The 72,089-nt window shown below is 41.2% G+C and overlaps 1 pseudogene; it reads left to right on the top strand.

Annotated features, from left to right (window-relative positions):
- The first annotated feature begins 33,669 nt into the window (after positions 1 to 33,669).
- Positions 33,670 to 53,628, top strand: LOC128058039 (patched domain-containing protein 3-like; annotated as a pseudogene).
- The last annotated feature ends 18,461 nt before the right edge of the window (positions 53,629 to 72,089 follow it).

Raw genomic sequence — 72,089 nt, 5'->3', positions numbered from 1 at the left:
CTTGGAATGATTGCCATCAACCCAACGTGCTTTCTCCCATTAGTGAGTTTCCTAGAACACTGACCTTACCATGAATCACACCACTGTCTGCCTTTCCCTCCTATTTGAACTCTGGATGTTCCAGTATTGACTGGTAAATTCTCTGGCCACAGAGGAACCACTCAGCCTAGCACACATTTACCTAATAAACACAAAGCACAGGGATTCAACAGGCCAGGAGCTGTTCTCAGCCCTTCGCCATTGTCAACTCACTCAGTCCTAACAACTCCTTGTTAGGTAGACTTTATAGGTCCCATCATCTGGGGTTAGTGGGTAGTTTATTTCCTTATATCTTGTTCAAATATCACACCCAGCTGCAGATTTGCTTCCCTGCTGCTAGTCTCTCCATTTTCTCCACCATTCATTCTGTTTCCAGAATGTTCTTCTGGCCCCCAAACCTTCAGTAGCCCCTCTCCCCCAACTGCCTATACAATAAAAGTTATATTTTATGAGCCTGGTTTAGAAAACCTCCTGTCTCACTCCCCATCACATTCACTGCCATAAATCAGCTTCCCTACACTCAGCTGCAATAAATTATTCAGCATCCCTCTGAAAAAGCCAGCCCTGTAATATCAACATGCCTTTTCTTTCTCTCTTGGGATGGATTTCCCAGGAAACAGACTCTGAGGCAGAGATCTGCAGGCAAGATGTCCCCTGGAGAGTTCTCTCAAGGACATTTGTAAGGGAGTGTATTCACTATCTATTATGTAGGAAATTACCCCAAACTCTGCAGCTTAAAGCAATGAACATTCATTGTCTCATACAGTTTCTGTGGGTTAGGGATTCAGGAAACCTTAGAAGTGTGGTTTTGGCTTTTACAAGGATTCATCAAGCTGTCCATTGGTGGATCCACTCTGAAGCTCATTGCCTTCCCAGTGCTTGGAAGATGGCAGCTGGCCTCCTTGAAAGAGTGTAAGAGTGAGGGAGGGCTGGGGTGTACCTGAGGCTGAACCAATCTTCCCATAAGCTAATCCACGGTACAATGCTCCATGCATGGCTTCTGTGAATCTGTGAGTCCTGAGTCTTGTCCACACACAAAAGAAGGGGAATTCAGCTCCACCTTTTGAGGGAAGAAATGCCAAACAGTTTCTGAACAAACCTTAAAAGCCGCTGCAGAGAATGAGGGAAACAGGCATGGGCAAAAGGAGAGGTTAAATGGATTCAGTCTCCACAGAGACTCAGCTGACCCTAGAAGATGTTCTGAAGCTTAGATGGTCCTTCAGAAATATCACGAGTCGAGGGTAAGAAGGCAGCTTTTTTATGCTTGCCTTTCCCAGTCATGGCTGCAGATTGGCCCCTGGAGGGGTTTGCCAAAGTCTACATAGTGCCTTTGTCACACTATGTAGACTACATACTATCTTTTGCCCCCAAAGACTCCTCTAATGCCTTAGGATTTGATGGGCCAAGCAGCAGGACTATTTATGTCAGAGCCTAGACCTGCTGTAGAGTCCTTTCCTCTTCTGCCGTTGACTCCACCCTGGCAGTCTCCCGTGTCACCTAGAAAATGGGTCAGAAACACATGATGTGTTGGACATGCTACTCTAGAATCTGAAAAGTCCTACCAGGAATCGTGCTTCCTTCTTAGTGATCAAAGTGTTGCAAAGACCCAATAATTTGCATAGAATATCCTCCATGTTCCCAGCCCACTGTACCCCTAACAATGTCACTGATGTAGGAGGACCTGAATCCTTTGTAGGGTTTACCCGTTCATCTGGGACACACGACTCTTACCAAGATCTCGGTGCTCTTGCCCATCCTTGTTAATTTAGTCCAACCAACATACAGGATGTCCAGATGGTAATAACTAGACCACTTTCTCTGGAATTCTGCCATGTTTTAAATTATATTCTAGGCCTGGTCCTTGGATTTGTACTGCCTTCCAGCTGCAGGATATGACATTTCCTTCACACAATGGCAAGGAAGTCCTCTGACTTTCACATTTTGCCTTAAATCTATGATTAATCACTCCTGACCTTTTATTAAATTTTTCCAACAAATCACTTGTACTTAGCAAGAGGCACCCAATTCCATAGTCATTGTAATTACTACTTCCCCTGTGTCTCTCAAATGCATGACGTGTCTCACCTGCCACAGCTCTCTGATCTACAGAATCACACTGCAGGTGGCCAAGGAGAACACAGACTCTTATTTTTCAATTTATTTACTTTTAATTGAAAGATAATTTCTTTACAGTATTGTGTTGGTTTTTACCAAATATCAACATGAATCAGCCATAGGTTTACCCATGTCTCTTCCTTCTTCCTCTCTTCCACCTCCCTCCCCATCCCACCGATCTAGGCTGTTACCGAGCCCTCATTTGAGTTCCTTGAGTCATACAACAAATCCCCATTGGCTATGTATTTTACATATGGTAATGTATGTTTCCATGTTACTCTCTCCATGTATCCCGCCCTCTCCTTCATTCCCCACACCACCTCTGCAGCCATATCCATGAGTTTGTTCTCTATGTCTGAAGAACACAGACTCCTATGGGGAAAGATGTGGGGGCCTCTTCTCCACTGCAGCCTAGCTCTTAGAACACGGCTCGGCATTCCGTCCTCCCTCAAGGTGTGCATGCGTGCTTAGTCATTCAGTCAAGTCATACTCTTTGTGGCCCCATGGACTGTAACCTGTCAGGTTCCTCTGTCCATGAAATTTTTCAGGCAACAATACTGGAGTGGGTTGTCATTTCCTCCTCCAGGGGATCTTCCCAACCCAGGGGTCAAACCACGTCTCCTGTGTCACCTGCATTGCAGGCAGATTCTTTACCCACTGAGCCATGCAAATCTGTGGATAACTTCACTGACTGTGACATCACACACTCCTGGTATCCCGTCTAGATTATGCTATTCTATCTTTCTGAAATATTCCTACTCAGCCACTAAATATGGTCTCTCTCTCCTCTTTCTAATACTTCCAGTCATTCTAAGCATCGAAGTACTTCTCATTTCTTTCTCCTTCCAGAAAGTGTTGACCTCTATCCTTCTGTGACAGTAAAATACCACATATATCATTCTTCAATGGTTTCTCATGAGATATCTTGTGTCTTACCTTGATTCTCCCAGCACAGACACCAAGACAGGACTGGCTACAGTTAGCTTCTGTTCCAGAAGGATAGTGACGAAAAGGGGAGAAAGAAATAGAGAAAAAAGAAAAGCCAAGTGAGTGCATTAATAAGTTAGTTATTTCCATGGGAAATCTGAACTCCATTCAGCTGGGAACTTTCTGAGATACTGTGTCCAGGACACCTCAGAATCAACTCCACAGAGGCTGGGGCGCTGGAGGGGCTGAGGCATTGTCCACCAACTTCTACACTTTAGAGTCTGAAAGTCACCCCAAGGGCATTCATTCCCTTGCTTCTCAGACTACAACATAACTAGTATTTAATTTTTTAAGTGAATAAAGCTCATATACCTAGAAGTTAAAAATAATTCTGCTTACAATTTTTTTGCATCAAAAAGAAAATTAAAGTTATTGAATATCTGGAAAAGTAACAGTAAAATCATTTGTCTACTATATAAATAAATGTGACTATGGATATAAGTATATATATGATTTATACATATCAGAAAATATAGGATTCGGCTGAACCAAAGCTTAGCGGAAACTTTATAGTCATACACCTAAATGAAGAAAAAAAGAAAACCAATTAGATAGAATTAGAAAAAATGTGATACTAAGGAAATCAGAAAAAGAAATTAATAAAATTAAAATTCATTAATAAGTTAGAAAATATAAGAATAAGTAGAAAAACTTTAAAGTTGATTTTCTTGGAAGGGAACACAGTAAAGTATTTCCCTCCATCCAGGAAAAAAAAAAAATCACAAGAATGCATAAATAGTCAAAACAAGAAACAAGGTCAGGTAAATAATACAAATGAAAAAAATTAAAAGACTAATAAAAGATAGCTTCTTTCAATCCTAAAATTTTTAAATGTAGGGGAAATGGCACCTTTCTAGAAAATAGAAATTATCAACAGTGACCCAACAGTGACCCCAAAAGAATTAGAAAAATCTAAAGAGACTAAAAATCCTGGAAACAATTGAGAAAAATCTCAAAAAATTATGTCCTTTCTAACTCAAAAAATTGAAGTTCTGAGCTTTTTCACAGAGGCATTCTATCAAATCATTAAAAAATAGATACCTCAGCGTGTACTTATATTGTTTCAAATCTACTTACAAATAACAATGATGCCAAAACCCTATACATAAATCCTAATAAAATCTTGCACTGTAGAAGCTGGAAGCACATTTTAAGAGTAACAGGATATGGAGAAGTGGTGCATGTTTTAGGTATTCAAAGATGTTTCAATATTAGGAGATCTATTATTATATTTCAACATATTAATAGATCCAAAGAAAATATGACTCTCTCTGAGTCTGAAAAGCATTTTTAAAAATTCTATGTTTATTCTTAACAGTAAACAAACAGTCCCTTAGTTAAATAAGACTAGAAAACTACATTCTTAATATTATGTGTCTCCTCCAAACATTGAGACTTCTGTTTAGTGGGGAAATAATAAAGTGTGCTGTTGGAGAAGACTCTACTTTAGAGTCCCTTGGACTGCAAGGAGATCAAACCAGTCAATCCTAAAGGAAATCAATTCTGAATATTCATTGGAAGGACTGATGCTGAAATGCCAATTCTTTGGCTACCTGATGTGAAGAACTGAATCATTGGAAAAGACCCTGATGCTGGGAAAGATTGAGGACAGAGCAGAATGAAAAGTGGTTGACAGAGGATGTTATGGTTGCATGACATCACCAACACGATGGACATGAGCTTGAACAAACTCTGGGAGATAGCGAAGGACAGGGAAGACTGGCGTGCTGCAGTCCACATGATCACAGAGTCAGACACAACTTAGCGACTGAACAACAACATCAATAAAGTGTGACTAGACGAGGATGTCCACAATTACTGCTATTATTTAATATTTTTCTGGAGGTCCTACTCATTACCTTTAGTGGGAGAAAGAAATAATAGGTGTTTTAAAAGTTGGAGAGGAGATGGTGAAATTATTATGAATTATGTATTATATACTGTATACCCTGGGAAACCCAAGACAATAAACTGAAAAGTTGTTACAACCAGAATTCAGCAAGCTGCCTGGGTACATAAATATACAGAAATCAATACTCAGTCTTATATAAACAATTACCAAATGGAAAATAAGAGGAATAAAAGAGAATTTATGAGAAAAAATAAATTAAAATACTAATAAATATAGATTATAGAAAAAGCATGCAGTATATGAAAGTAAACAACAAAATGTATAGGATTTACATGGAAAAAACAGTAAAATGCCACATGAGAACATGAAAAAAATGCATGCCCTGTTTTGTGATAGAAAGGATCAGTAATAATTTTAATTAATTAAAAAATATACAGAACGATTTTTTTAAAAGAACGAAGTCTAAATTATTTAAAACTGCTTCTAAAGTTTGAATGAAAAAAAAATGTAAAAATAGCCAGAATGTGAATGAAGGGGAACTATCCCAAGGAGATATAAGAACATACTATTTATAGGTGCAAGACAGCCTTCAAATGCAAGACCACAGTGAAACAGACAAATGTTACAAAGTAAACCTAAATTTTACTGATAAAGACAATACTGCCTGTCAGAGATGGGAGAAATGAATTATCTATGAATGGTGCAAAACATCCAAGCAGCTTCCAGGTAAGATATGTGTTTGTGTCTCTGCCTGTGCTAAATCAATTTTGGACAGATTAAAAAACAAAACCAAACATAAAAGCAGAAACAAAGTCCCCAGAGCACTAAGCTAAAACATGGGACATTTTTCCTAACCTGGAAGTGCAGAAAGTCCTTTTAAGCATAAAGAAAGAAAAGAAGGAAACAGGAAGGGAGTGTTAGGAGGAGGGAAGGATGGAGGAAGTTCAGCATCACAAAAACATTCTTTAAAAAGACAGAGTGCAAATGACAATCTCTGAAAAATAAAAGCTGCCACCCATATCACAAGAACTATCTTCCTAAATATGTAAAGAAATCGCCAAAATCAAGTAGGTAAGTGAGCAAGACCTCATAGAAAAGATGAAGAAGGGACATGAACCACAAAAACCTCATAAAAAAGATAGAGAAGGGACATGAAACAAAGAACATAAGAAATAGTGAAGTCCCTAAATCACATGAAATGATGTTCAACATCATTTCCAATAGGAGAGGGACAAATTCACATGCCATGAAATTTCATTTTCTCAAATATCAGATTGGACAATTCATCACGTTTGATAACAGACTTAGGGAGGATTTGGAGGAGCTGGCCTGCTGGGGGTCATGCAAATGAAAACATCTAATGAGGTCCTGCTGCCTCTCCTAGAAGTCAATGGCACATACCCATTGACTCAGAAAATCACAGCTAAAAATTTATCTTGAGATATTTTACAGATATGAGAAATGATGTGTGTAAGGATATTAATTGTAGGACTGCTTGTAATAGGGAAACAACCTGAGTGGTTATCAGCAGAGGCAGGTTCAACAAATGACAGTTGAGCTGCATGGTGGAAAGTTACACCCCTTCATTAGAAAGAATAAGCCAGGTCTGTATATTACTGTGTAATAGTATCTCTAAGACCTAGCGTCAGTAGACACAATCAAGATGCATGGCGGCATGTGCCATTTGGAAAATATTCATATAGGTAAAGTATGTCTAGAACTAGAACAGAACTGCGTGCATACTCAGTTGGGGCCACTCTTTGTGACCACATGTTCTGTAGCCCCCCAGGCTCCCTCTTGCCATGGAATTTTCCAGGCAAGAATACCGGCATGGAATTGTCATTTCCTACTCCAGGAGATCTTCCTGACCCAGGGATTGAAACTGCATCTCTTGTATCTCTTGCATTGGCAGCGGATTCTTTACCACCGGTGCTAAGAATATATAAAATTTAGCTGTGAGAATACATAAGAAACCTCCAACAGTGTTTACATCTGGGAAAGGGAACAGGACTGGGAAATAGTTATACTCTCCCCTGTATAACATTTTACACTTTTTATATTTTGTCGTGTTTTAGCTATCCAGAATGTTTTTTAATTAAACAAACAAAAAACTAAATTAACCTCAAACTGTTTGATGATGTGGCTTTCTTCTAAGTAGGAATGTGGCTGCTGGTGTCAAGCAGAGAGTGGAGGGTGAAAGTAAGTCAGTGTCACTGTTCTTCTCCAAACTAGATGGATGTTTTATAAAGGCAACACATCTCAAGCTGAGAAGACCCTTTTGTTTACTTGCTTCTGAATTGAAAACGATGCCTTCAAGTATCGCTCTAACTGTAAACACCATCAGCGGCTCTAAAAATATTTTCTGAGTAAATGCCACTTGTACCTTCTGGCATTTACTCAAGGCATCTTTTAAAGCAGCTGGGAATCTTGTTAGCAAGGCTCTGGATTAGGGAGCAATAGAATAAAAGAGCAAAGTAAACGGAGGCTCAAATTCTGGAAACAGCACAAAGGAGAAAAATCAGCTTCCAAGAGAGGCCATGATAGAGTTTTTATTGAGCATTAGAGATGGACAAGGGGCTTCCTAGGTGGCGCCAGTGGTAAAGAACCCCCCTGCTAATGCAGGAAACATTAGAGATGCAGGTTCAATCCCCGGGTTAGGAAGATCCCCTGGAGGAGGGCATAGCAACTCACTCAAGTATTCTTGCCTGGAGAATTCCATGGATTCTCCACTATCCCCTTTTCATAAGATAAAAACAAAAGTGACTAGAATATTACACAGGGCAAGAGAAAAAAATTTTTACCACAATTTTAAGTATTTCACACACACACATACACAAAATCTTTTGGAGCAAGGAAGAAGAGTTGAGACAAATAATCCTGAAGGCATACCAACCCAACAGTTATCGAATCCAAGGTGCCCTGACCGTTTGTGCCCAGTGCACCAGGAAAGTGGTAGTGTCATTTAGAAGAAGAATTCAGTGCAGAATTAACCAGAATGTATTCAGAAGAGAAACAGGTGAGCTGCTGACAGTCTCAGCCTCTCCTTCCAAATACACACACCTCTACATCATAAGCATCTTCCTCTTTAAAAATCAGCAGCCCTGCATGGATGAACCTAGAGCCTGTTATACAGAGTGAAGTAAGTCAGAAAGAGGAAAAACAAATATCACATATTAACGCATATATATGGAATCTAGAAAAATGGTATCGATGACCCTATTTTCAGGGAAGGAATGGAGGCGCAGATGTAGAGAATGGACTTGTGGAGACAGTGGGGGAGGGAGAGAGTGGAATGAGTGGAGAAAGCAGCATCAGTGAATATAAAAACACGACCATGTGTGAAACAGACAGCTCATGGAAAGCTGCTGTATAACACAGCGAACCCAGTCTGGCCCTCTGTGATGACCTTCGGGAATGGGATGTGGGGAGGGAAGGGAGGCTCAAAAAGAAGAGGGTGTATGTTTAAGTACGGCTGATTCAAGTTGCTGTATGGCAGAAACCGACACAGCACTCTAAAACTTAAAAAAACTTAATTTTAAAAAATTAAAAAAAAATTCCATTTTTAAAAATGAAAAAAATAATTTAAACTTTTTAAAATTAAAAATCAACAGCCCAAATGCCCACATGATTGGATCCAGGAGCCATTTTAAGAATGAGCTTGTCACCAAAGCCTTTTATCCACTGCTCCACCCAAGCTGATTTCTCCTGTTGGTTTCTAATACTTTTATGGTCATGCATGAGTGCTCAATCAGATGCTACTTTCTGTGTGAATTATCATCTTTAGGGGATTAGAAGATGTTCGATAAAAGAGATAGCCTTATGCTTCATCTAAATTGAATGATTACTCCATAGACATGTCCATTCACCTTGCAGAAGACTCAAAAATGTTACATTATACTTTTTCTTGGAAAATTATAAAACAAAAACCAAATACCACCGTTTCCTGAAGACTTTATGAGAAGTGAAACACTAAAGGTAGCTGAGGTGGGTAAGAGGTATGAGTGCCCTCATATTCTCATATTCTCTAAAGTTCTCTTGATGAATTCATTAAACTACAGCTCCTATACATAAATGGGCTGTATTGGTCCCAGAGACAAAATGCTGGGACTTTTCTGGTGGTCTAGTGGTGAAGACTCTGCCCTTTCAATGCAGGGGTGAAGTGAATGTCGATCAGTCGTGTCCGACGCTTTGTGACCCCAAGGACTGTACAGTCCACGGAATTCTCCCAGGCCAGACTACTGGAGTGGGTAGCCATTCACTTCTCCAGGAGATCTTCCCAACCCAGGGATTGAGCCCAGGTCTCCTGCATTGCAGTTGGATTCTTTACCAGCTGAGCCACCAGGGAAGCCCTCAAAGCAGGGGACATGAGTTCAATACCTGGTTGGGGAACTAAGGTCCCACAGGTCTCAGCCAAAAAAAAAAGAAAAAGAAAAAGTACTCATTTAAGTGACCTGGAGTCCCTTGAATACTGGAGCTTTGCTAACTATTTTCTAGGCATCAGATCTCATTCTCAAAATGCCTTGAAAGGTAGATGCTATTAAAAGTCCCATGTAATCTATGAATAAAGGAAGGCAGGGAGAGTTCACATCGTGGTGTGAACCTTTTTTGGAACTTTGGTTATCCAGTGTCTCTGCAATCTCCCGAAGTTTAGGAAAGTCTGCTGTATGAATTCAGGTGGGAGACTACCTCACCACCCATCAGTCAAGACTGAGTTAGCGGTGACCATTTCTATGCAAGGACCCTGGCATGCTTACTTAGCTTTCCTTAGTAGAAAAAAAGCATATATATATATATATATATATATATATATATATATATATATATATATATAATTCATAAATAGCCATGATAGCTTTCTGATGGGATTACTTTCAGGTGCCTAGTTAAGCATGCAACAACTTTCAGATCCTTGGAACTGGATTAGGAAAGAACTATCTCATTTCTTGTTTTATGTTAATTTTCGTTCAGTGCTTCCTTGTTAACTTCCAAGATTATTATTTTCTCCCCCCACAACTGGGATGTCAAAGAAAGTAATGTGATACAACCTAATGCTGGAACTGCTAAGAATCTGAAGTTAGTAGTTTGTGGTATGTCCAGCAGATGTCACTGTATTTCCCTTGACTGTTAAAAATAAAATAATACATGTAAATCTGACTGTTCTGCTGTTCACCTTAAGCTTATACAGTGATGGATGCCAATTACATCTCAATAAAGCTGTGGAAAATAACCCTCAGCACCTCTGTGAGTTGGATTTGATGCCACAGGCACCTGAGTACTCATCCAAAGATCCATGGACCCAGAGGAAAATCATTCACATAGAGGCAGCGGTCCACACCAATGCCCTGGGGATAGCAGAATGGCAGTGAGAAGCAAGCGTGAGACCAGCAAGGACTGACATTTAACGTGACCACTCTGGCTTCTGTGCCAAGAGCAGGGTGCGGTGGGGTGGTGGGTCAAGGGCAGAGGCAGGAGGACTGAACAGGGGCTCGTGCAATAATCCACATGAGAGATGATGGTGCCTCACATCAGAGTGGGAGCAGGAACAAAGAGCAAAGGTCAGATTCTGCACATATTTTAAATATGGAATGAGGAGAATTTCCCAATGAATTGAAAGTAGAATGTGAGAAAAAGGAAGAATGAGTTTTCATTGAAATGAGAGAGCACAAAAGTCTAGTTTTGGACATGTTGTGTTGAGCTCTCTCTCTAGGACATCCCAGTGTTGGGCAGGCAACAGGGTAAGGGTCTAGGGTTCAGGAAAGAGGAGAAGGAAAGATGTAAGCTGGAGGGTTAGCATCATAGGGATACTGTTTAGAGCCGTGAGCCAGGTGAGATGAAGGGACTGTGTGTAGATGGTGATGAGAAGACCAAGGACTGACCTGGGCCTCTTCAGCACTGTCACTGCTATGACACCCAAGTCCAGGGTGACCATGGGGGTGTCCGGGGTGGTGGGGGCACTAGGGTCCAGGCACAGTGACTGCAGCCCCTCAGTAGATGCTTATGGGGCAGGATGTAGGCTGTGGTTCCAGCTAGTTTCCCTGTTCTTCTGTGCTTTCCCCTCCCTGGTTTCCCAGCCTTCCTGTCTGTTATCCTTTTAGTTAACTCCCTCCCTGTCTAAGTAAGCCACAGTCTTAGTTGCTGCTTATAACCAAGAACCCTCATCAAAGCCTCGTAATTCGCCCAAGTTTATTTTGCTAGTAAGCGGTGGGGCCAGACTGGAAAAAGACGGCATCTGTCACCAAAGGAAAGACTTGCTTTTTAGCACTAGATGTGTCATGCTATATCCCCTTAACTATCAATGGCTAAATTTTAGGGTGAAATTCCCCAAAGAGATGTTTATTATTGTAACATCATTCTTGTAACAAGTTACTGTCACTTTGTAGACTTCAGCAGGCATGGGTGCATGCTAAGTCCCTTCAGTCATGTCCAACTCTTTGCAACCCTACAGACTATAGCCCACCAAGCTCCTCTGTCCAAAAGATTCTCCAGGCAAGAGTACTGGAGTAGGTTGCCATTTCCTCCTCCAGGGGATCTTCCTGACCCAGGGCTTGAACCCTTGTCTCTTGCGTCTCCTGCATTGGCAGGGGGATTCTTTACCACTAATGCCAGCTGGGAAGGCTTTAGAGATATGATGAAATGATCTGAGATATGACTGAAGTTCTATACATACCTGTATGCCTCCAATCATTTTAGAGCTAGGGCTATGATATCTAAACTAGCATGGGACTTAAAAGAAATTCATATATCAATGAAATATCTGCTTTGCTATTTTTTACATTTGCAATAAAATAGGAATTTGTTACTTCATAAGATTTTACCTCAGACTTCTTTTCGTTATTCTATTGACCTGATTATCTGTCCTGTTTACTTGATGGCAGAATAATGAAGGGGAAAAAGAAAGAAACCCTCAGTTCAGTTCAGTCGCTCAGTCATGTCCGACTCTTTGCGACCCCATGAACCACAGAACGCCAGGTCTCCCTGTCCATCACCAACTCCCAGAGTCTACCCAAACCCATGTCCATTAAGTCAGTGATGCCATCCAACCATCTCATCCTCTAGTGGATTGTTAAAATAATTGAAATATGGCTTGAAACATTAGTTCTATTTCTTTCTTTACATATGAAGCGTCTTTAGTTCTCATGAGATGTCCTACCAGAAAATCTCAAAAGAGAAAAGAAGATGTCCCTGTATCTCTATTACTCCCTTTGGTTATTAAAAAGTAAATGCTGTTAGATGAGTGAAAGAATAAATATATAAATAAACAAATGTTTGTGGGTTCCACGCAAGGTGGTATTTCCTTTGTGGATGTATCCTCCACATTCACATAATAGAACCAGGGACATCACAGGCACCTTCTACAGCAACTGTTATTTTGTGCTACAAACATTTGTCTAAAACTTTGAGAACTGGAAAATGAAAGCGAGTATTTTAGGATGAACAAACACCCCCAAAGAACGGATTGGTGTGACTCATGCATGTGTGCGAAGTCGCTTCAGTCATGTCTGACTCTGCCACCCTATGAACTGTAGCCCACCAGACTCCTCTGTCCACAGGATTCTCCAGGCAAGAATCCTGGGGTGGGTTGCCATGCCCTTCTCCAAGGGATCTTCCCGACCCAGGGACCGAACCCATGTCTCTTATGTCTCCTGCATTGGCAGGCAGGTTCTTTATCACTAAGGCCACCTGTGACTCAGGACCTGTAAATAAGATCATATCAACAGAATGTGCCAGAGGATGCAGAGGTCAGTGGAAGCTGGCAGAACTGGTCAGAGCACGAGATTGGAAGACACCCCCACACAGCTCTCTGTTTTGAAGACGGTGAAGATTCACCAGATGTTTTGGGGTTAGAAAAGGGACATCAAGCCATATCAGTTTTAGAAGAGCAACTGTGATGAAATAGTAAACAGACAGACTGGAGAATGGACCTACTTACACCAGAAAGTGCTACAGTAGCTCAAGAGAGACATAAGTAAAGGTGCAAAGGTGAGCAGAGTTCTAGTGTATGACAGGAAAGGAAAATGCACTTCCAAAGAAGACTTGGGAGACTCCACTTCTCAGTTCGTGCCCAACAAAGAAATGCTCTGTTTCCTTCAGAAGACATTCATAAGAACCCCAGCCAGAAATCCACCCAAATGCTAGTCAATGTCTGAAAAACAGAACTGGAAACTAAACTGTGGTATATTAAACAAAAGGACACTCTACAGCTGCTACAGGCACCAGTGATTTAAGCAGCCGATTAAACATAATGTTGAGGGAGAAAAAGCTAGACTCCGTAAAGCATATGCTATACAATTCCACCCGGAAAGAGTTCAAAAGGAGGCAAAACCAATGACCCAGTTTCATTCCGTTTTACTCCACTTAATGTTCTGTGGTGACCTGAATGAGAAGGAAGTCCGAAAGGGAGGGGGCATTTGTATAGGGGCTTCCCAGGTGCCACTAGTGATAAAGAATCCCCCTGCCAATGCGGGAGCTGCTGGAGACGTGGGTTCAGTCCTGGGTTGGGAAGATTCCCTGGAGAAGGAAATGGCAGCCCACTCCAGTATTCTTGCCTGGAGAATCCCATGGACAGAGGAGCCTGGAGGGCTACCCTCCACAGGGTCACAGTGAGTTTGACACAACTGAGCACATATGAGAGATATGTGTATGCATGGCTGATCCATTTTGCTGTAGAGTAGAAACCAACACAACACTGTAAAGCAACTATACTCCAATAAAAATTAATTTTTGAAAAAAAAGCAGGCAAAACCAATCTATGGGGTTAGAAGTCAGGGGAGTGGTAGCCCTCGGGAGAGGGGTAGCAGTTAGGATGAGGGAACATGGTGTTTTCTGGGGTGACTGTTAATGTTTTGTTTCTTCATCTCAGAGCTAGACAGGCATGTTCATAAACAGTGCTGGTATTCAACACCGTGTGTCAGAGTTTCTAAACAGCCTCTGTGATAAATGGATCCAACACGATGATTTTCTATAACACAATAATAGTGACTTTCCATCTCCATCCTTCACTGGCAAGCATTAAATGCCAGGTCTTCCAGCTTGATCCTCAACTGGGCTGAGAAAAACCCTGTGGCCAGAGAAAACTCTTGGGCAAAGAGTAATGAATGATTGCAGGAAGAGGCCATCAGAATACACAGAAAGATGCGTATCCAGAGCTAAACATAGTAGTATATAATGAGGAACTTGAGTCTGAATTATCCCTAGCATTTATAACCCAGGAGTTAGTCTCTATAATCAAATAAATATGGCCACAAATTCTCAGATACTCCTTTCATGAAGAGGTCAGTTCTCACTCTTTTCCCTTTCAGACTGGGCTGCACTTGGTGAGCTGCTTGACCAATGATAGAATGTGGTAGAATTGATGTTCTGGGACTGAGGGCTGAGCTTTCATGTGTGAATGCTTTCAGCTATGACTCATGATATTTGATCCTCACTCCAGAAGCTCTAAATCACCATGGAAGAAATCTGACTGTCCTGAGACTGCCTTTGGGGCTATGCCATGTGTAGGCGTTCCATTCCAGAGTCCCAGCGGAGCTCAGCCCTCCAGTGGCCCCAGCCAAGATGCATGAGTGAGGCCACCTTGGACCCTCCAGACTAGCCCTTCTGCTAGATGGGTACAAGTGACTACAGACAATGCCACATGGCACAGAAGAACTACCCAGATGCACCTATCCTGAAGTATCTAAGGAATTATAAGATATGATAGACAGTTAATTGCTTTCAGCCAATGAAGACTGGGATTATTTCTCTCATGTGTGCATGCTAAGTCATTTCAGTCGTGTCCGACTCTTTGAGATGCCATGGACTGTAGCCCACCAGGCTCCTCTGTCCATGGGATTCTCTGGCAAGAATCCTGGAGTGGGTTGCCATGCCCTCCTCCAGCAGATCTTCCTGAACCAGGGATTAAACCCATGTCTCCTCCATCTCCTGCATTGGCAGGCAGGTTCTTTACCACTAGCGCTACCTGGGAAGCCTGGGATTGTTTCTTACATAGAATTAAATCATTGGAACCATCGAGACCACGAATGCTGGTCTATGGCATGTGGGACCACACAGCACTATTGGATTCATTTAGAATAAACCAGCTTCAAAAATTTTCCTTTCCAACTTCAATTCCATTCTTTATTATCTGAGAAGAAGGAAAGGTTGTAGCTTAATTTTTCTTGCTTTTGAAAGCAGTGAACACTAGCCCCACACTGTCATCAAGCTCCCATTTGGGAGAATAATTTATGGTCATTTTTTTTCTGCTGTTAAGCTTTGGGTTGGTTTTTTTACTTAACAGATTGGCTTCTATGGAGTCAGTTTCATATTTCCTTTCTGTGACTCATTTAATAAAAATCTAGGAAGGAGTACACAGAAATATTTTGCCTGGTTCACAATCACTCATTCACTGTGGCTTCCTGAGTCATCACTCATTTAACTTCACATACAAATATCATAAAACTTTCTATTAGTCAGCACCCAGTGTGCCTGAGTGCAAGGAAGAAGGCTCCTTACTCCTCCATCCATTCAAAAGAGTTACAAGTTCTCTTTCTTTTCACATTCGCAGAGTGTAGGTAATTTTCCATTTGCAGACAAAAGCACTCCCTTGAGAGTGAAGAGGGTTTCTAACTTATTTTCCACTCCTCTTGCTACATCTGAGATAAAGGGAGGAGGAGCAACAGCAATGACAATAAAACTAAGATGCTTTTACAAAGGTTCAGTCCCACCTTGGAACTACAGGGGGTGGTTCTGTCTATGCCACATGGCAGCCCTGAGTTTCAAGGTTTGACACTCACCCTAGCTAACATCTGTGACAGGATCAGACCTCCCCGACTCTAATGTTCAGGCTGCTATCGTGTCTCCCAAAACCTGAAGACTGAACACCAGGATTCAAGGGACCTTTTTTTTTTCACTAGCCTCTTGGAAAACCATGTCTTCACACTGGTTTGGGTTGTAAATCCCCTGCTGCTTGTGCCCTCTCTCTTGCAGGTGCAGCTGAGAGACAACCATGCTGTTCTTGCCCCATTGGTGGAATGTCACTGCACAGGATTCCAAATTTTGGCCTCTTCCCGTGTGTGTCACACTCTTGTAACATCTCATCAGTTTATTGTTGCATTAGCTATTCTTGCAGCACTTGTGTGCTACTGAAGCCGTCTTTGAATGTTTGTGAATGAATACATGAATCTATCAATAACCCACTGTTCCTTAGGGCAGTTTGTGTGTGTGTGTGTGTGTGTGTGTGCATGTGTGCATGCTAAATCATTACAGTCATGTCCAACTCTTTGCGACCCCATGAACTGTAGCCCCCCAGGCTCCTCTGTCCATGGGATTCTCCTGGCAAGACTACTGGAGAGGTTTGCCATGTCCTCCTCCAGGGGATCTTCCAGACCCAGGGATCAAACCTGCATTTTTTATGTCTCCTACACTGGCAGGTCAGTTCTTTACCACTAGCACCACCTGTGAAGCTCTCCTAAGGGCAGTACTTGGCTAATAAATGGCAGCACTGGGATTCAAGCCCCAGTATGTTTGGCTCCCACACCAAACTGCCTCACAAACTGTCTTCGTCTTGTACTCTGAGCACCTAGCTCGTATCCTAACACAGTGTAGATACACGATAAAAAATTTAATAGAAGAAAGATGGTAATCAAGTGTCTTTGCTTTATAACTTAATGCAGTCCTGTTAAGCAAGTTGACAGCAAAATCAAGGATAAGATCAGTGAATGCTTTAAGTGATGCTCTGTCAACTGCTTCTGTTTCAATAAAAAAGATCCAAGAGTATATGCAATAAAGCTTTAAATATTAGCTGAAGGTGATGAAAGAGCACTGGGTCATGAAGCTTCAGAGCTTCAAGTCAAGTCCTAATCTCTGAAGGAAACTCATGACTCCTCCAGGCTTTACATTCCTCACCTGGATGGTCACTGCCATCTCTCAAGTCCTGGAGTTCTGTAGACCTTAAACGATGGCGTCCTTGATGATCTGGAATTTCTTGCGGCAACTGACTGTAATGGGAAAGAGCAGGTAAAATGTACAGACCCAAGTACTCATATCTGGAATCTTGTTGGCATGGTTATGCATGCAAAAGGGAGCCTTGGGTTCTGGAGCAAATCCTCAAATTTTGTCATATTGTGGCCCCTCTACTGCAATGGTGGGGATGATATTCCAGCTGCACGGTGACCAGAATGACAGCAGGCAGGTCTACATGGCCCCCTCTCAAAGAGGGCAGATTACATTCACCACATGAGGGACTATTTGTGGCGCTGCCCTGACACGGAGAGACACATGGATTTACACACAGTGTTGGGAACCAAGTTAAAGAAGGAACAAGTGTTTTCTTTCTACAAATCCAAGATACATGATTTAAAATAGGATATCATGAAAACAGAAGACAAAGAGGGAGACAGAGGATAAGACGTTTGGATGGCATCACTGATTCAATGGACATGCACCTGGGCAAACTCTGGGAGATGGTGAGGGACAGGGAAGACTGGTGTGCTGCAGTCCATGGGGTTGCGAAGAGTCGTGCATGACTTGGTGACAAAACAACAGCAACATCATCATGAAAATAGTTTTTTAACCTCTACATATATGCTAATAATAACAGCAGTAGCAACTATCAGGAAATTCGATAAACTTGAACACTTTCCCCTCAACTGTTCTTGTTTAATCAAGGTCTTTTTGGATTTTCTCAAATTTCTTTTTATAAATAAACTTTATTTTTAGACTTGAGTGGCCCTCATGGTGCCATGTTTCAATTCTAGTTTCCCAGAAAGCCAATCAGTAGGAAGTGTATGCCTTAAACACAACAGGCTAATGGCATTATATTTGTGTATTAAAGACACTAATAAACAATTACACAGCTAGTGACATCTTTAGTAACCCATTAGGGAGTCAAATGATAGCTTGTGTCTTTACTGAAATGCAAACAAAGCCTATCTTTATATCATATCTACAATAGTGTGAATATATTAATAAAATGACCAAAAGTTCAATAAGAGAAGGCCTGGAAAATTACAGTACATCATACCCTGTGACATTATGTCACAGAGTTGTTACAAACAACCATGAGAAATGGGAAAAGGTGTTTACAACACAAAGTTAACTGAAAACCACAGACTATGAGGCCAACAACAGTTGGATTATTCTACAAATACCTCTGTAAAATACATATGTACCATATATAATGCACATAAGGATCAGAAGAAAGCACAACAGTACAAAATAATTGATACCTTAGGGTGAGATCATATTTCTTCAGTTAAAACGGGCACCTTCTTGAGACATCCGAGGCAGTTCAGTGGCTAAGACTCTGCACTTTCACTGCTGAGGATGCCTTCAATCCTTGGTGAGGAAACTAAGATTCCACGTGCTGTGTGGTCAGTTCAGTTCAGTTGCACAGTTATGTCTGACTCTTTGCAACGCCATGGACTGCTGAAAGCCAGGCTTCCCTGTCCATCACCAACCCCTGGAGCTCACTCAAACTCATGTCCATCGAGTCCATGATGCCATCCAACCATTTCATCCTCCCTTGTCCCCTTCTCCTCCTGCATCAGGGTCTTATCTAATGAGTAAGTTGCTCGCATCTGGTGGCCAAAGTATTGGAGTTTTAGCTTCAGCATCAGTCCTTTCAATGGATATTTAGGATGGACTGGTTGGATCTCTTTGCAGCCCAAGAGACTCTCAAGAGTCTTCTCCATCAACACAATGCAAAAGCATCAATTCTTAGGCATTCGGCTTTCTTTATAGTCCAAATCTCACATCCATACATGACTACTGGAAAAACCATAGCTCTGACTAGATGGACCTTTGTCGGAAAAGTGATGTCTCTGCTTTCTGATATGCTGTCTAGGTTGGTCATAGCTTCTCTTCCAAGGAGCAAGTGTCTTTTAATTTCATGGTTGCAGTCACCATCTGCAGTGGTTTTGGAGCCTCCAAAAATAAAAAATAAAGTCTGTCACTGATTCTATTGTTGTCCCATCTATTTGCCATGAAGTGATAGGACTGGATGCCATATCTTAGTTTTCTGGATGTTGAGTTTTAAGTTGACTTTGTCACTCTCTTCTTTCACTTTCATCAAGAGGCTCCTTAGTTCTTCACTTTCTGCCATAAGGGTGGTGTCATCTGCATATCTCAGGTTACTGATATTTCTCCCAGCAATCTTGATTCCAGCTTGTGCTTCATCCAGCCCAGCGTTTCACATGATGTGCCCTGCATATAAGTTAAATAAGCAGGGTGGCAATAAAATGCCTTGACATACTCCTTTCCCGATTTGGAACCATTGTGTTGTTCCATGTCCAGTTCTAACTGTTGCTTCTTATCCTATATACAGATTTCTTAGGAGGCAGGTCAAGTGGTCTGGTATTCCCATCTCTTGAAGAATTTTCCACAGTTTGTTGTGATCCACACAGTCAATGGCTTTGGACTAGTCAATAAAGCAGAAGTAGATGTTTTTCTAGAACTCTCTTGCTTTTTCCATGATCCTGCAATTATTGGCAATTTGATCTCTGGTTACTCTGCCTTTTCTAAATCCAGCTTGAACATCTGGAAGTTCAGGGTTCACATACTATTGAAGCCTGGCTTGAAGAATTTTGAGCATTACTTTGCTAGTGTGTGAGATGAGTGCAATTGTGCAGCAGTTTGAACATTCTTTGGCATTGTCTTTCTTTGGGATTGGAATGAAAACTGAACTTTTCCAGTCCTGTGGCCACTACTGAGTTTTCCAGATTTGCTGGCATAGTGAGTGCAGCACTTTCACAGCATCATCTTTCAGGATTTGAAATAACTCCACTGGAATTCCATCACCTCCACTAGCTTTGTTTGCAGTGATGCTTCCTAAGGCCCACCTGACTTTGCATTCAGGATGTCTGGCTCTAGGTAAGTGATCACACCATCATGGTTATCTGGGTCATGAAGATCTTTTTTTGTACAGTTTTTCTGTGTATTCTTGCCACCTCTTCTTAATATCTTCTGCTTCTGTTAGGTCCTTACCATTTCTGTCCTTTATTGTGCCCATTTTGCATGACATGTTTCCTTGGTATATCTAATTTTCTTGAAGAGATCTCTAGTCTTTCCCATTCTATTGTTTTTCCTATATTTCTTTGCATTGATCAGTGAGGCAGGCTGTGTAGTAGGTCAAAAAAGCAAATAAATAAAAGGTGCCTTCCTTCCCATCACAATATTGTCTGTGTAATAATTTTATATGGAAGGGCAAAATGAAAAACGAATCCCTCACAAACATTTAGATATGAAAAGACTGCTACTTGAGTTCAAAAAGCTGGTTTAAGACAATCAGTGAACAGAGTTAAAATTGAGGCCTTTGAAGCCCTGTACAGTCGAAAAGCCCATCATCAAAGCTAGACACAAGACACAGAACAAATATCCTGCAATTAGCAAAACCCCTGTCATACTGCCCTTCTCACCTAACGATAACAAAAATGGCAAAGAAAACCATGATGAAAAAATCTCTCTTAGTGGTTGAACTTCATCTTTTTTCTTAAGAAATGATCCCTGAAGAAGCGTGGGGTTACTTAGGAGGAGACGCCCTCTCTGCTGGCTAAATTCTGCACAGCAGCAATCGCTAACCTCCTCATTATTTCTGAAAAGTCACTTGGGACAAGCAGAAGACCAGTGAACATCTAGAGGAATGGTAGGTATGGGGCCAGGCAGCCTTCAGGTCCTACCAGCCTAACAAACTGTCCTAAGAGAGAAAAAAAAAAAGGAGGAAGGTGAAGAAAATGTACTCGGTGTTTTGTGTCTTTCTTTCATGAGTTGGGGTTTCTATTCACAGAGTTCCTTTCATTTCACAAGGTGAGACGCAGGAGACCCATGAAATGGATAAAGTCTTCTGACGAGATCCCTCCGCTCCTGTCTGCCCCATGAGGAAGCGTTGCTTTGATCCTCCACAAATAGCTTTTCTCATTTCTATAGAAAAGTGTTTGCTCCTGCCACAGAAACTGAACAAGGGCTCCCATGGACAGGCCCTATTGTGGGGTCTTCCCTTTCTTTTAAAAGCCTGTCTGGATAGGAGGATGACTGCCTGTTAAAATGTTTTCTAGCTTTTTTTTTTTTTAAAGATAGACTGCATTGTGCCAGGAAAATCTGGGTAATCTTTTATTTGTCAATTATTTTATTTACTTCATCAAGAAGTTAGCGATCTGCCATTAAGTGACCGCTAACTTGGCTTCCTTCAGGGATAATGAAATGGGGTTGCCAGAAGGAGGCAGGTCTGCATGAGGGGTGCTGACAGTTACTATGCAACCAGCCCAGTCTCTATACAAAATGGTGCCCTTTCCACTTTGCTGAAAAAAATACATACCGAGGATATTTGAGATTTAACACTGGCTAAAAATATCTTAGCAGTCTCTTCACTTCATGCGACCAGGAGCCATGACTGTCAGAGTATTTGTAATTGGCTTGGAAAAATAGAGCCCACATGAGAGGAATTCTGAGTTACAGACCTTGGGGCTGAGCTGGGGATTAGAGGCTATCTTTGCCCAGTGGCAACTAAGTGGCAGGCTCTCTTTCTATGGAATTTCTATCAATTAACCTTCTCACTTTTGCTCATTTCCTCGGCTAATGAATTTGCCTTATACCCGGCCCCATCTTTGAACAGCTCTGACTATCGGTAAGTCCTTCTGTTCTATATGACTATTTTTATGACACAATAAATGCAGGCTTGTGGATACATATTAGAAAATGTAGGTTAAAAGAAAGAAAAATATTACTATCATTTTAAACTCAGTCTTATCAAACTTTTTTTACTGTGCATACATGCATGTTTTCCTTTTGATAAAAATAGTATTGTACTATAAAGACTGCTCTAGGACTTCCTTGGTGGTCCAGTGGTTAAACATGCACCTGCCGATGAAGGAGACAGGGGTCTGATCCCTGGCCCGGGAAGATTCCACATGCCGCAGGGAAACTAGCCTGGTGCACTGCAGCTACTGAACCCGTGTGCCTTGGAGCCTGTGTTCAGCAACAAGAGAAGCGACTGCAGTAAGAAGTGCGCGCACTGCAATTAGAGAAGGGCCACGGGCAGCAACCAGGACACAGCACAGTCGAAAATTAATCAACTAATTAAAGAAAAGACTGCTCTAAAAACTGAGATTCTAAAAACTGATAACAGAGTGTATTATGAATATGTAGTCATGTCCTCATTGTAAGAAAGCTCCTTTTTCATATATCGGGTTGAAGCCAGCCCCCTAAAATGACTTCCACTCACTAGTCTCAGGGTTCCTCTAGACCAGCACAAGATTATCTTCTCCTTCTTCTACAAAATAGATTCTAGGCCTTGGTGCCGAATCTCAAGGGCTTTATTCAGAAAACGTGATATAAGGTCCTAAGCAAGTAATGTTACCATTTAGATGACTTGACATTTGTTTGTTTGCATGTGTGTTTATGGGTATGTGTGTGTACATTTTTAAAAGAATTAACCCAGCATTCCATAGGATAAGGCTGCATCTTACTACATCTTAGTTAATTAAAGGGAAAAGGGGAGGTCAAATTTTTTTTTTCCGGTAAAAAAAGAAGAGAAAAAATATTTCCTTTTCATCTATTTCTGATCTAAGAGTAACTTTCCTCTTCAGCAGAGATGATCATCCTACCCATCCAAGATAAGCAGGGGGCAGACAGAGGATGAGATGGTTAGATAGCATCACTGACTCAGTGGACATGAATTTCAGCAAACTCCAGGAGATAGCAGGGGACAGAGGAGCTTGGTGTGTTCCTCTACAGTCCATGGGGTCACAAAGAAACTGACACAACTTAGAGAATGAACAATAACAACGACAGGGATGCCCAATGTCAATCTCCAGAATGGTATAACAGACTTGGAATTGTTATGACAAGGCTCAGAAAGAACTTATCTTAGAGACACATACACAATTAACAAGGGTCAAAACAATTATCTACAACATAGCTTCTATTTCCCAGGCCCCTGATGACACTGACTATAGATTTCCACTGTAGCATCAGGCTAGCCCAGGAAGCTGAGAGTTTTGCAGTTAGAGTTGGACTATAAAGAAAGCTGAGCACCAAAGAATTGATGCTTTGGCACTGTGGTATTGGAGAAGACTCTTGAGAGTCCCTTGGACTGCAAGGAGATCCAGCCAGTCAATCTTAAAGGAAATCAGTCCTGAATATTCATTGGAAAGACTGATGCTGAAGCTGAAACTCCCAATACTTTGGCCACCTGATGCAAGCAACTGACTCATTGGAAAAGACCCTGATGCTGGAGGAGATTGAAGGCTGGAGGAGAAGGGGACAACAGAGGATGAGATGGTTGGATGTCATCACTGACTTCATGGACATGAATTTGAGCAAGCTCCAGAAGTTGGTGAAGCCTGGCTTGCTGCAGTCCACGGATCACAAAGAATCGGACACGACTGAGCAACTGAACTGAACTGAAACCCAATTAAATCAGTGATAGAAAAACCTCTAAAAAGCATGTCCAATAAAACTGCAGAGCCATGCACTTTAATCACTGCAGCAGGTATTTGTGGCCCACAGTATTTAAGTAGATGAATTACCCTATGTATTTATTCTCTAAAACAAGGTAAACATTATTTGGAGAAACTAAGGGAGACTCACGTTCATGTATGGGAAGAACAATTTGACATGACAAAGATGTAAAACTGATTTATAGATTCAATGCAATTCCAGTCCAAACCCCAGAAGTTTTTCCTAAAGAAAACTGACAAACTAGTTATAATATTTACATGGAAATTCTGAATAATCTAGAAGAAAACAACCAAAGCTGAAGGACTTACCAGATATTAAGGTTTACTATGGAGCTGTAGTAGGTACCAGGTGGTGCTAGTGGTTAAAAAAAAAATAGAACCCAGCTGCTGAATGCAGGAGACCTGAGACTTGGGTTCAATCCCTGGGTCAGGAAGATCCCCTGGAGAAGGAAACGGCAACCTGCTCCAGTAATCTTGCCTAGAGAATCCGATGGACAGAGAAGCCTGGCGGGCCATGGTCCACTGGGTCGCAAGAGCTGGACACGACTGAAGCGACTTAGCACACACCTGGAGCTGTGATAATTAAGCAAGTATGAAACTGGCACAGAAACAAACAAATGGATCAAGGGAACAGAATGAAGTTGAGAACAGATCTGTGAAAGAAAAATCAAGATAAGCCTGGCTTTCAGATTCCATTTGCTAGGACCAGTAAGACGTCCATGAGATGTCAGTCCTTATCGTGGCTCCCTCATTCCATCTCTCCGGCCATAGACAAACCAGAGGTTTTCTAATATGGCTTCAAGAAAGAAGTCTGGCTCAGGAAAACCACAAATGGGTCCCTCTTAATGTCCACCCCACTGACCACTGGCTGGATCCTTGAGGTTCCTCTCCTCTCATCCCCAGGTCCAATGCTTACTTCCCAGACTTCAGAAACATCCAGGCTGGCACTCTTCAGGTCCTGCCATCCCTTGGGGGGCTAGAATCCTGGTTGTCTGCATGCCCCAAGTTACCATCTTCCCATCCAAAAGCTGAGGAGGCCGTCTTCTCTCCTTCTCAGATAGTTAATCTGATTTTATAAAGACAAACCAAATTCCATCTCAAAAAAGAGTATGTTGCTGCTGCATACTCAGTCGTGTCCAGCTCTTTGCAACCCCATGGACTGTAGCAGGAATACTGGAGTGGGTTGCCGCTCCCTCCTCCAGGGGATCTTCCTGACCCAGGGATGGAATCTTTGTCTCCTGCATCTCTTGCATTGGAAGGTGGATTCTTTACCACTGAGCCACCTGGGGAGCCCTAAAAAGAATATATCCAATGTTAAAAGGCTGCCCTCTTACTTTTATATAAAACCAGAGCCTTCTCACTGATTACCTGGAAGGAAGGAGTACTGTCACCTGTGGAATAGACAGCTTGGAAAGCATTAGGGTGGCAGAGGCTGGCGGACACCCAGCATTTCTCGGGAGGACTTTCCAGCACTGTAAATAACTGGGTGTGGGACTCTTATAATGAGGTCCTGACTCAGAGATGGACAGACAGGATGTGGCATTTCTGAACTCTCTGTGGCTCCTTCCTTTCACCCCCTCACACAAGGAGCTGCTGTGTCACTGACCCCGACCCCTTCAATGTCTCCCCAGCATGTTAATTCATCTCTGTTCCCGGTACTGGGTGAAAGTGAAAGTATTAGTCACTCAGTCGTGTCTGACTCAACGTGACCTCATGGACTGTAGCCCACCAGGCTCCTCTGTCCATGGAATTCTCCAAGCGAGAACACTGGAGTGGGTTGCCATTCCCTTCGCCAGGGGATCTTCCCACCCCAGGGGTCAAACCCAGGTCTCCTGCATTGCAGGCAGATTCTTTACCATCTGAACCCCCAGGAATCCCCTGGTACTGGGTAAGCTTGACTTATTTCTCACCCAGACAATCTTCAAGAGCTTCCAGATTATCCTTTCTACTTCTAATCCCCAACCCCATCACTACCAGTTCTTAGATAATTAATCCATCTATCACCACTATAAATTTCTTGAAAGCAAATGTTGGTTTTATCAATACTCCACACACAAACTTTTAGTGACCGACTCCTGTGGTCAGCTGAATTCAGTGCAAATTTCTGGGCTCTGTGGTTAAAGTTTCTCTCTCTGTCTCTGTCTCTATTTGTTTACCTCTATCCTTTCTCTCTTTTCATTCCAAGTGTGTGAATGCACATGTATACACTTGATATCTGACATCTTGCTTATATACACACTATATATAGCAAAGATGTTATGCAATAAAATCTGAAAGCTAAAACTATTTGCACAAGATCTTTTCAAGGGCGGGGGGTGCTGTGCAAAAACTCAGGATGTACCAGGTATGAATCCTGGACCCAAGCAGCTTGGTGTCTACTGTGGTTGAAGAAACAGGCTGCCATGATCTATCAAAAGAATAAGTGATTCACTTCAGCTTCTTAGCTTTTAATCATCTGCATCTCAAATTCCATTTGTCTATTTAAAATCTGCCCTGATCTTCCTGACCCACTGTCACATTCCATTACTCAGCCAGGAGCCAGAAAGATGGACTCACTGGCTCATACAGGCTCTTTTGAGCTAAGACCAAGTTGAAGGATGAAATGACAGATAAAGCACACTTTGCTATCCACAGCTCCATACTTCAAATTACATGTAAAATTTCCTCAGAAGAAAGATGCCGTCCTTTCAGTCTGAACTCATAAAAACTGTCATTTAAAATTCTTTTAAATTACAAAATGTGATTTGCCACTCTAAACGTGTTTGTTTGAGATTCTCTTGCATTTCATGCTTTCTTCATCTTCTCTGTCTTCCTCCTTTTCTGTCCTTTGGACGCATCTGCCTGTAGCAAATGTTCTTAAAAATACATCTCCCCTGACAGAGCTTGCTTGAAAATTCACACGGAGTAGAGGAGAAGGAAGAGGCAGTTCCATTGATCGCCTCTCCCCATCCGCACCACTTGTCCGATTGTTTCAATATCTTGTTTTCAGTTGGAAGGGGAGACTTGCTGAGCAAGAAATTCTGAAATTAATTGAAAGATTTTTTTTATTTCTTTCTCTACTGTATAGAATTTTATCTTAACCATAAATAAATTAAAAGGTCCATCGTCAAACAAACCAGTGAATGCCAGGCATGTCATTAATACTTCTGAGATAACTGATCAGATTAATAAAAGTGCAAGCCCACTTCCTGGGTGAGACGAGGAGGGAGGAGAAGGCAAGATCAGGTTGTTAGATAATCAATGAGGCCATCTTCTCCACTCAGAACTCAGCTGCTGAAACCGAATATGTTATACGGTTATAGAAGGCGCTGTGGGAGGAGGATTTTTAAATCCCAGGAGATAAGCAGGATGGCTCAAAGCATCCGAGGCCACCACCCATGGTTTTACTATCAGTCGGATTCTCTAAGAGGGAAAGCTGCATCTGTGGGGAGTAGAGACGCTGTCCGCCCACTCACCCAGAGGATCACCAGGTGGATGCGAACCCCTCGTCTGTGAGTTTCATGGATCTGACACTTTCATTCTCTCCTCTGCCTTCTTCCTTCCTCCTCCCAGGTTGCCACCAGCCTCAAGGGAGGACCAGGGACTACACTCTGCTGAGCTCTGGAACCCACTGCAGGCTCTGGCCCTGGGGTGCCTCTGGAATAGGAGTCCATCTTGGTGATAACTGGGAAATAGGTAGGTGGGTCCCCTAGTTCTGGTGCAAAAATGGAGCTGAGGAGACTGATCCACTCCTGGGGCACCCTGAGGGTGAGGGGCAGGCTGGGATTTGAAAGCATGCCTTAAGGTGAGTTCAGTTTCCTCCACAAAACAGCCCCTGCTGCAAGCGCTGGGGAAGGAGTCATTTTCTTTGGAAGGTGAGAGGAGAGAGAAGAGGGTGAGACAGGAAAGGCAGAGACAGCAGGTAAAGTGGGATGCAGCCTGAATGTCCGTGCCCTGGGCGACAGGCTCTCAGCCACATAGAAGCAGGTGGTGTAAGAACAGTGAGGCTGGGAATGTGTTCTGAGACCTCTATGGGAAGACACTGCCAACCAGGGCACCCCTCTCCTGGTGTGCAGGGGCACAGGCCCCGGTGATGCGGGGGACAGGCCTGGCTCCAGGCAACGTCAGCAAGCTGGAGGGTGACCACAGAGCGAGGTGGGATGTCCAAGTCATCTGCCACCTGGCTCCATCTCCAGCGTCTACACACAGCCCCTCCCCAAGGCTGTCCACCCTCAAAGCCCCCTCATGTCACAAGCACACACAGCAGCTCTTCCTGCTTCCCCTGGGCCACCTCCTTCCCAGGTGGTCACTCGTCCAAGTCAAACTCTCAGCATGTCAGAAGGCCAAATTCTTATAAGGGAGTGGCACTCTGATGGGCACCCCACACCTGCAGCATCGCCTGGATGCTTGCTGGAAATGAAGATGTTCAGTGCTCACCTGCCTCAGGTGAGCCATTCCTGGCCTCTGGGCTGAACATTCCCCCTGATACCTATGCTTAGGTCTAAGGACCACTGATATTGGTCTCAGGTTATCCGTGGGACCTTATACTCAAGGTGCTGCCACTGCTGCTGCTAAGTCACTTCAGTCGTGTCTGACTCTGTGCAACCCCATAGACAACAGCCCACCAGGCTCTTCTGTCCATGGGGTTCTCCAGGCAACAATACTGGAGTGGGTTGCCATTTCCTTCTCCAATACTCAAAGGTAGCAGCTTAGAAAGTTTTCTGAAGACTAGAATTTTTTTAACAAAAAGAAAATGAAAGAGAATTCGTTTGATCATTAAAGAAAAACACACACTTCACTTTTCATGCTACAAGAGAGGTTTTTAACTTGGAGACACCACAGACCCCTCCTGGCACCAAAGGTTTCTAGACAGAATGGATCTGTGAGCATATCTGGGGAGAAATTACATCTTCATGCTCACTAAATTCTGCCACAATTTGACACGTTTTTTCAACCCTGAACATCGCTTGATAAACCAGAGTGGCATTGGTGGCTCTGACGACTATGTCACCAGTAACATCACGGCTCTGTGCAGAATGCTTGAGAGTTGTTGTAAATACCTTGGCTATTGTGCCTGTCTCTGCTTCAGTCTTGTTATTGAATGTGTTAATAAAGCTCAAGGAGAACCATTTCTCCCCTCATAAAACTTCTGACACTAATGTATAGGGTTTTTCTTCTTGCTGATAACCATTCTCTCGACCTCAGTGGTAAGGGGTGACCTACAACTTAATTCAGTGCTGACACTAACTACGCAGAGTCAGCACAGAACCCACATGTTAGGGAATTGGCCTGCAAGGCTGATCCCACTTCCTGAGCTATCACATCACCTGTACTTCTGACTAACCGGGTCTAGACTGGAGTTTGTTCCCACGACTCCCTTCCAGGTTCCATTATTTGTGAAAATGGCTCACAGAACTCAGGAAAGCACTTACATTTACGTTGGTTTATTGTTGTCTTTCAGTCGCTCAGTTGTATACAACTCTTTGCAACCCCATGGACTGCAGCACACCAGGCTTCCCTGTCCCTCCACCATCTCCCAGAGTTTGCTCAACTCATGTCCATCAAGGCAGTGATGCCATCTAAGCATCTCATCCTCTGTCGTCCCCTTCTCCTCTTGCCCTCAATCTTTCCCAGCATCAGGGTCTTTTCTAATGAGTCAACTCTTCGTATCAGGTGGCGAGAGTATTGGAGCTTCAGCATCAGTCCTTCCAATGAATACCCAGGATTGATTTCCTTTAGGACTGACTGGTTCATGACAAAGGATGTGAATGAATAGCCAGATGAAGAGGTGCCTAGGGTGATGTCTGGAAAAGTCCCATGTTGAGGAGCTTCTGTCCCTACGGAGTTGGTGTGTATCACCCCACACCTGTGGATGTGTTCACAGACCCAGAAACTCCCCAAACCCCATAGTTTAGGGATTTTTTAAAAGGAGGCTTCACCATGAAGGCATGACCTCTCACTAACTCAGTCTCTGTCCTCTCGCTCTTCCTGGAGGATGGAGGATGGAGCTGGAAGCCCTAAGCTTCTAATCACATCTTTGTCTTTCTGGTGACCACCTTCCATTCAGAAGCCATCCGAGAGCCCATCCAGAGTGACTTCATTAGAACAAAAGAGGTTGCTATCACCCCTGAAATTCCAATGAATTCGGGAGCTCTGTGTCAGGAACTGGGAATCAAAAACAAATATTAAACCAAGAGGTGTTCCTGGCACCATCACTCAGAATGTTACAAAGGTTTTGCAAGCTCTGTGCCAGAAACTGGGGGCAGAGACCAAACCTGGGTTTCTCAGCCTATCACAGATGCACATATAACAGAGAGAGGGGAGGTAGGAGGAGGGAAGGAAAAGCAGCAGCCCAGGGCCAGATTGCACCAAGCTGTCTCTTGGAAAAAAGAGAAGGAGAAAAAAGAGGAGGAGGGAAAAGATTTAGCTTAAAGCAAGGAAATATTGAACGTGGACACATTTATCTCAAGGCAATGATCATATATCAAGCACCTGCACTGTTCCAGGCAGGATGCTAAGCACAAGGGTTAAGGATCGTAAAATGTAGCTCTTTGCTTGGGAAGTTCACTTTAAGTTCATCTAATCATAACAAAATTTTTCATCAAGTAAATATGATCAATCACCTACATGCAACCCTACCAAAGATGATTAAATTAAAAGGGAGTGGGGCTCCAGGACTCAAAGATCCTTCCAATATGGTCAGTCGGACAAGGAATGAAGCAATTCAGGATTACAGGGGGTGTCCTGTAATGAGTGGGTCTTCTCAGGTGGCTCAGTGGTAAAGAGTCCTCTTGCCAATGTAGGAGATGCAGGAGATGTGGGTTCGATCCCTGGGTGGGGAAGATACCCTGGAGTAGGGAATGGCAATCCACCCCAGTATTCTTGCCTGGAAAATTCCACGGCCAGAGGAGCCTGGCGGGCTAGAGTTCATGGGGTTGCAAAGAGCTAGATATGACTGAGCATGCACACAAGCTTGTAATAAACTCGCAGCAAGGAAGAAGAGGTCTTAGTGGACTCTGAGGAGGAGCAGTCCCTGAGGGCTGGAGGGAAACAGAGGACATCCTGGGGAGGAGGACTGGGGCCTCAAAGGTCAGAGTGGGGTGGTCCTCAAGTTGGGAAAGAGGTGATTGGACTAGACCAATGTGGCTGAAACAGAGGGTTTATGTAGGAGTCTGGGAAAGCTTCGAAGAGCATGGAAGTTTAAACTAGAGCCAAGTTTGACAAGGTTTCAAGCGCCAGGCTAAGTCTAAACTTCTATCAGCCAGCAACATGTGTAGGTAGTAGATGCTACTTTTTACATCAGGATGCCATCAATCAACACCGAATCAAAAACTAATCAAGGCAGGCTCAGTCCCCATGCCCAGTGAATATTTAGTGCATTTTTTTAAGTACTACCAGAGGTAGTAAGCATCTGTCTTATTTTCTTTATTCTTTCCTCTTCCCCCTCTTCCCCACAGTATCTGATTATCTGAAAAAATTATGCAGTGTCAGTTCAACCCTCTGTTGTGATGCAAATACAATACCCCAGCAGTCCTAAGCTTAGGCTGCCCCCTAATGGTCTCATGAAATATGTTCACTTAAGAACCTTAAAGTAAATTTTCAGAGAAGTCTGAACAGAGGAATTCAGTTCAGTTCAGTCGCTCAGTCGTGTCCGACTCTGCGACCCCATGAATCACAGCACGCCAGGCCTCCCTGTCCATCACCAGCTCCCGGAGTTCATTCAGACTCACGTCCATCGAGTTAGCACACAGGAATTAGGGAGACTTAAACTTCCTGGAGAAGGCAATGGCACCCCACTCCAGTACTCTTCCCTGGAAAACCCCATGGGCGGAGGAGCCTGGTGGGCTGCAGTCCATGGAGTCGCGAAGAGTCAGACACGACAGCGACTTCACTTTCACTTTTCACTTTCATGCATTGGAGAAGGAAATGGCAACGCACTCCAGTGTTCTTGCCTGGAGAATCCCAGGGACGGGGGAGCCTGGTGGGCTGCTGTCTATGGGGTCGCACAGAGTCAGACACGACTGAAGTGACTTAGCAGTAGCAGCAAGCTTCCTGCTGCTCAGCACCACCCCAGCTGACCATGGGCCAGGCCTCAGAACTTTTAAACATTGCCCAGATTTATGAGAATTCTTGAAATCAGGTGAAATTATCACTTAACTCTGCTGTTCTTTTCTCAAAGTTATTTTGTCTGTCCCACGGCTTTTGCATTGCTGGCTTAAGTGGTAAAGAATCCACCTGCAATGCAGGAGATGCAGGACATGTGGGTTTGATCCATGGGTGGGGAGGATCCCTTGGAGGAGGGCATGGCAAACCATTCCAAAATTCTTGCCTGGAGAATCTCATGGACAGAGGAGCCTGGCAGGCTATAGTCCATGGTGTCGCAAAGAGTTAGACATAACTGAAGCACTTCAGTTCAATGAGTTGACTCATTGGAAAAGACCCTGATGCTGGGAGGGATTGGGGGCAGGAGGAGAAGGGGATGACAGAGGATAAGATGGCTGGATGGAATCCCCGATGGACATGAGTTTGAGTAGGCTCCAGGAGTTGGTGATGAACAGGGAGGCCTGGTGTGCTGCGATTCATGGGGTTGCAAAGAGTCGGACACAACTGAGCGACTGAACTGAACTGAACTGAACTGAAGCACTTGGCACATACGCACTGCTTATCATTTTTGGCATACAGATCTTGGAAAACTCCATGGGTGGAGGAGCCTGGTGGGCTGCAGTCCACCAGGCCAATGTAAAAGGTCACAGCCACTTTGGAAAAGTTTGACAATTTCCTAAAAAATTAAACCTATATCTGGCATAAGACCCACCCATGTGCTGCCAGGCGTTTCCCAGGAGGAATGGAAGCCCAGGTCCCAGAAAGACCCACACAGGAGCATTCCAGCACTGTCACGGTAAGTGCTGCACTGCTCTGACTGCTTTTCCTCCACTTCACGGTCACCTCCTAAGTAAGGCACTCTTGGGAAAACTCTTGACTTGGGGTCTGCTGCGGGATCCCAATTTAATAGAAACTGAAAGCTAAAATAACAATGAGCTAGAAAAATTGTCATCCGTTATTTAACGAAAAGAGCTTCTCTTGTTTTGTTTTGGTTTGGTTTTCTAAATATAACTTGATACATCCTAGGATGAACAGTGAGAATTTAAAGGACAGGGTTCTTCCTGGGACCCGGCCACAGAAGAGAAGGTAAAAGCAGCCTTTCTTCCTAAACAAAGAGAAGTATTGATACTTATGATTCAGGAAGACAAAGGAGAGATGAAAGCAAAGGAAGGATGGGGAAAAAGGAACAAGCAAGTTGGATGAAACTGGGACCAGGGAGGGGGACCCAGCAGAGGAGCCTGGTAAAACCTGCAGGCCCACGACAGCGTGATTTCTATCGATGTCCTCCTGTGAACTCCCCTAAGGTTCCACAAGTGCACAGGGCTCACCAGTGCTATGAGTAGGTGCATGTGCTGTGCTAAGTTGCTTCAATTGTGTCCAACTCTTTGTGACCCTATGGACTGTAGCTCGCCAGGCTTCTCTGTCAGTGAGATTTTTCCAGGCAAGGATACTGGAATGAGTTGCCATTTCCTTCTGCAGGGGATCTTTCCAACTCAGGGATCAAACCTGCGTCTCTTACGTTTCTTGCATTGGCAGGCGGGTTCTTTATCACTAGCAGCACCTGTGAATGGGTGGACTTCTGCACAAAGAAGGTATTGAGGTTCCTATGTCATAAGACAGAACAGAGACCGGGAGGAATGGCAGTAGAGCCAGAGGCTGAGACGATGCCTTACAGATTTGGTTTTGGATATCCACCAGCTGGGCTTCCCTTGTGGCTCAGCTGGTTAAGAATCCACCTGCAATGTGGGAGACCTGGGTTCGATCCCTGGGTTGGGAAGATCCCCAGAGGAGGGCATGGCAACCCACTCCAGTATTCTTGCCTGGAGAATCCCCATGGACAGAGAAGCCTGGGAGGCTACAGTCCATGGGGTTGCAAATCAGAGGGGTGGCTCTGATGGTCAAGTCCACCTGGCTCTCTGGAAAGCAGGGTGGTAGTAAGTGAGAGACCCTAAGAAATCATGCCTCATCTCCTATCCATGCTGGATCTAGATGGGGTTCTCCTTCCACAGGTGAAGACACAGCTACTGCCTTTTCTTGTCTGATGGGGGGCAGTGAGAGCAAGGCCAGGGGGTGTGACATCAGCTCAAGGCACGGGGATTTCCTTGAGGGACAGAGAAATGAAAATCAGGAGGAACGAAGTGAGCCTGCGCCAGCCCAGCAAGGAGGATGCAGACACAGAACGGGAAACAGAGAAGGAAGGTCGGGAAAAGAAGTGACGCTGCTCCAGAACTGAAGCTCGGGACAGTAATAGCCTCACATTTCATAGTTAAGAGCAGCTGTAAGTTAGAAGGGGTGGATGACCTCTGAGCACAGTGACCTCAGTCCATGGAGGGGACATCGACCTTTCAGAGCGTTCCTCATGGGGCTGGGTGATTAGCAATGAAGAATTGGCAGAGTCTAACTTTACAATAACCACAATTACATTCCAGGGGGTGGGTACCACATTTTTGAAATAATGTGGCTTTTCTAGAACAAATTTCCCAAGGAACAAATCACATGAATATATGTTATATCAAATAATTTTTCATGATGCTAGGAAATTGGCATTTCTAGGTATACACTAGCTACAGGGTTGTGACTTGCCACGCAGAGAACTGCTTCTGTTAATTTGGTGAGGGAAATTGAATTTGTGGACAGTAAAGAATGAAGTCAGGGCCAAGTCTCACAGTAACTTGATGTTCACAGTAAGAAATCGTTCTCTGGGTGTAAACAGCAACCAGAGGAGTGGAAGCATTTCCTTCGGGGAAAAGTCTGGTCTCATTAACAGCTGGACATGCAAAGATGCTTTCCAGGTTCAAGGTGCAGGTGAGCCAGCATCATTAATGTAGGCGCTGCCACTAAAACGCGCTCACTTCACCCCTGCAGATTTCCGACCCTCTGGTTTTCTTCCTTCCCTCCTTAAGGACGATCACAGATTCTTTTAGGGCTTTAATAAGACTTGGAGTCGATTTTCCTCTCGTTTTCGTCTCCTTCCTCACCATCAACTCGTGTAGAGTCTTAGACTCCTTAGGTCTTTGGTGCAAGGTTGTATGTGCTAGGGAAATTGAAGCGTTCAATTTAAGCCACAGCCAGGGAGCGTGCAACGTGTGCTCATGACGCCACCTCCTGGTGATGTATTGAACCGCACACTAAAGCAGTTCTCAAGGTTTTTGTTCACAGAAACCCTGTACACACCCAAATTATTGAGGATCAACAGCAATACGTGAACCGTGAACTTCCAGACTTTCAAGCTGGTTTTAGAAAAGGCAGAGGAACCAGAGATCGAATTGCCAACATCTGCTGGATCATCGAAAAAGCAAGAGAGTTCCAGAAAAACATCTATTTATGCTTTATTGACTATGCCAAAACCTTTGACTGTATGGATCACAATAAACTGTGGAAAATTCTGAAAGAGATGGGAATACCAAGACCACCTGACCTTCCTCTTGAGAAACCTATATGCAGGTCAGGAAGCAGCAGTTAGAACTGGACTTGGAACAACAGACTGGTTCCAAATAGGAAAAGGAATATGTCAAGGCTGTATATTGTCACCCTGCTTATTTAACTTATATGCAAAGTACATCATGAGAAGTGCTGGGCTGGAAGAAGTGCAAGCTGGAATCAAGTTTGCTGGGAGAAATATCAATAACCTCAGATATGCAGATGACACCACCCTTGTGGCAGAAAGTGAAGAGGAGCTAAAAAGCCTCTTGATGAAAGTGAAAGAGGAGAGTGAAAAAGTTGGCTTAAAGCTCAACATTCAGAAAACAAAGATCATGGCATCTGATCCCATCACTTCATGGGAAATAGATGGGGAAACAGTGGAAACAGGGTCAGACTGTATTTTTTTGGGCTCCAAAATCACTGCAGATGGTGACTGCGGCCATGAAATTAAAAGACGCTTGCTCCTTGGAAGAAAAGTTATGAGCAACCTAGATAGTATATTCAAAAGCAGAGACAATACTTTGCCGACTAAGGTCCATCTAGTCAAGGCTATGGTTTTTCCTGTGGTCATGTATGGATGTGAGAGTTGGACTGTGAAGAAGGCTGAGCACCGAAGAGTTGATGCTTTTGAACTGTGGTGTTGGAGAAGACTCTTGAGAGTCCCTTGTACTGCAAGGAGGTCCAACCAGTCCATTCTGAAGGAGATCAACCCTGGGATTTCTTTGGAAGGAATGATGCTAAAGCTGAAACTCCAGTACTTTGGCCACTTCATGCAAAGGGTTGACTCATTGGAAAAGACTCTGATGCTGGGAAGGATTGGGGGCAGGGGGAAAAGGGCACGACAGAGGATGAGATGGCTGGATGGCATCACTGACTTGATGGACGTGAGTTTGAGTGAACTCCGGGAGATGTGATGGACAGGGAGGCCTGGTGTGCTGCAACAATTCATGGGGTCGCAAAGAGTCGGACACGACTGAGTGACTGAACTGAACTGAACTGATTGAGGATATTTATAGTCTTATAAATTGCAAACAAAAATGTTAACATTCCTTAAAGCATTAAAATAGCAATAATAAAGTCATTACATATTAATATAAATAACATCTTTATGAAAAAGATCATTGTTTCCCAAAACAAAAAATCGGTGAGAATAATTGCCTTGTTTTAAATTGCTACATATCTTATATAGAACTTAATAAAAGACACCTAGATTCTCATGTCCGCTTCTACATTCAGTCAATTTCAAGGCGGTGCTTTGGTTGAAGCACAGGAAGAAAATCCACCCTCACAGTTATATGGCCTTTTCAAATAATTGGGTATATTCTTCTCTGATACTACATTGAAATCTGACAACTAGCAGTTCCTTAAAGTTTAGCTGCTCTGTGAAATCTTAAAGCCCATCAGTGAACTTCTTTTCTGTTACATTAAAATATGTTGTCTCTATGGCACTTTGAATCTATCTTTATCCACACCTGATTTTGTAACACTGACCTGTGACCATCTGGAAAGCCACTGGCTGCTGAGTTATGTGTTTTAACATATTCCACTACATTCTACAATGGGAAAAAATGTACTTAGTATATTTACCATCAATGTCATCAGAAAAGTGTTTAAGTTGAGAAAATGTCAAGTCCACTGTGGTAGACACAAATTTCCCAAAATTTTATTTTTGCTTTGAAAGTTTATCTTGTGTAATTCACAACAACTGCCAAGTGACTTTCCTTGCAATGACAAGCTTCTTTTGTGCATTTTTGAGAAAATATCTGCCAATACCTGAATCTCAATAAACTTGCTTTGCCTGTCATTTGTTATTTAGAGTAAAAATGATGTTTTGTGAAAAAGAAAATAGTTCATTTCACAACTCAACAACCTTCCAAGTGTTTTTCCTTTAGACAAGCACAACTTGGCATGAAGCAAAAGTGCTTTATGCTTACCTCCCATTTCATCATGCAAAAAATTTTAAAGACATGTATTTTAAGGGTAAATAGTAAAATTAATAATTGTTACTACTGCTTCAATGTCATTCTTCAGTGAAACTGGCATTTTAAAACCTGATCAAGGCATTTAACAGTGACTCCCTGACACTGTTTATTGTTATTTTGTTCATGAGGGCTTGGTGTAAGAACAGAATCCACTCTGCTATTTTAAGCAAGAAAGGGTTGAACATAGTCTTAGGTGATTACACAGTTACTGTGGGAGTCTAACACAAGTTCTAGGCTGGGATTCCAGGATCTTTGTTGTCAGAACACTGTAGAACTGACCACCAGCAGAACTACCTCCTTGGAGACCATCCCTGGAGTTGTCCCCACATCAACAAACCTCTGGTGTCTATACACCAAGAAACTGGGGGACGTATAACAGGAAGATGTGTCAGAGTCCCCTGGCTTAGCAGCAGAGAGCATGGAAAGACAGTCTTCACTGAGCTCCTGTGATCCATGTATCATGTGAGTCGATCCAGTTCGCAGAATCGAACTTTCATCCGTTACCTCCAACAGCAAAGAAGCCTGGGAAATAGAGTGTTCGGCTTTCTAACCTCTCAAACTTAGAAGGAAAGTGAAATGAAGATTGAATGAGCCAGTTCTGGTTTGGACCTAGTCAACAGGAATTAGTCTAGTGATGACAACTGGCAGGTAGCTTACTTCCTCTGCAAGCGATGGAAAATCTGCCTAGACACTGTACAGATTTCTCTCTTGCACTTTTACCCATTGATTGTGAGCAGATGGGGCCAACTGCTGCCGTGAAGCCAGACAGAATGGCAGGGGGTGTGAAGGGTAGGGAGTGGGATCGGGTAGGGAGTGGCATCAGGCAGGGATCAGTCAGAGAACCTGCACTGTCCTTAACCAGAAACCCACGTCTTTCTGTGGGTGACCCTGGGATGTCACAACAGGGACCATGGAATGTTCTGACATCTCTGTTCAAAAGCCCTCCTTCTAGTCCACTTAGCAATGTTTCTTTTTAACCCAGCAATTCTCAAAACTTGATACTGTGTTTGAAATGTGGGTTAAAAATAGCATCTTGAGGTGTACTGCAGAGACTTGAATCCAGTTTAAGATAGAATCTAAATTTCTTTTAAATCTTTTTTTTAAATTATCTCTTCTTTCCTCCTTTTATCTTCCCTCTCTTCCTCCTTCCTGTCCTTCCTTCTCTCCTTCCTCCTCCTTCGTTCCTTGATTCCTTCATTCATAGTTTATCTCGGGAGTTTGGATGCAGTTGGTCTACTGACCACAGTGAAAGAAATACAGTCTTGACCCATCAGGTCCTGATCCTGAGAACCCAGATCCGCCCGTTTCAGGAGACCATTGCCACAGATGAAAGGAAGTCAGCTCTCACTCTGTGATCAGTTAGCTCTCCCCTGGGTGGAGGAACACAACAAGGCTGAGCAACTGTGACTTCTTCCCCTGCTTTTACATTAAGGAAGTTATTTCCCAACCAAATTTAGCTAAAGTCCAACTACTAGTTTACCTGAAAAGTATTATTTCTTTCCTCTGTTTCATTTCCATTAGATTCCTCTTCCTGGATTTTATTTGGACATATATTGTAAATCAAAGATCTATCTTTCCCCCATCCTATTTCATCACTGCTTTGTGATATTCACTGTATCTTATTTTCAGTTTCTTTTTAAGAGTCTCTTTCTTATTATTTTGCTTTATTGCTTTGTTTATTAGGTGTTTGACCAGTGCACCGCCCCTTTAATTCTTGTAGCCATCTAGTTTATTTTTATATTAAATATATAATATTTACATTATATTTTACATTAGGAGAAACCCATTATTCTCCTTGTACTTTCTCTTTAAAAAACTTTCTATTTTCACCAATTATTGATCTTTTCATTTTTCTTCCAGATGAACTTGAGGAATAAATCTGTATTGATTTTGCCTTCCCTTTATTTTTTCTTTTAAATTGGCCAAACAGGCTTCTCACACTCCTCATTTATTTCTTCTTATCTTTCAGCAATCTTTCTTTCCTTCCCTTATACTTAGAGTTCACCACTCACAGCATACATAATAAACTGGTTTCTTCTTTTGTCTTTAAGACTGTCTTCAATAGTCATATTTCCTCAAAACACACTGACTTTCTCTCACACCTAGAAATTTTTCCATCTTCTTGACCTTGAAATAAGGACAATGAAAACAAACCTCAATCCTCAGAGTTTAAAAAAATCAATTTTGGAAAACGACCTCTCTCTTCCTTATCCTCTAAAAGCAACAAAAGTTATTCTTTTTTTATGTCAGCACAACAACAGAGGCTAAAATTATCTACGCAGCACCATTTAAATCATGCCTTTCTCTGCCTCATACTGACACAGCTTAAATATTAAATACAGTTTCTTTGTTGTGAACACAAATCACCAGCCTTTCTCCATCACTCTGTAATCCACACGGCACCAATACGCTAAGCAAATTGTAAGCAAGTACACTGAAATTTGTCCGGATTGACTTGGGCCATCAGTATTGTCTATGTACACAACTAAGAAATACATAGGCTGCCCAGCTGGCTCTGGTGGTAAAGAACCTGCCTGCAGATGCAGGACATGAAAGAGACCAGGGTTCAGTCCCTGGGTCAGAAAGATCCCTTGGAGGAGGAAATGGCAGCCCACTCCAGTATTCTTGCCTGGAAAACTCAATGGTCAGAGAAGCCTGGTGGGCTACAGTCCACAGGGTCACAAAGAGTTGGACACACTGAGCCACTGAGCAGACACACACATGTAGTATACAAAGATGCTGTGGTGCCCTTCGGTGTGTTTTCAGTTCTCAGTGTGTGCTCTGTCCATAGCCTGCAAAGCCATAGCCACTGCCACTGCCTGCATAGCCACTGATGTTTGGGTCCAGGTTTACCAACAAAGCCCAACTGAACCAATGAGACAGTTTCTCTTGTAAGAATTTGGACCTGAGAAACAAAGATGTCATGAATCCCTGCTGGAGATTAAATCATAGGATGTGTAAATTCTGAAGCTCTGACATTTTCACCATTAGCCATAAACCTGAGAGAACAGATGTCCGCAGAGAAACAGTGATGAAGCAGACAGGCTGACAAGAGGGACGAGGGTGAGGGAGGAGAATTAGAGAAAGTGGCCCACACTTCTTGTATCTTCTACAGATATTTTCTTTGTGAAATTCTCCTTTAGACTATTCCTCCTTTCAGGTTTTGGAAGCACTTGAGAAGGGCTTGCTTCCCTTGTGGCTCATCTGGTAAAGAATCCACCTGCAATGCAGGAGACCTGGGTTTGATCCCTAGGTCAGGAAGATCTGCTGGAGAAGGGATGGGCTACCCATTCTAGTATTCTTGGGCTTCCCTTTCGGCCCAGCTGGTAAAGAATCCCCCTGCAATGTGGGAGACATTGTTTGAGGTTGGGAAGATCCCTTAGAGAAGGGAAAGATTACCCACCCCAGTATTCTGGCCTGGAGAATTTCATGGACTATATAGTCCATGGGGTTGCAAAGAGTCAGACACGACTGAGTATAAGAATTTGGACCTGAAATGCATGAGAAGGACTAGCATTCATCCTTCTTTACGTGTTTGGTAGAATTGAAACATGGTTCAGTGAAATCATCTGATTCTGACCCTTTTTTGTTGGCAAGTTTTGTGTTTTTTAATGACTGTTTCAGCCTCCTGCTCATTATTGGTGTGTTCCAATTTCCTACTTCTTCATGATTCAGTCTTCAGAGGCTGTTTCTAGGAATCTCTCCATTTCTTCCAGGCTGTCTGTTTTTTTTTTAATATCTATTTATTTGGATATTTTGGGATGCATGGTGTCTTAGTCACAGCACATGCAATCTCAGGCTCATTCCTTGCAGCATGAAGGCTTCTCTCTCGTTGTGGCACATGGGCTTCGCTGCACCAGGCATGGAGCTCTTGTGGGCAGGCATTCAGCAGCCTACTCGGTTCACATGGCCAGGCCCCTTCTCTGACAAGACGCCCATCTGGACGGGCACCAAGGCAAGGCTCAGCGAACAGGAACCATGCACATAACCCTTGTTGCAGAGCATCCCTAATGCATTTCTTGGTCAGAGCGGACCCTGAGCCCCTCAGAGCAGGACCTGAACTAACAAACAGCAGCTCCTGGACAGGTCTGTGACCCTGGGCTTCCCTCTGTGCGTCTTCCTTCCAGCAGATCTTCAAGATGCTTCCAAGGACCCTGGGGCAGTAGGCACCTGTCTGTACCCACCACCCCTCCTCTCCCGGACTCTTGGGTTCCTCCCATGCAGGGAAGGGTTTTGGGAAGTTGCTTCCTACTTATGGACCAGTTAAAATGGTTAGAAAACAAAACCAGAGCTGCAGTCACATGTCCATCCTGACCCTGAGGACCCAAACCTGATCCTTGGAACTGGCCAGTGTGGCAAGACCCATTTTCTGCAACTATGAGCCCCTGATGGGTGAAGATTGGCTGACCCAGGCCCATCAGTGAGCCCTTCTTACATGTGTCTGGACTGAGTCTTTATAACGCTCCCCTCCAGGCCAAGAAGAGTGCTTGCAGCTGTACCTGATGCCAGGCTTTCTGCCCTGGGACTGGGCTGGAGAAGGAGTAAGGATCTTGCGGGCAGCCCGTGCTGAGTGGGGCTCTGCAGGACAGTCTACAGGAGTTGTCAGGCTGCTACCTGTTAAGGAACAGGACGTGTCACCTGTACCTGCTGTTGGAAGCTCTCCCTCAGAGAGCGGTGAGGAAGCAAGTGAGAGGGTAACAGGCAGGAAGGCCAGGGGTCTCCCAATGGAGGAAATAGGCTGCAAATGTCAGGTATTTTTTTCTCTCTCCCTTAAGTGGCAGGAGGAAACAAACTCTCTATGGAAATGTTTTTCTTAAGCAATGTTAATGAAACTATGTATTTGCTTTGGAATTTGCCTTTCTTCAAAATGGTTCCACCTAAGACTAACTTTTGCCGATAATAGCTCAATAAACCAGTATTCATATCAATCATTTTGTGGCTGGGGGATGACACACCTCATGCCATCCTGTCTCAAAAATGCATATTGTGGAAGAGGGGCCTGGTGAAACTCCATCAGCCTTGAGGTGTATCTCTTATCTGATTACTAACTTTCTAACAAACATAAAACAGCTTGCTAAAACTAGCAGAGGGGCACTCTCCATCCTCCTTCTGAGGTCTATGTCAGAAGCCTTCTCTGTCCCTTTTCGTACTTTAATAAAACTCTGCTATACAAAAGCTCTTGAGTGACCAAGCCTGGTCCCTGGTCCCAAAGCTAAATGTTCTTCTTTGGAGATCACGAATCCGACACTGTTCACCATAAGCTCTCACAGTAAAAAAGGCAGTGGGGGGAAGGACGGGAGGAGTAACTCAAGTAAGGGAATGGAAGCTTCCAGAAGCTCACCCAGGGCTAGGAACAATCTGCTTGGCCTGCACGAGCCAACTGGGCAAGCATGCTGTGGCTCAAGAGGCTCCAAGCCCTTTCCTTCAGCCTATGAGGTATTGAGAATCCCTTGGACTGCAAGGAGATCAAACCAGTCGATTCTAAAGGAAATCAACCCAATATTTATTGGAAGGACTGATGCTGAAACTGAAGCTCCAATACTTTGGATACTTGATGCAAAGAGCCAACTCATTGGAAAAAACCCTGATGCTGGGAAAGACTGAAGGCAGGAGGAGAAGAGGATGACAGAAGATGAGATGGTTGGATGACATCACTGACTCAATGGACGAGTTGGAGCAAACTCCAGGAGATGGTCAAGGACAGGGAAGGCTGGCATGCTGCAGTCCATGGGGCTGCAAGCAGTTGGACACAATTGGGCAACTGAACAACAGGGCATTTTACCTGAGAAGGGTGGAGCAGCTGGCCTGGGGGGTCAGCTCATAGTTACTCAGAGATGCTTCCGTGTGGTCTACCAGCTTCCCACTGAGTTCGCTCATTTTGAGGGGTTGCTGGCTGCATGTAAGAGAAGTTCCCAACACTGACCATATTTAGAATTATTCATTCAGTAGAGAAAGACTGTTGATATAGGATTAGCTTGTTTTTGCTTTTTCCTCTTTTAAATCACACTGAAATTAACATACTTATTCTATTTTGTGAGCACCTGTCCAATAATTAGGACAAATTCCCAGAAGTGAAGTTGGCTGGTCAAAGGTATTCTGTTCTAAATTTTTAAGTCTTTTGATTTGTTCCAAAGTTATATTTTAAAAGTGTATCAATTTATAAATTTCCCTCAGCAGAATATGTGTTTGTTTGCATACAACCTTCCCCAAACCTTCAGTCTTGCTGTAATATTAATTAATCTAATAAGAAGACAAGATGTCTCACTTTTGGTTGAACTTGCATCCCTTGATTAATCAAAAAAGACAAATATTTCTTTCTTATATTTTCAATGATTAGCATTTTGGATTCTGTGCATGTGTGTGTGTGTGTGTGTGTGTGTGTGTGTGTGTGTGTGTGTGTGAACTGCCTATTCATGTCCCTGGTGTGTGTTTTTCCATTTGGGGTACTAGATTTTTCCAACTCTTAAAGGCGCATAATTCCATTTGATTTTCTTTTTCTCCTGATTCCTTATTTTGGATCTGTAGAGTCACCTATATATAATTATTTTGCTTAATCTAACACAATACCCTTCCTTTACATACCCTGTACTACCTCCCCCCCCCCCCCCAACACACACAGTGTGGATCCTCACACTTTGTTTTACTCACCTAGAATAAGAAATGGTGAACTTGCAACTATGATCATAAATGGCAGCCCAGTGTACAACATCAGGCCAAAGCCGCTCACCACTGCCAAGGCAGCAGAAATGACTCCAAAGGCTGCAACCCACATTTTGTTTCGTATACAGTCACACCTGTAAATTTGGAGGGAAAAGTCATGGAACTTGTGGTGGTAGCTTCCATACTGAAATTCCAGCAATTCATAACATTCTTGACTCAGACACCTCTTCAGAGTCCTCAGGGATAATAATTCCCATACTTGTCTGCAGGAGAACGTTAATTTCCAGTCACTAGCCCGTTCCAACTGAACCAAAACAAAGGTGGGGAGGGAACAGAAAAGCTGGAAATCTGTTCAGTTCAGTCGCTCAATCATGTCTGACTCTTTGCGACCCCATGGACTTCAGCACCCAAGGATTCCCTGTCCATCACCAACTCCCGGAGCCCACTCAAACTCAAGTCCATCGTGTCAGTGATGCCATCTAACCATCTCATCCTCTGTTGTCTGCCGGGGCCAGCGTGAGGAACTCTGCCCATGGCAAAGGTCATGAGGAAGGAGGCTTGGCATACGCAAAGGCGTGATCAAGCCTCAGGAAACCCCCTGTTTCCGAGCATCTAACCCCAAAACCAGAGTCTGTTTTATGCTCTCACCTACACCTCTGACTTTACGGGGGGCTCTCCCCCATAACCATTTCTCTCGGAAGAGGAGTAAACGTGCAGCTCCAAGGCAATAAAAATTCCTGGGCGTGACAAGACTGTTTCAGCTTACGGACTCCTCTGAAGGTTATCTAGCCCACCTGTATAGGTTCGTCCGGCCACATGTGATTGTTTATAGCCTCCCAATCTGAGAGGCACGAGATGTTTTAGACTTACTAAAGGCAAATTCTTTTGGGGAGTTGGAAATTATTAATATAGTGGGTTGGTTAGGAATTATATTGGTGAAGGGTTTTTCATTTGTTGTGTCAATAATTGCTGCTAATTCCCTACTCTGGGTGGGACAAAGATGTCTCAGGTCAAACCTCTCTGCTGACAGACTAGCTTGTGTGACAGGATTATCCATACTGCTGCCACTAGGCACATGATTGTTTACTACCTCTCAACCATAAACAGCACAGAGAGTTTTGGAGTATTTTGAGAGTCTTAATTAACATAGGACTTTTTCTTCTTGTTGAGTCAATGATTGCCGCCAGGCCTCCATATTCTTAGGCACCTGGGAATATATTAATCAATGTATTTGGAATACAGAAAAGGAAATAAAGTAGTTTTTAAGGTTAGCAATACTAGACTTTTTGAGTTAATGGATTTTCTTTTTTGCAATAGATCACTGTACTTTGTTATAAATCACTGTGTCCTTGCTATGTAAAAATGTAACTTTATCATATCTTAAGACTAAATAGATCTTAAAGGGGAGCATTGGTGAAAGGATTTTCACTTGTTGGGCTGATGTTTGCTGTTAAATCTCCATGTTCCCTGCCCTTGTAATGAATATAACTAACATATAGAAAAAATAAGTATTAACCTTTAAGCATATAGGAGAAATAAGTATTAACCTTTAAGACTAATCATGTTAACCTTGGGTTAAATAAATTCCTTTCTTAATTGTAACTCACTACACCCTCACCCTATAGGAATGTAACTTTATTTGGAGGGTGGTGCCTGGTTTAAGAAAAAACACCCTTGGAAGAAATAAGTTTTTTGGTTATCAGAAAGAAAGGATCATAAAATGTCAGCAGGTCTCACTCATGGCCAGAAGATGATGTACCTTTTTTTATACATTTATGTGAAGCGCCTGCTGACTCCCACGTGACTCTGTATTCATCCCTATGTGTAACAAAAGGTATATAAGCAAACCCAAAAATAAAGAAATCGGATCAGTTTCTGGAAAGACTGATTCCCCCGTGTCGCTTCTTTCTTGCTCCCGTTTTTCTGGCTGAATTCCCATCTGGAGCATGGATGCTATTCCACGTAATCCAAGTTATTCAGCCTCTTTTTCTCCACTAATCTTCCTACTACACTATCCATTTCTAATCTCTTTATATCTGTGATTAAATATGTATTTTTCCAAAGACGCCGACTCCATCCCCACCTTCAAATCACCCTTGATCCACCGGGGCTGGACCCTGGCAGTTGTCCCCTTCTCCTCCTGCCTTCAATCTTTTCTAGCATCAGGGTCTTTTCAAATGAGTCAGTTTTTCACATCAGGTGGCCAAAGTATTGGAGTTTCAGTTCAGCAGCAGTCCTTTCAATGAATGTTCAGGACTGATTTCCTTTAGGATTGACTGATTGGATCACCTTGTAGTCCAAGGGACTCTCAAAAGCCTTCTCCAACACTACAGTCCAAAAGCATCAATTCTTTGGCACTCAGCTTTCTTTATAGTCCAACTCTCACATCCATACATGACTACTGGAAAAACCATAGCTTTGATTAGATGGACTGATGTTGGCAAAGTAATGTCTCTGCTTTTTAATATGCTATCTAGGTTGGTGATAGCTTTTCTCCCAAGGAGCAAACATCTTTTAATTTCATGGCTGCAGTCATCATCTTCAGTGATTTTGGTGCTCCCCCAAAATAAAGTCTCTCACTGTTTCCATTGTTTTCCCATCTATTTGCCATGAAGTGATGGGATAGAATGCCATGATCTTAGTTTTCTGAGAGCTGAGTTTTAAGCCAACTTTTTCACTCTCCTCTTTCACTTTCATCAAGAGGCTCTTTAGTTTTTCACTTTCTGCTATAAATGTGGTATCGTCTGTATATCTACGGTTACTGATATTTCTCCCAGCAATCTTGATTCCAGCTTGTGCTTCATCCAGCCTGGTATTTTGCATGACGTACTCTACATATAACTTAAATAAACAGGGTGACATTATACAGCCTTGATGTACTCCTTTCCTGATGTGGAACCAGTCCGTTGTTTCGTATCCAGATCTAACTGTTACTTCTTGACCTGCATACAGATTTCTCAGGAAGCAGGTCAGGTGGTCTGGAAGAATTTTCCAGTTTGTTGTGATCTACACAAAGGCTTTGGAGTAGTCAATAAAGCAGAAGTAGATGTTTTTCTGGAACTCTCTTGCTGTTTTGATGATCCAGCAGATGTTGGCAATCTGATCTTTGGTTCCTCTGCCTTTTCTAAATTTAGCTTGAACATCTGGAAGTTCATGGTTCACATACTGTTGAAGCCTGGCTTGGAGAATTTTGAGCATTATTTTGCTAGTGTGTGAGATGAGTGCAATTTTGCAGTAGTTTGAACATTCTTTGGCATTGCCTTTTGTTAGGATTGGAATGAAAACGGACATTTTCCAGTCCTGTGGCCACTGCTCCATTTTCCAAATTTGCTGGCATATTGAGTGCAGCACTTTCACAGCATCATCTTTTAGGATTTGAAATAGCTCAACTGCAATTCCATCACCTCCACTAGCTTTATTCGTACTCATGCTTCCTAAGGCCCACTTGACTTAGCATTCCAGAATGTCTGGCTCTAGGTGAGTGATCAGATCATCGTGCTTATCTGGGTCATGAAGATCTTTTTTGTACAGTTCTTCTGTGTATTCTTGCTACCTCTTCTTAATATCTTCTGCTTCCATTAGGTCCATACCATTTCTGTCCTTTATTGTGCTCATCTTTGCATGAAATGCAACTATTCTGGTTGATTCTTATGTAACGAGCCAAGCATGAATCCACTGACTGGGCTTTCAGAACCACAAAGATATACTAAAACACTGCAAATAGCTAATTCCCCTTTGATCTTCAAAGGAGTGTGAATGGAAGCAAGCAGTATGAAAGTGCCCACGTCTAGGGATCTTCTCACCCACTTATGACTCCAATTAGCCATAAATACAATCCTAAATATCTCCTGTATGTCAAAATTTGTTTAATATATATTGTGGCTAACAAAAAGAATAAAAGCCTCCTTCTAGAAGATATCCGTGGTTCTCCTCTGCTAGAGAAGTGTGCTCTAGAAAAGAGGCTGGATGTGTGTGCTCAGTCGATTCAGTCATGTCTGTGATCCTATGGACTGTAGCCCACTATGCTCCTCTCAATGGGATTCTCCAGGCAAGAATAGTGGAGTAGGTGGCCGTGCCCTCCCTCTAGGGGATCTTCCTAACCTAGGGATCAAACCTGCATTGCAGGAGGATTCTTTACCGCTGAGTCACCGAGGAAGCCCGAGAAAAGTAGCTGCTAATTGCAAAAAAAAGTAATATGTGCTCCATTTTGAATAATACAACTTATGCCTGTTTCTAGGTTGGACCAATAAAAATGGGAATATATACACAGCATTTAAAAAAAATTTTTAAATAAAGATTTAATACTTTAACTCCCTAACAACCACAACTTTACATCTTAAAATATTGATGACAATCTCTAGGTTTCTGTTTTGCTTCATCACTAACTGCTTCAAACCAAATGACTGATAACTGCCTCTAGAGATTTTTAGTAGGAGAGAGAAACTAAGTTTGGTTTGAAGACTAAGAAATTCAGCTATGGAAATGGAGTTACTGATTCCCAAAGAGCAAGAATATAACTAAACACCTTATTCATGCAAGACTACATTAAAATAATTAAACTTTCTTCTTATTAAAACAACTATGTGTGTCTGTATTTCACCTTTTCTCAAACTGCTGGTGCTATTAGTTAAACTCAGGGCCACAAATCAACACACACACACACACATGCACAAAAATAAAAGCAATTTTCTTTATCACAACAAAATTTGATTACAACTAATACCTTCTTAAAGTGACGATATTGATTTACAAGCATTTAAGATAAAAGACACTTACTCCTTGGCAGGAATGTTGTGACCAAGCTAGACAGAATATTAAAAAGCAGAGACATTACTTTGCCAACAAAGGTCCATCTAGTCAAGGCTATGGTTTTTCCAGTAGTCATGTATGAATGTGAGAGTTGGACTGTAAAGAAAGCTGAGCACTGAAGAATCGATGCTTTTGAACTGTGGTGTTTGAGAAGATTCTTGAGAGTCCCTTGGACTGCAAGGAGATCCAACCAGAGCATCCTAAAGGAGATCAGTCCTGGGTGTTCATTGGAAGGACTGACGTTGAAGCTGAAACTCCAATACTTTGGCCACCTGATTTGAAGAGCTGACTCATTTGAAAAGACCCTGATGCTGCAAAAGATTGAAGGTGGGAGAAGAAGGGGATGACAGGGATGAGATGGCTGGATGGCATCACAGACTCAATGGACATGAGTTTGAGTAAACTGCAGGAGTTGGTGATGGACAGGGAGGCCTGGCATGCTGCCAGTCCATGGGGTCACAAAGAGTTGAACAGGACTGAGTGACTGAACTGAACTGAACTGAAGATAAAAGTAACAAGATGAACCTTGAAATCAGAAAGATTAACAGGATAAAAGCTACATATGACATGTTTAGCCCTATTCCCTCTTTCAGGTTTCTGGATTGGTGATATAAATTTTTCAAAGGATGGGGGAAGTGAAGTACATTATTGGCTAGAATGATTTGACTTTGACTAGTCACTGTGTTGACTCTCTCTAAATGACCTTTATTTTAATGTTCAATAGGCAATGGAAGGAAAGATGTGAATGTAGAACACTAGTGAACACACTTGCAGATTTTCTAGTCCCCAAGAAGGACTTTGGTTAAGCAGTTTCTCAGAATTACACTTAGGAGAGTCTAAGAACTTTAGATTCCTGCAGTCCTGGAACACAGCTCTGCAGAGTCTGATCTATGGTTTATAGAGGAGTTGCAGAATCCACGTGTCTAAAAACGTCTTCATGTGATTCCGGTGCTCAGGCTGACTTGGGCATCACTGGCAGCAAAATGACCAATCGCAGCAGCTCACTAACTACACATTAAAGAAAGCATAAATCAGGAGTTCCCTGGTGGTCCAATGGTTAGGACGCTTTAACACTTTCACTGTTGGGGCCTGGGTTTGGCCACAAAAAAAGGCATAAATGAATGAAATGAAGATAATAGGCTATAATATATACAGAATGTAACTACCAAAACAATAGAAGTAAGTCTTTCCTCGCCAGCAATTATTTTAAACATAAACAGATTAAACTTTCCAATCAAAATGCAGATATTGTTAGAATGGATAAAATAGCATGATTTAACTATATACCATTCACAAGAGATTCACTTTAAATCCAAAGACATAAATAGATTGAAAGTTAAGAGGACTGAAAAAGATACTCCCTATGAATAGTAACCAAAAAAGACTAGGAGTGCCTGTACTGATAACAGACAACATAGACTATTTCAAAAACTGTTAAAAGAGAGAGAACAACATTATATATTTATAAAAGGGCCAATAATCAAGAAGATATAATAACTAAAAACATAAAAACTTATACATTGCGAGTGGGATATAAAATGATGTCACCTCTATGAAAAATAGTTCGGTGGTTCTTGCTGTTCAAAAACAAGCTAATCCTATGTCAACATGGGATTGGTCAGCTCAGAGCATATTAAAGTTTTGGAATCCTATTCAGTCTTTTAAAAGAGGTAGATATAAAATGTTAAATGAAAAATGCTGGTTATGAAACAAGATGTTTAAAATTGAGCAATATACAAATATACATGTATATTTGTATAGCACATTCTGTATAGTTAACACTTAAAATATAGCAAGGATTATCCCTGACAGGTGGAATTGCAGTTGTTTAAAGTTTTTCTTTGTATTTTCCTGTACTTTCAGGGTTTATTTTACAATAAGAAGGTAAATATGTTTATATTTTGGAAAGTAAACAGCTTGAAAGAATTAATAATTGGTTTCCTATGGGAGATAGGGGAGGAACTGTGCACTGGATGTATACCTTCCTAGAACACACTCACACTTATTCAATGTCCCCACAGCCATAAACAGCTCAAGTGTAGACAACTGATTTCATATCAACCATCTTCATATTGTCTGTATATACATAGACATGTGAGTGTAGGGGTGAACGTGGAGGCGGGGGTGGGGGTGGGGCTGTGATTTAAGTAACTCAAGAAATGTGTGAGGACAATTTCTGAACCAAGTTCCATAAATAATAAAACCGATTTTTAAATACCTATTCCATATCAATGAGTTTATTTGTGGTCCTTAGTAGTTCGAATTCTTGCCCTTTGTCCAGCTGAATGCAAGTGAAATCCACAAAGCTGGCAGCAGGGGGCATGTCAGGATGCAGTTTGTGACAGTCTGCACAAGCCTGTGTCACTGTAGGCCCTTCTCCCAGATCATACACACAGAACATCGGAATTAGTGGCAAAGTGCGATTCCCAGTACCTTCCCGTGTAATCCATGGAGAAAATATTACAAGGCTGGTATTAAAATCAATCAGCATTTCAGTTGCAAGCTTCCCTGGTGGCTCAGAGGGTAAAGTGGCTGCCTGCAATGCTGGAGACCTGGGTTCGATCCCTGGGTCAGGAAGATCTACTGGAGAAGGAAATGGCGATCCACTCCTGTACTCTTGCCTGGAAAATCCCCATGGACGGAAAAGCCTGCTGCAGGCTATAGTCCATGGGGTCGCAAAGAGTCAGACATGACTGAGCGACTTCACTTTCTTTTCACTTTTCAGTTCCAAATATTGATTTTGTATCAATATACACAGAAACAGAGGTGTACAGGAGTGAAAGCAGTAGGAAGCTTGGAAGCTTGAGGGAAGTGAAATTTACCTGCAACATGCTTAGGATCCTTTGTAATCTCCTTTCTTCTCTGTAGTCCTTCTCTCCTAACCTTCAGTGACAATTTCAGAGTCCTCAAATGTTCCCCAGTCCTCTTTATTACAAATCAATCAGGAAACATCACTGTGGAAGAGACTGGTTACTTTAGTATTCACTTAATATGTAAAGGATTCTTAAGGTTTACTTTGGTACATATTTCTGATCTCAAGAGTACCTACATTTTACTGACATAATGCCTTAACTTGGGCAGGTGGTTTGAATGATAGCATTCTCGGTATCAGAAACAGACTAACAGGAAAACCACATGTATGTAGATATCTGTGTGTGTATAAACTATGAGGTGCCTTTAAAATCATACCACATTGATAGCTAGATGCCAACTGGAGAACAGATAAATCCAGCTTATATTTTAAACAACAGGATGTTTCCTCGATATTAGTGCCTTAGAATAAAGTGGTTTATAAGAGAAAATGGTCTCTCAAATGTTCTGATGGAATCAGAGATACATTGCTAATCCTGCTTCACCTAATACCCTGTCAGCCAGGTTTCCTGACTCTTCATTGAATACCCTGAATGATGACTAGGAGTAGAGTGTACTGAGCTATGTGTACAAATAGGAGTGTGTACAAAGCAGAGTTGTCACAGAGCAAGGAGTGATGAGTTGTCTTGTGGACTCACAGGCAACCAGAGAAGGTGTCAGAAAAAGCTGTATTGAAACACAGACTCCTCAAGATCAACAAGAACTTGAGAGACAGGCAAAGAAAACAGTTTGAGTTGATCTGGTTAACTTTTAATGGATGTTTAAAAAGTACGAATACTCTGCTTCTTTCTCTAACAGGTGTTGGGGTCAATGACATGTTTACCATGATTCTGCCTGGCAGAAGACAGCATGGATAACATAAGCAAGTGGATGTCTGATGGCTACGCAAAAGTGGCAGTACCCATTACAATCACCACCATCACCAATGTCCTGGCCTTCTATACAGGAACCTCTTTCAGATCTGTACAATACTTTTGCATCTATACAGGAACAACCCTGCTCTTTTGTTATTTTTATAACATCACCTGTTTTAGAGCATTTATGGCCCTGGATGGTAAAAGAGAAGTAGTCTGTCTACGCTGGTTGAAGAAGCTGGAAACGATTGACCAAAAATTTTCCTCATTAAATAGTCCTGGTGCCTCCCATGTAATTCTCTCCAAGATGAATATAAAGCTGATATCCATCCAGTGAATCTAGTCTTTAGAGACTATTTTGGTCCTTTTCTCATAAGCACCGAGTCCAAGATTTTGTACATCATAAGTAGTATATATGGGTGTTTCTGAGTGCAGGAAGGTTTAGATCTCTGAAATTTGGCAAGTGATGACTCCTCCATCACACCATATTTTAATGTAGAAGAAGAACGGTTTTCAAGTTATGGTCCCAGGGTTATGGTTATCCCAGAGATGGACCTTGCCCATCTCTTAAGGTCTCATTAACCTTGCGGAGTCTGTGTCTGGATACTGCTTTCTCTAACACCTTCTCTGGTTGCCTCTGAGTCCATAAGACAACTCATCACTCCTTGTTCTGTAATAACTCTGCAGTTTGTACAGACTCTTGACTACTGGGATAAAGTTACTGGGCAAAAACTGGAAAAATGTCTGGCAGAGTTTGAAAACGATGAGTATGTAGATTAAAATCTTACAGAGTTTTGGTTACGAGAATATATAAAATATATAGAAAAACTCCATCAAGATTTAAATAAGACAGCTTTTCCAAGCAATATTCCCACTGTTTAATGGGATTTCCACTTTTTGTGTATGATAGTAATATTACATCATCACAGGATATCATTTGCTCCCAGGCCTTCATTCAAACCATCGGTATTTCTTCTCCAACCAATAAGAAGCCCATGTTACTCCAGTTCCAGACATGACAGAGAAGTGTGAAGCTTCCCTAATGGTGTATAACCAGGCACTCACGTATTTTAATCAGTATTCTGCAATATTAGAAAACACTGTTCAAAATGTGACTGTTGCATCAACAGCTATGTTCATTGTTTCCTTTTTGTTAATTCCTCATCTGCTGTGTTCTTTGTGGATAACTTTTGCTATTGCTTCTGTGATTGTGAGCGTCATGGGTTTTATGGCCTTCTGGAAGGTCAATCTTGATTGCATAGCCATGATTAATCTTGTTATTTGTATAGGGTTTTCTTTTGACTTTTCTGGTCACATTTCCTATGCATTTGTTTCCAGTTCAGAGCCCTCCGTAAACCAAAAAGCCACTGAAATATTGCATCTGCTAGGCTACCCTATGTGACAAAGTGCAGTTTCAACAATAGTAAGGATGTGAAGCACACATCTTCATGATATTTTCTAAGACTATGTTTCTTGTGATGTTATTTAGAGCTGCTCATGGTCTAATTTTTATCCTGTATTCTTAAACTTTTTTTTGAAAGTGAGTTTGAATAGCCACTAACAAACCAAAGACCAATTATAGAATTCCTTATTGGCCCAATCCAATCTGATGAAAATGCACTATTAAGAATAGTCAATAAACTAAAATCAAAGACATGCTTCCTTGGCTTATAAATACTGTTTAAAAATGTTATTTAACACCCTGCTTATTTAACTTATATGCAGAGTACATCAAGAGAAATGCTGGGCTGGATGAAGCACAAGCTGGAATCAAGATTGAAGGGAGAAATATGCCGGAATTAGCCATTTGCAATGTTTTAGTATATCTTTGTGGTTCTGAAAGCCCAGTCAGTGGATTCATGCTTGGCTCGTTACATAAGAATCAACCAGACTAGTTGCATTTCATGCAAAGATGAGCACAACAAAGGACAGAGATGGTATGGACCTAACAGAAGCAGAAGATATTAAGAAGAGGTGGCAAGAATACACAGAAGAACTGTACAAAAAACATCTTCATGACTGAGATAATCACGATGGTGTGATCACTCACCTAGAGCCAGACATCCTGGAATGCGAAGTCAAGTGGGCCTTTGGAAGCATCAGTACGAACAAAGCTAGTGGAGGTGATGGAATTGCAGTTGAGCTTTTTCAAATCCTAAAAGATGATGCTGTGAAAGTGCTGCACTCAATATGCCAGCAAATTTGGAAAACTCAACAGTGGCCACAGGACTGGAAAAGGTCAGTTTTCATTCCAATTCCAAAGAAAGGCAATGCCAAAGAATGTTCAAACTACTGCACAATTGCACTCATCACACGCAAGTAAAGTAATGCTCAAAATTCTCCAAGCCAGGCTTCAGCTATACATTAACCATGAACTTCCAGATGTTCAAGCTGGTTTTAGAAAAGGCAGAGGAACCAGAGATCAAATCGCCATCATCCGCTGGATCATCGAAAAAGCAAGAGAGTTCCAGAAAAACATCTATTTCTGCTTTATTGACTATGCCAAAGCCTTTGACTATGTGGATCACACTAAACTGTAGAAAATTTTGAAAGAAATGGGAATACCAGACCACCCGACCTGCCTCTTGAGAAATCTGTTTGCAGGTTAGGAACCAACAGTTAGAAGTGGATGTGGAACAACAGACTGGTTCCAAATAGGGAAAGGAGTACTTCAAGGCTGTATGTTGTAACCGTGCTTATTTAACTTATATGCTAAGTACATCACGAGAAGCTCTGGACTGGATAAAGTACAAGCTGGAATCAAGATTGCTGGGAGAAAAATCAATAACCTCAGTTATGCAGATGACACCACCCTTATGGTAGAAAGTGAAGAAGAACTAAAGAGCCCCTTGATGAAAGTGAAAGAGGAGAGTGAAAAAGTTGGCTTAAAGCTCAACATTCAGAAAAAGAAGATCATGGCATCTGTTCCCATCATTTCATGGCAAATAGATGGGGAAACAGTAGAAACAGTGAGAGATTTTTTTTTTTTTGACTCAAAAATCACTGCAGATTGTGACTGCAGCCACGAAATTAAAAGACACTTGCTCCTTGGAAGAAAAAAGAAAAATTAATTTGTCTTACATTAAAATATCTTTACTAAATTAGGAAGTGTTGTCATCTTTATTATGGTCTATACAATCAAGCATAACTTTCCAATTATTTGCCCTTTTATTTCATCATTAGTAGTTTATGCCTGGAATTCAAATATTTTATGTATTGTTCTCTAAAATAGAATATTATTTTCATTGTACTTCTCATATGTATTATTATGTAAAAGTGCAACTGACTATTGTTTATTCTCCTAGTCTGGGATTTTTCTATGCATTTTCTTAATGGTGTATTTTGATGAACAGAAGTTTTTAAAGTTTTGGAATCAAATTTATCTTTTTTTTTATGGTTAGTATTTTCTGAGAAATTTTTGCCTAATCCAAGATTACAAAAAATCATCTATATTTTCTTCTCAAAGCTAATAGTTTTATTGTTAGGTGGCTCAGATGGTAAAGCACCTGTCTGTAATGCAGGAGACCTGGGTTCAATCCCTGGGTTGGGAAGATCCCCTGGAGAAGGAAATGGCAGCCCACTCCAGTAGTCTTGACTGGAAAATTCCATGGACAGAGGAGCCTGGTAGGCTACAGTTCATGGGGTCGCAAAGAGTCAGACACGACTGAGCAACTCCACTTTCTTATGTCTATGATTCATAGACCTGTGTTTATTGGGAAGTATGGATAGAGGTTCGTTTTCTTCCCATTATAGTTATTCAGTTGTCCCAGCATTTTTAGTGAAAAGACTGTCCTTTCACCAGACGGGCTAACTTGACACCTCTGTCAGAGAACCAAGTGACAGTTTATGTGTGGCTCTATTTTTGTGCATTGATCTGTTTTTCTGTAATACAGTGGATACCATACTGTGCTGATTCCTGAAGCTTAAATTAATTATGGAAATTAGGTTAGGTAAGTTATCCAGCATTTTCCCTGTTTTCCAAATTATTTTGGCTGTTATAGGTTCTTTGCATTTGGATACTAATTTTAGAATCACTTGTCCATTTATCAAAAAAAAAAAAAGGCTTCTGGGATCAGAATTGGGTTATGGTCAGTCTACAGATCAATTTGGGGAAAACAGATGTAATAGCAATATGGAATCTTCCAATCTGTTAACATGGTTTATCTCTTACTTATTATCTTATTTAATGTCTCTCAGAAGTATCTTATAGATATACATGGATTTACTTTCTAAGTATATTAATTTTTTAACATTGTAAATATTTTAAAACCCTTTTTCATTTTTTTTTTCACTAGCATATAAAAATTCAGTTGGTTTTGGTATACCTACGTTATACTGCATAATCTTTTTAGATTCATTTATTAGTTCATGTAGATTTTTGTAGTTTTTTTTAGTAGTTTTTATCTGTGCAATTATATAAAGATCACATAAAGACCATTTTATTTCTCCCTACATAAACTTTATCTCTTACTTAAGCACTGGCTTTAAACGTCCAGGAAAATGTAGGAAAACATAGAGACACCATTGCCTTGTTGTCAACTTTGTGAGGAACAGAATCAATATTTCATCAAATATAATGATTACCTGGAAGTTTTTCACAACCATCTTCTGTCAGATTGTGGAAGCTCCGTTCTACTTCTAGTTTTCTGGGATATTTTAAGACAAATGAGTATTAAATTTTGTCAAATTTCTGTCTGTCAACTGAGATTATCATGTCTATTTTTCTATTTTAGTCTGTGGAATGTGGCAACTTATACTGAATGATTTTTTTAAATCAAATCGACTTACATGGAATCACTTTATACTAACCTTGCATTCCTAGAATAATTCACATTTGGTCATGGCACGTTGTTATTTTCACATATTGCTGTTTTTGTTAATATTTTGTCAGTGATATTTGTTCCTATGTTCATGAGGCATATTGGTTACAATTCCCTTTTTTGTAATGCCTTTCTCAGGTCTTGATATCAGGGTTATACTGCCCTCAGGAAACAAGCCAGTAAATATTCCTCTTCTTTGGTTTTCTGAAATATATGATGTATGGTTGATATCACTTTTCATTTCTTATCAAATGTTTGGTAGAGTTCACTAGTGAAGTCTTTTGGCATGGAGTTTTTCTGAGAATAATTTTTATTTCAGATTCCCTTTCTTTAACAAATAGAAGGCCATTAAGATGTTCTTTTTCTTCTTGGGTCAATTTTGGTATGTTTGTTTTATATGGAATTTGCCCACTTTGCTAATTGGCTAATTGATTATTTTCTTGTTGTTTAGTCATGTCAGACTCTTTGTGACCCCATGGACTGTAGCCCACCAGGCTCCTCTGTCCATGGGATTTCCCAGGCAAGAATTCTGGAGTGGGTTGCTGTTTCCTTCTCCTAAGTGTCTTCCTGACCCTGGGACTGAATCTGGCCCTCCTTTGGCAGGCCAGTTCTTACTGATGTGTCACCAGGGACCCAAATGTCTTATCATTTAAGTGTCTTATCATTTAAATGTCTCTAAGGAAGTCCCCAATGCAATTCTTGATATTGGTAATTTGCATTATGTATCTTTCATTTCTCAAGGAACTATCAATTTTATTAAATTTCTCCAAGAACCAACTTTTGGCTCTATTTTCTCTTTTGTTTCTTTATTTGCTAATTGATTAATTTCTACTTTTTATTCTTTCTAGTTTTTTTGAGTTTAACTTTCTCTACATTTTCTAGTTTTTTAAAGCAGTAGGATAAGTCACATTCATTCTCTTCTAAGAAAACTTTTAATGCTATCAATTTCCTTCTGCTGCTGCTGCTAAGTCGCTTCAGTCGTGTCCGACTCTGTGCAACACCATAGACGGCAGCCCACCAGGCTCCCCCATCCCTGGGATTCTCCAGGCAAGAACACTGGAGTGGGTTGCCATTTCCTTCTCCAGTGCGTGAAAGTGCAAAGTGAAAGTGAATTCACTCAGTCGTGTCCAACCCTTAGCAACCCCATAGACTGCAGCCTACCAGGCCCCTCGGTCCATGGGATTTTCCAGGTAAGAGTACTGGAGTGGGGTGCCATTGCCTTCTCTGAATTTCCTTCTAGCTACTGTTTTAACTGTATCCATAAAAACTTTTTTATTAGGGATGTTCCTTATTATTCATTCCAAAATAAGCTCCTATTTCCCTTGTGATTTCTTCTCTGACCATGAATTAAACAATACCTTTATTTTCTCTTCATTTTTGAAGAATAGTTTAAAGATATAGAACTCTAGGTTGAGAAGAATTTTTTTCCTTCAACACTTTAAAAATGTCATTGCATTGTCTTCTTGATGCAGTGCTGATTAGAATTCAGTCTTCACTTTCATATTGATCTTTTCTATGGTATATGCCTTTTTTCCCTCTATATTCATTTAATATTTTTTTATTACTGGCTTTCAGCAATTTGACTATGATGAGATTATATGTGGTGTTTTTTTCTATTCAATCCTCTTAGATATCTTTAAGCACTTAGGACCTGTGGCTTGATATTTTCCATCATATTTGGAAATATTTTAGCTTTTATTTCTTCAAATGTTTTTCTGCCACATTGTCTCTCCCCTTTCATTCAGTGGCCTTAATTACAAATATGCTCTCATTATTTTCAGTTGTCATAAAATTGTAATAGTCCCCAAGATTGCATTTTAGCATTAATAAATTGAAATTTATTTACACTTTCAAAAAGCTCTTCTCTGTAGCCCATATTTTGTTGAAAAAATTAACTCTTTCTACATATGTTGAGATTCCTGGTAAGCTCAGTAAAATTCTCAGTGAAGGTACATAATTATGCTTTTATGTATGGAAATGTTTAAATATTTTAGTCCAAATATTTTCATCATATTATCATTTTTATTTCATTAAAACTCATTTTAGACAAATATTTTATAACACAAAACTCCTCAACAGTGTTGTCTCTGTTTCTAATTATCTTGAATACTTTGTCAAACAAAATAAAGATGTCACAAAAATAGGGCTTTTCAATTTCATTCTATTCATCATAGAACGTAAATTTACCCTACAAATGGAAGCTCATTCAAAAATTCTTCTCACAATTTATGAAATTACAAACTATAGTTATAAAAGTTCAATCAGGTACGCTGAACTCCTCTTATTTGACTTTCTCATTTTGTTCCTCACTTTTGAATTAACAAATTCAATTACTTCCTGTTTATGCACCATGTTTTCAAGAATTCCATTTTGCTAAAGTCTTCAAAACTTTATGTTTCTATGGTGTTCCCTTCATTGAACATTTTGATTAAAGAATCACAACTGATTTTGAACAAATTGCAACAAAAAAGAGTAGAGGACTCCATTTAGAAAGTGGTCACAGTTTTACAAATTAGCTTAATAACTTTGCAGGGCAGCAGCTTGGTTTTCAAAGTAGTTCCACAAAGAATCAAGTATTTGTAAACTCTGCCTGATACTGGGCAGCTAAGAGAAACAACTGTGTGCTATCGTGCTTGAATATTTTTAACTCAACCTCACCTTAACTGCCAAATGTTTGTTGTTCAGTAACTTTAGGTATTTTATGAGCTCATCTCCTCCTTTCACGTATTCCTCCAGATGTAATCTTGGGTTATCCATTCATATTTACAGATGAAGCCTATTTTGCTTAATAGAGGTGATTGATAAATTTCCTGCACAGTTGTGAATTCTGTCTCCAGAAGCCAAAATTGTTTCCTATTGTCATCCTGGTATACCACCTATTTTAAGTTTGTACCAGATGCCTTGTTTTAAATGAAGTATTATTATTAAGAGATAAATGAAAATAAGCCTGGATTGGTTTGATTTACCTCTGCTTTTTACGTTCAGATTTTTCCACAGTCTAGTTTAGTGATGATGACACAAATGCACTGAATAGAATTTTCAGTTTAACATGTAGTTAATTGTGAAAGTCACCCACTGATAAACTGCCCCCACCCCCTTCCCGGATCCTCTACAAATATTATGTAATTAACATTTCCTGTTCATTGACAGTGGGCAGAGTGCTCACTGAATACAATGAAGTGTGCTCAGACACAAGTGCTCAGGGAATGTTAGCTTCTCTCTGGATTCTGTATTGGTGAAGCCATACTGGCCAGTTCAATAAATAAACCCCAACTTTGTAGTGGCTTACCACAATTCTCACTTTTGTAACAGTCACTGTTGATGTTCCTGATCAGTGAGTGGCTATCTTGATCCTGGTAATTCAGGGACCCAGGTTCCTGCCAAACTTCTGGTGTCAGAATCCAATTGCCTCTTCTGTTGCCTGTGTTTAGATGGCAAATGGGACAGAGAACTTCTTAAAAGTCTTGGCCTACAGGTGACACACATCACTTTCATGTACATCTTCTAATGACTACTGGTTACATGGCCACACATGTAAGTTAAAGAACTTAGAAAATGAGGTCCTTGATTGGGCAGTCATATTTCAATTAAATTCCATATTATAAAAAGGGGGCACAATTTTTGTTTGAAGCAAGCATTCAGTATCATTGATTCTCAACCTGTTTACATTACTTTAAAATAAGTTTCCAGATGGCTCAATATTTAAGTGTAAAAAAGTAGATAATTATAATCTCAGAAAGAGAAAAGTCTGTCTACTGTGACACAAAATCCCAAATTCATTAAAAAAAAAAAAAAAAAAAGCATTAGTTGATTCAGATCCATAGCAACCAGAATAAAGAGGTTAAGGAAGGGAGTCCTCGTGACTCAAAAGAAAAAGTCAAGAAGAAAATTCTAACTGTCCAAAAAGGAAGCCAGGAAAATATGTAGGATGGTAGTTCACCCAAAGAGATGTATGGTTAGTCTAAGCAACAAGTTAAAAAAAAATCAGAATGAAGTACTGACGGCATGAATCACTTCAGAAAGACCTGAACGCAGGAAAATATACGGGATGAAAGAAAGCAAAGGTGACACAAGTGCAGAGACATACCATGTTCGTGGACTGGAAGAATCAATGTTGTGAAAATGACTACAACACCCAAAGCAATACACCAAATCCAGAAAGACACCAAACAAAATGAGTAAAGACTTAACTAGGAAAGCAAGCACATTTCAGTATAAAAACGTCTGTCAACCATCAGTCAGTGCTGAAAAGCACATAAAAAAAAAAAATCACAACCTTTCCTAATAAAGCCTCTAAGTAGAATGGAAAAAAGAAACAATTTATATATGATGAACACCATTTGCCATTATTCTAAATAAAGAAATGTCAGAACCATACTTATAGCTTTACTCCATTTAAAATGTTTATCTGAATGAAATTATATGAAATAGAATAGTTCTATTTTTCCTTAGGTTATCTCACATTTCCAAATATTTTAACAAGGTTATGTTATGACATTAAACAGGAGGTATTAGCTGCTTTGTATTTTCATCAAGTTATCTTTCTGTTGCTGCTGCTGCTGCTAAGTCGCTTCAGTTGTGTCCGACTCTGTGCGACCCCATAGATGGCAGCCCATCAGGCTCCACCATTCCTGGGATTCTCGAGGCAAGAACACTGGAGTGGGTTGCCATTTCCTTCTCCAATGCATGAAAGTGAAAAGTGAAAGTGAAGTCGCTCAATCGTGTCCGACTCTTAGCGACCCCATGGACTGCAGCCTACCAGGCTCCTCCACCCTTGGGATTTTCCAGGCAAGAGTACTGGAGTGGGGTGCCATTGCCTTCTCCGATCTTTCTGTTATGTAAGCCCAAATCATAAAGTAACATGTGGATGGAGATCTTGTATCTTTAAAAACTTACTAAGGGAGAGATAAGAATCACTGACCTAAGTCCACCACCAACAACCAAAATTTGTCTAACTTAAGCTGAAATGCATCAACCCCCCCAAAATATTTCTGCATTTGTAACAATTATAAGTCTTACAAATTAAGAAATAGCTTGTGAACCTGTCTTAAGTAGAGAACCAGTTCTAAATTTTCTCTTTATTTGAAAAGTTTTACTTAAAGCACTCTTTTTGCATTCAAAGGTTTCTTTAGAAAGGGTAAACTTAAAAAAACATAAACAGAATACATGAAGAAAATTTTGGCTATTTACTCAGACTAGATCTAATATCCATGCTCAAAGTCAACCAACTGTATCTAATGCAGCTGATTAAATACTTCAGTAAAGACGTGATTAAGCATCATCTTATGGCCTGGTGATGGAAAAAAGAAAAATCTAATTTTTTCCCCAAAAAACACTCCCATGTTACAAACACAAACATGGTCAAAATATTCTTACACTTTTCTCTATGTGTGTGTGTTCATTTTTAAATCAGAAATATTACCTTGGATTATATCATTAAATATTGGCTGTTTAATTGCATTTCTTCTTTAAGATGAAAACAGACTATATAACAATCTTCTTTTGTGATTCCCATGTTTCCTCACTCGAATTTGTTTTAACATTCTTGTTCATTTTGGTAAATTCTACCCACTCATCCATTTCTAGCTTATTGTTCTTTACTGTGTTTTCCACCGTCTCTACTGTCCCTTGTGAGCCCTCCAATTTCATCTTCACTTTAGCCATAGTTTTATTTTCTTATTTATCTTTCCACTCAGCCAGCTTACACTGCACTTTCTCATGTAGTCACACTGTCTCTTCCCTGACCTCATACCACTGTTTTGAGCTCTCACTGATAAATATTTCCATTAAGGGTCTTAAATTCATGGCAAAATGTTTGGTCATTCTTTTCATCTTCTTTACAGCAATATTGTTTTTTGATGAATATTCTTCACCTGTCCTTTGTTTTTTCATTCCTTTCCCCTTTTTCGGTTTTTGAATGGCAGTAGTGGCCTTGAGCTGGATTCTTTCTGCCAAGTCATCACTGAAAATGATGACGTTTTCCTGGACAAGCTGTCCACAGGAAACAAATGCAAAAGGCCATAGTGGTTCAGTTCTGCATCAGCAAAATTCTGCTTTGATTCAGGGTTTTACATGAGAATCAGTTAGCTATTTACTTTTCAGCATCCAGAGGAGATAGAAGGTCTTGACATTTGTCAAAGGCCTCTCCTTTCCTTGACGGTGTGACTCCCTGTTTGGTTTCACTTCCCAACTTCTCAAAATCAAACCAGACACAGGGAAACCCCTGCCATTGGCTTGAGAAGCCATCCTGCTTTTACAAACAAAGGCTAACAGGTTTTGCACCTCAAGGTGGGCCTCTCGACTTCATGAAGCATCTCCTGCTGGCCCCAACTCTGCAGCCATCGCACCGTCCACTTTCTCCCACAGGCGGCCTGCCTGGTCTCTGCTGCTTCAGGCAACCATTCCAGTTTTGTGGCTTAGTAGACCATGGGGTCTGTATTTTAGTTTTTCCCTCTTTGTTGTTGTTATCCAATTGCCAGAAAGCAGAAGGAAATGCCAACTTAATAGTACCATCTTCAAACCCAAAATCCAATAATTAACCTTAATACAGTATTTTATATACGATTGAAACTTCAATGTCTCATTGTACTACTGAAAGACAAAGGTGTGCTTTACTTACTATTACACTGTGAGGTAAAACACTAATTTTCCATAAAATACTAATTTTCATATTGCCATTAACAATTGAGATAATTATTTTTATTTCAAAGCTTCTTGTATGTATTGGTTATAACCTAGGGCAGAAAATTATCTGATGCCAAAATGTAAAAGGCTCTTTTCAAGACCCAGGGTTGACTGGGGGAATAAATTATGAATGTTCTCTCAGTATGCTACAGTCTTAGTATTTGTTTTTAAAGCAGAACCTTTTTGATAATAAAGATAAATCATCTGTCAATCTGCAAGACCCCAATGACATTTGGGTTTGAAATGAAGACAGTTTATATTATGAGCTTCCCTGTTGGCTCAGCGGTAAAGAATCTGCCTGCCAGTGTGGGAGACAAGGGTTTGATCCCTGGGTCAGGAAGATCCCCTGGAGAAGGAATGGCAACATATTCCAGTATTCTTACCTGGGGAATCCCATGCATAGAGGAGCATGACGGGCCACATCCATGGGGTCTCAAAGAGTCAGACATGACTTAGAGACTAAGTAACAAGTTTATGTTATATGTAGGATCATTCCCTTAGTAAAAATTTAACTCTAGGCAAGTTTATTTACCTGATACTCACTATTCTCTACTCTTTGCTTATTCAATACCAGGGATGTTCTGAGTAAAATCAAGTTTTACTAATAGCTCATTTTTTAAAGAAGCAAATAATATACCAAAACCAAATTAAACAGATTTTGAACTAGTAGTGTTTTAAATGATTCTATTTTCATACATAACAGGAAATCTGTCAATGCTAACATGTCATTCAAAAGGGAAGTAATGCCTGATACAATGTATTAGATTTGGAGGCACCATGAGATCATGTTGGCAGAAACGAAGAAGAGCCTTTCCTCTGTTTCTGTTTAGTCACTAAGTCCCGTCCGACTCTTTGTGACCTCAAGGACTGTGGCCCGTCAGGCTTCTCTGTCCTCCACCATCTCTCGGAGTTTGCTCAGACTCATGTCCAAAGCTCTTTCTCGCAGAATTCTAAGTAAGAAATGTAAATGGAAAGATGGAATTTGAAAAACCACGGTTCAACCACCACCGGAGTTGGAATGACAGTGGACAGGAACAGACATGGTGCACGCCATCTAAGTAACCGAGTCCAATCACCATTAACGGCACCAACACACACCACGCTCTGAGAAGCACCGCTGAGGAATTCCTGCCCAAAACGCACAACCTGAGTCTAACCATGAGGACACATGGACAACTGCAGTGGAAGCATATTCTACAGGACGACTGGCCTGCACAGGCCCTTCAAAAATGCCAAGGCCACAAAGAGACAGAGAAAGAATGAAGAACTGTTCAGATTAAAAGAGACTAAGGAAAAATGACAGCAAAATTCAATGTAGGATCCTGGACTGGACTCTGGACCAGAAACAATTCTTTCCTTTGGTATATACGATATTAGCGGGGCAACTGACAAAAATCTATCTGTATACAGGAGAACTGTATCCATGCTCATCAAGGAAATATACACTGAAGTACTTAAAGACACTGAAGATACTGAATGCAATTTTCTCTCAAACAATTCGAAAAAAGCAAGAATACTGTGTATGTGTATGTGGAGAGAATGCTAAAGCATATGTGATAAATGTGAACATTTCGGGAATCTGATTAAGACACTTTCCCTAATAGTAATACAAGATCAGATCTTTACTACACTCTCCTCCTCAGATCATGAAATTTTAGAGCTGGAAGAAAAACGTATTCTCACCCAAATTACTCCCAACTTACAGATGAGGACAAAGAAGTTAATGACTTGCTCAAGGTGACAACGTTCAAGGCAGAGCTGAGACGCTCATACTACTCTGACTCAGCTCTTCCTACTGCCCCTTGTCTCTTGTACCTTTACACTGTCATCTACTCCCTAAACATGTGATACCAAATCATCTAGCTCTGTCTTCGCATATATTCTAATAAGCTGCTGTGGCAAACCACTTTCAGGCGATCTAAACTTCAATTTTTAAAAGGCACTTATGTGCACAGTCTTCAATAACTAATATCAATAAATATGTTGCCAGAATACATGTCAGATACTATACGAAATGCTAAAACTACAAAATCAACACGCTCTACTGTGGGTGACACTGCTAGGTCCATTACGACAGGCAACCAAGCCTGTGCTATTGATCACCATAACCCACCTCTTAGGACAGGGCCCCACTGCTTCCATGTCTGTCAAAATCTTACTTCTCTTTCAAGTGTTACCTTTGGTAGTCATTCAGTTTCCGAAGACTTTGTAGATCTCACCAAGCAAAAATATAACTTCCTTCGCTGCTGTCTCATGGTCCTTTGTTAACACTGAATATGTTACGATTATCTGTATACACATGCCTGTGCTGTGGGATGTCTTTTGTTTGGCAGCATGCAATGACTTCGGAAACTGAATAACTACCAAAGGTAACACTGAAAGACAAGTAAGATTTTGACAGACACAGAAGCAGTGGGGTAGTGAGAGGATGGGTAGGGGGAGTTAGATAAAACAGCCTGAAGGCGAGAAAGTATTTGGCATTTCTACTAAATGTTTAAACATGGGCTTACCTATTGTTGCTACAACTTCTGGATCAAAAGTATCATCTGTGAACCTCAAGAGCAGACTAAAAGAGATGTCAAAAAGGCAGATTAGTAATTTTGACTTTTCTTTCTAAACAGTTGGAAAATCTTCCTGATGTTGTATTTTGTCACAAGTTAGATACAACTTAAGAAGAGCTAATGTAGTCAGCTTCTAGAAATATGGCCTCATTGCAGGTATATTCAGAGGAATGAAGTTATTGGAAAGGCAATTAAAGAATCCCCAAAGGAAAGTAATTTACTAGCAAATATATTTCCCAACTGTGAAAAGCATTTTTTTTTAAAAATATAACTGTACTGGTATGCCCTTTTGAGAAAATGATATTAGCAAACATGTAATGCTTTAACTGACATGGACAATAAGGGAAAAGGAAGTCTCTTGGAATGCAACAAATTAATTTTTTAAGAAATCTAATGTGTCATCCACTCCGAATTCAGGTAAAAACAGAAAGGTGTGAAGTTGAGCATTTTGAAACAAGAAATCTGACCATTACTGAAGTGCAAAGAAGAGATACAATAAAAAGTGAAGGCTGAAGGTCACACGCTGGCCAGAGTAGGTTTCCTCTGGCAATGCTAGGTAAGGTGCATGAAGTCTAGTCAGCAATATGCAGCTGCCAAAGGCTGCCAAAGAAAGGAATGGCGGGAACTGCTCTGTATATTGAAAAGTTAATGCCAGCCAAAATGAAAAAACTATGAAAATCAACAGAAGACAACTGCCCTGATTATAATACAGGATAATGACGGACTACACCTAAGAAATGGTAAAGAAAGGAAGGAGGGGATGAAATGAAAGGAAAAGATAATCACAAAGTATTTCAAGATTTTGTCTTCCAGAATTATTTGATTTAATATAAGGCATAAATGTCAGTTATTAGAAGCTCTTCAAAAAAGTTTTCATTAAAGCTCTTTAGATTTATGGAATTAATAAATCTCTCCTCACATTATCTCCTAAGTAGGATGAACCATTCTATTGACCTACTTGCTTTGATAAAATCAAGGCAATAACTATCTCATGTCTGAATTGCAGGGGACAAAAAAAATGTATGGCTATTTCTATAGACTGTAATTATTGCTGCTAAAGATATTTTTTGTCCACCGGGCATATTGCAAAACATAATGGCCTCTTGGTACTTTCTAAACCCAGTGTCATTAATTCTATTGAAGTCTAACTTTCCCTTTCCCGGTTTTGCTTTCTGGTGGTCATAAAACCAGCACGACAAAAGCAAAGTAAAACAAAAGAATCAAATTGGAGATTTTTCTGCTTAGCATTGAACTATAACTAATTTTATTTAATTGCAACGTGAATTAGGTGACAGCACTAATAAGAATCTTAAAAGAATACTCATAAAAATTTTCTTCTCTCCCCAACATTAAGCTTCAAATTAGGGAAGCCCCAAAATTTCAATTACTCTTAATTTAAGAATAGAAAAGTTGTATATTTATACTCAAGTCACCAAAGACAATATTACAAAAATGTTGACCCTTATTGAGCAGTAGTAGTAATGATACCATAACAATAACATAAATGATAGCAACAGTATGGGCTATTATTATTGAACTTTGAAAACAAGCCAGATACTGAGCCAGAGGGTTTTCTTACATAATTACTAATCCTTAAAACATCACTTGTCATTAATGGTATTTTGTCAGGAAAGGCAAGAATGTAAAACAACAAATTTTAATACAAGCACTGAGGATAAGGCAGCAGATTTCAGCTATGGGTACATTGTCAGATCAAAATGTATTCTAAGTTCTACGTGTGCATTTATCTAGGTAGGGAGTCTAAACTTCTCTATTAGGTTTTGAAAGGAATTCACAACCCAAAAATGATTCAGCAATGCTGTTCTAAAGGACGTATGGTTAAGCCTTTGTTTTCAATGTTTAAGGAGCAAAGTACTGAGCTGTAGATGGAAGGAGTAACTCCTGCCGTTCCACTTGGAAGAGACCAAATCTATAATTAATCAGTGCAATTATAACTAACGTGCATTTCTCAGTTTACAAATGAAACTGGTCAAAAAGAACAGGGATGTAAGAGGCACAGAAGGGACAGCAAATTAAATAATAGCAGGTGTCTATAATCCCTTCCAGTTCTGAAACGCCATGCTGTTTCTTTACTTCACCACAGTTAGCCACAGTTTCAAAGAATATTACACATTCAACACAAGATAAGTTTGAGAGATTTCTACTGCAACCTCACTTTTCAAACAAAGGGATGAAAGCCTACAGTGTCTGAGTGTCACACACAAGGTCACACAAATGGCAGCACCAGTTTCATCATTCTGATCTCCTGGCTGCTCTCACACATGTTCATTAACTCCAAGTATAAAATAAACTGGAAAAATAACACACTAGTTTGAGTGAGTCAAGATCTCCTTTGTTGTGCAATGATTTCTCAACAACACACGTGATACCTCACTTTCATTAACTCTAGATTTACAGAGAAATAGAAACTATTGGTTAGAACAATCCTGTAGGATTATATCGATGTCAAATGTTTTTGGACTAACTCACCTTGAAAAGCATGCTACACTAAATCGCTTCAGTCATGTCCAACTCTTGGCGACTCCATGGACTGTAGCCTGCCAGGCTCCTCTGTCCATAGGATTCTCCAGGCAAGAATACTGGAGTGGGTTGCCATTTCCTCCTCCAGGGGATCTTCCCAACCAAGGGATTAAACCCAAGTCTCCTGCATGTCCTGTATTGGCAGGCAGATTCTTTACCACTGTGCCACCTAGGAAGCCCATTTAAATCGGTAAATGTCTCTGACATTTTCTATTTTCTTTTCCTTTAAAGGTTTTGTATATTCTTAGTCTGATTTGTTCATGGATAATTGACTTTGTTGGATGCTATGGTAAGTCATAATTTTAAGAAAATGCTACTTTACAGAAATACAGTTGGAGTTTGTGTACTGATTTTATGTAGAGCTACCTTGCTAAACTCTCTTACTGACTCTAATATTGTATTTCTGAATTACACTGTTTCGTCTACAAACGCAACCATCATATGTGAATTATGCCAGTTTTATTTCTTCCTTTCCAGTCATCAAGCTTCTGTGCCTTTCTCTGGCTTTAATCCTCTGCCTAGGAACACTACTAAAATGCTGAACTGAAAAAGTAGTAATGAACATTCTTGTCTTTTCTTGAACTCAAAGGGCAACTTCCAATGACTCATCATTATATCTGAGGTTTATGGAAGGTTTTTGGGTTGTCTACAAATAATTTTCCTTCCATTCACAATTGCTGGGAATTTTTAATCATAAGTGGAAATGAATTTTATCAGATACATTTTTCTGGATATGTTGAGGTGATTATAGGATTTATTTCATTGTTAATTAATTCCATTTATTGGTTTTCTAATGTTAAATCTGCATCTTTGGGCTTCCCTGGTGGCTCAGTGGGAAAGAAACTGCTTGCCAATGCAGAAGGCATGGGTTTGATCCCTAGTCTGGGAAGATTCCACCTACTGTGGAGCAACTAAGCCCATGTGCCACAACTATTGAGCCTGTGCTCTAGAGCCCAGGAAATACAAATACTAAGCCCCGAGCCACAGCTACTGAAACCCATGCATCCTAGAGTCCATGCTCTGCAACAAGAGAAGCCACTGCAATGAGAAGCCCATGCTCTGCAAGAAGAGTGGCCCCTGCTCGCCGCAACCAGAGAAAGCCTGCATGCAGCAGTGAAGACCCAGCACAGCCAAAAATAAATACAAAAATAATTCTAAGACACATCTTCATCTTTTACGTAAACCATTCTTGGTGATGATGGATGATCCTTTTTACATGTATGTTACTCACCTTGATTTGCATGTGAGTGTCCTTTCCTGTATTGCCCGTATCAGACTTTAGTACCAAAGTTAAGCTACTCTCAGAAAGTAAGTCTTCCCTCTTCTTACTCCTATTATCTGGAAGAGTTTGTGCAGTATTTCCTTGGAGGCAACTTTAGTTGGATCCCATTATATTAATGCATCACATGGGTTTGTCATGACAGCTTGAAATCCCAAGAAGCCTTATTCATAGATCAAGTCTTCACAGTCCTGTCGACTCTATCCCATGGGCTTTCGCTGAATACACACTGGTGCTGAGCCAAGGCCTGGGAGCAGGCAGGGAGAGGTGAGAGAAACTTCTAAAGGTTTCATTCAGTGCAAGGCATTGGCTGCCAGCTTCCTATGGCTAAGGGATGTCCGAGTATTGACACCAGTCCCTCACTGAGAGCGCTGCATAGGCTTCCAAAGCCTGAGGGTAGGCTGCAGAGAGACCTCCTGAGGCCCTGATTGGGAATCATAGATGAAAAGCAAAGAGTACTTCGCATGGACCCCAAAAGCTAGCAGCTAGCCTATAGAGCAGAGAGGGATCTCCCGTGATTTAGCAAGCTGGGTAACTTGGCTACAGAACAAGAGAACTGTGGGATCCCATGCCCTGCTGAAGGGAAAGTGCTAGTTATTCTCTCTAAACATCTGAAGCTAGTAACCTGAATCTAGCAAACCTGAAACAAAGTTCATACTCAGCTCAACTGCAGATTAGACAGTAGCACAGATGGTAAAGTATCTGCCTGCAGTGCAGGAGACCTGGGTTCAATCCCTGAGTCGGGAAGATACCCTGGAGAAGGGAATGGCAACCCACTTAAGTATTCTTGCCTGGAGAATCCCTTGGATAGAAGAGCCTGGCAGCTTATAGTCCATGGGGTCACAAAGAGTCAGACACTCCTGAGTGACTAACTCACACACAGGTTAGAGAAACTCAGGCTCCCAACCTTAGAGTCATGTTGAATAATTGAAATGCACTTTTCTGGAAACAAATATTATTAACTTCCCTCTTCATTTATCTTTTATGTACAATGTCTTGTCTAATATCAAAAGTTAAGACACATTCAAAGAAATAAGAAAATATGAGCTAGGGTTGAAAAAGAAACAGTCAATAAAAGCAAACCCTGAGATGGCCTAGATGTTGGGCTTATCAGACAGGGACTTTACATAACTATAATAAATAATAAATGTTAAGGGCTCTAGTGGGTAGAAAATGGACATTGCACAAGTAGATGGGCAAAATCCACAGAGAACTGGAGGTTTTAGAAATATTAAAATATATATAACAGATATGAGACTCATTCAATGAACTTAGCTGACTGGACACAGCAGAGAAATAAAATGTTAATGAAACCTATAGACAAGTCAATTGAAATGATTCAAAATTAAATAAAGGGAGGGAAGGAGATTTAAAAGCCATGGAATCTGAGTTCTGCAAAGCAATAGCAACAGTAGTCGAACACTCTACATGTAAATCAAATCCAAAGAGAGGACAGTGGAGCGCAGGAAAAATTTGAAGAAATGATGGTTGAGAAATCTCTTCAGTTGATTAGTGATACCAACCCACAAAGTCAAGAATCTCAGTGGACTCCAAGAAGGATAAACACAAAGAAAACAGCTGGGGTGGGACTGTTGGACAGTCATGTCCAACTCTTTGTGGCCTCATGGACTGTAGCCCACCAGGGTCCTCTGTCCATGGAGGTTTCCAGGCAAGAATACTGGAGCAGGTTGCCATTTCCTACTCCAGGGGATCTTCCTGACCCAGGGATTGAACCTGAATCCCTTGCATCTCCTGCAGGTAGATTCTTTACTGCTGATGCCACCTGGGAAACCCTGACATACGTGAGTCAAACTGTGCTAAAAAGCAAAGACCAAGAACATATCTTAAGAGCACCCAGATAGTGAAAAATCTTTACTTTCAGGGAAACAATGGTAAGAATGAAGGCTAATTCTATCAGAAATCATGAAGACCAGAAAACACTAGAACAATATCTTCAGTCCTAAAAGGACAATTAAGGGGTAAAAAGCTGTCAAGCTAAACTATTATATCCTTTGAAAACCTCCTTTAAAAATGAAGGTAAAGACATTACAGAGTACCCCTGGGAGAACTCTTTGCCAACAGACAGTAACTGAAATAAAATA

Source organism: Budorcas taxicolor, chromosome 13 (assembly GCF_023091745.1).
Source record: "Budorcas taxicolor isolate Tak-1 chromosome 13, Takin1.1, whole genome shotgun sequence".
NCBI classification, from domain to species: Eukaryota; Metazoa; Chordata; class Mammalia; order Artiodactyla; family Bovidae; genus Budorcas; species Budorcas taxicolor.
The sequence above is the reverse complement of the archived record's forward strand: the minus strand, read 5'-3'. Positions and strand labels throughout refer to the sequence as shown.